At 38.0% G+C, this 72,089-nt stretch overlaps 1 long non-coding RNA gene and 1 pseudogene across 2 annotated transcripts; one reads left to right on the forward strand and one right to left on the reverse strand.

Annotated features, from left to right (window-relative positions):
• The first annotated feature begins 5,922 nt into the window (after positions 1 to 5,922).
• Positions 5,923 to 49,495, forward strand: LOC120100851 (uncharacterized). Of its 2 annotated transcripts, none has more exons than XR_010064316.1 (4): positions 5,923 to 6,365; positions 8,526 to 8,619; positions 9,140 to 9,280; positions 49,302 to 49,495. It is a non-coding gene; the product is annotated as an uncharacterized LOC120100851 (long non-coding RNA). The 2 variants fall into 2 exon arrangements; XR_010064317.1 differs by lacking the exon at positions 49,302 to 49,495 and adding an exon at positions 10,546 to 12,453.
• Positions 24,405 to 25,475, reverse strand: Vdac1-ps8 (voltage-dependent anion channel 1, pseudogene 8; annotated as a pseudogene).
• Positions 49,496 to 72,089: the final 22,594 nt, after the last annotated feature.

A 72,089-nucleotide genomic window follows, 5' to 3' on the forward strand; every position in this document is an offset into this window, starting at 1 on the left:
TAACATATAACAAAGACAGATGCTCTACTATGTTCATAGCAGACTTTTTTATAATAGCAGGAGCTCGAAAGAACTCAAATGTCCCTCAGCAGAGGAAGGGATACAGAAACTGTGGTACACTAACACAATGGAATACTATTCAGCTATTAAAAACATTAACTTCATGAAATTCATAGGCAATTGGATGGAACTAGAAAATATCATCCTGAGTGAGATAACCCAATCACAAAAAACACTCATGATATGCAATCACTGATAAGTGGATATTAGCCTAAAAACTCGGATTACCCAAAATACAATCCACAGACCACATGAAGCTCAAGAAGAAGGAAAGCCTAAGTGCAGATGTTTCAGTTGTTTTTAGAAATGGGAACAAAAATATTCATAGGAGGAAATACGGAGACACAGTTTGGAGCAGAGACTGAAGGAAAGACCATCCAGAACCTGCCCCACCTGGGGATCTAGCCAATATACATACAGTCACCAAACCCAGACAAAATTCCCGATGCCAAGAAGTGCATGCTGGCAGGAGCCTGATATAGCTGTCTCCAGAGAGGTTCTGCTAGAGCATGAAAAATACAGAGGCAAATGCTAGCAGCTAACCATTGAACTGAGAACAGCGGCCCCAATGGAAGAGTTAGAGAAAAGATTGAAGGAGCAAAAGGGGTTTTCAACACCATAAGAACAACAATGCCAACCAACTAGAGCTCCCAGGAACTAAACCACCATCCAAGAGTACACCTGAACAGACCCATGGCTCCAGCTGCATGTGCAGCAGAGGATGGCCTTGTTGGTCACCAATGGGAGGACAAGCCCCTGGTCCTGGAAAGGCTAGACTCCCTAGTGGAGGAGAATGTCAGGGCAAGGAGGTCTGAAGGGGTGGGTGTTTGGAGAGTATGAACACCCTCATAGAAGGAGAAGGGGACTGGATAGGAGGTTTATGGACAGGAAACTGAGGAGGATACCATTTGTAAGGTAAATTTAAAAAAAATCCATTGAAAAAGTTTTTTAAAAAAGATTCTCTGTGTGCATAGAAACAGATTGTTATGATTCTTTTAAGGGATTGCTGTGTACAGGATTCTGTCCTGTCTACATTGGCAAATTACATCCTATCAATTGGATCAGAGGTTATTGTGTGGTGTGTTCTTTCGTGTGGCGACTTAATTGAGTTCAAGAGAATGTGTGGTGGCAGGACACACCAAGCCTGCCACAGAACTGGCATGTGTATGTCTGGCATGGTAACAACCTGCTACGGGAACTGTGAGTGAAAGCAAAACATCGTGGCAAGGTTCCATGCTGGAATGGCGTGCAGACCTCCCGGGTCAGAAAGAGCCATGCAGAGTAACACAGAGTTGTACACAGGAGAACTCGTCTTGCTGTTTCATTTTTACTGCAACAGAGATGAGACTGGCCAGTGAAGTTATGTGTTAGTTGTACAGGAATGTCAAAGGAGCAGGATTTCATGTTATCTTCCTTTCTTGAATGAGATTGTGTGTGTGTGTGTGTGTGTGTGTGTGTGTGTGTGTGTGTGTGTACCATACAGCTGTGTTTGAGTCACTCATACTCCTGTGAGCAACCTTCACCCATTCTCCTGTCAGTAGCTCTAATAAATACATTGGGTGACCAACTAGACTTAAACGCTATTTTTTTCTTTATGATTTCTTAATGATCTATCTAGGGTATCTTGTTCACGTACCTTCAGAAAAACTAAGGTAACAGAACAGGATAGTCTCTAATAATGGGAGAGAGAGTTCAGCTTATGTGATTGTTTAGAAATTGTTTAGAATTTCTACAAGTCCACATGAAGTCAGTGGCTGAAGAGTTAAAGTGAGACTATTCTCCATGTTTCTCCATGTTTATGGGGTTTTTAAGGCACACTCAGTTAACTGCACTGAGTCATTTACATCATTAATGTTATTATCAAAAATGAAATGAGATGAATCAAAGGATTTTGCTCAAGGATGTGCTGTTAATGAGAATTGTAGCTTCCAATTTTCATAGTGATGTGGTTATTGAACACAGCCCTTTCTTGAAGAATTATACAATAGGAAAAAATAATGGCCACTCCTCATCATTTTTACTAGTCTTTCGTGAATAGAATTTTTTAAGTAAACAACCATTCACAATTTTTAAAATTGGTTTTATAAATGATAATGTAACTATTGTAAGAATTTTAAGAAAAATATATTATCTAGATCTATGAATGGCTAATGTTTGTTTGAGACAGGGTCTTATAAAATTTAACCTGTTTTCCACTAAGAGTAAGCAGCTAATGATGACCTCTTGTTCCTTCTGCCTTTATCTCCCAAGTACGCAGATTACCACCACATCTGGCTTATACATAGATATTAATATTTTCTGCCAAAATCTAATGCCACCAAAGCCCATGGGCCAATAAGTATTAAAATTCGCAAGATAGTTTCTATGAGACATTTGGCTAGCCCTAACGCTTTGAGGAAAATATAAACCTGTTTTAAAGAATCTACAGAAAAGCATCTAGTTTGGGAAAGCATGGGATCCTTATTAAGGGGTAGGAATATGGGATGAACACCTAGAGGTTCATGCTGCTGCACATTAGCAGGTCAGAACTGGCACCAGCATGAAGCAACCTTTGAAGGGAGCCAGAAGTTCCAGCGGGAACATTTGGTGAGGATTCTGCCAACTGCCTTTATTACCTTGGAACACATCTCAGTTACAGGTATCTCCAGTTCTGTTCTGCAGACACTTCGAGCTCCATCTGTGGTTGATGAATGTGTTTTAGTATGCTATTACAAATTATGGCTTGAGGCACTGCTATACTTGCTCCCTACAAATTCAGCTGTGTAAAATATACTGTATTTCTTGCTTCTATATAGTCCCACAGCAGAAAGGGGAGTGAGAGAAATGGGAATACTAATTTTTATTGCAATTTGTTGTTAGTTTGTTTATTTCCAAAGGAGAGGTATTTCTAATTTCATACTGAAATAGGTGATTACAAATGCTGGGGTATAAATTCCCAATAGATTCTATGCTAAACATTTTCAAAGGAAGTTAGAACGACCTGTTTATATATTTTAAATTAAGTCAAAACTTGAGCAGTAACCAAATAATCATCCAATTTTCTTTGAGGTAAGGATTAAATAAGGTTTTTATCACTTTAACTTAAACATTCTTACTTTCTAATTGGATTTATTCTGCTTTGATAAACATCTCTATAACTTAATACAACCTTTAAATATTTTTACTTAAATATTGTATTTCCTAGATATATTTCAGAAGTAGTTTTAGAATGAGAACTATAATATATAAAAATTTGCATGTTGACTTACAGATTTGGCAGGGTATTTTGCCCTACATGGTGGTTTTATAAATGAAGACCTTCCAGAGGATTAACAAAGTCGTGTGTGAAGAGATCTTGATGACTGACATTAATTAGTATTTTGGTAACAGTGCAAGTCAGTGTATAACATTATAAAATTGAATAATATAATTTGGTTATATTTTTCTTTTATTCTAAGTAAGGGTTAATTTAAAATCCTGAACTGTAGTCTTTATGTTCTCCCCATGGACAAGACTTTAGGGAAAACCGTTAGCCTCTGTGGCACTTTTCCTTGTTTTTCTCCCTCTTGTAAGTTTTATTATGACAAGTCCTGATTAGCCATTTTAAAATGCTATACTCAAGCTTCCCTGATCCTAGTTTATTCAGAGTTGATGTCTGGGTTTCATTTGCTAATTATCGACCTCTTTGTTATTGATTTAATAAGGTCAGACTCGTGTATATAATACTTTCTCTTGTGTAACAGTTCTCTGATTTTCTTTCATAATTGACTTAGAAATTGAGTAAGTTTATCTGACATCTATTTCCATTTTAATACATAATTGTGGCATGGTAACTATAAAATATATGGTGAAGTGTAGTAAGGTTTGATTGTATATGTTGAGTGTTATTTGAATATATATTCTTTATATCAGGCTGTTTAAAATTTTTTAATCTAAAACTAGTTAAACAAATACAACTCTTCTATTTACATTTCAAATTTATGTTTCTAAAATCATTGTCCTGTAATCCTTTATATTCCATATATATATATATATATATATATGTATATATATATGTGTGTGTGTGTGTGTGTGTGTAGATCTAATTAATGCTATAATTTTATATTTAATATTTATTTTAGATAGCATAGGGATTTGCTTTTGTCCTTGTTATGCTTGATATTTGCCTGGGTTCGCTTATTCAATAATTTCTTTGTATATATTTTAATTTTCCAAGTCTATATTTTTATTTCATTCTGGCATAATGGTATTCACAGTAAAGTATGTATTCTAATGTGCAAATTCATGACCACTACCAACCAACTCTAGCTTTTAACATTATTTCTATTTCATAAGTATAACTTATCTCTACTTTATATGCCATTCCATAGGTGTTTTATATCATTTCAAGTGTTTGAGGGATATCTTAACACTGAAATGTATGCAAATGTCAGAATTATTAAATTATAAAAGGCAAAACTTTAGTTGTCAAGAAATCAGTATCTGTATCACCAAACAAGTCAAAAGATGCTGAGGGTTATCTATTACATATTGCATAGAGTTGGGAAGGCTGAGTATTATGGAGGCATGAGAAACAGCAGCACATAGCTAACATTAAGAGTAATAACCTACATAATAGGTTTTTGGTATTGAGAACTGTAACTCAGCATTTCACACCTATTGGGTAAGTCCTCTATTGTATCCCTAGTCCAATAGAGTTTCAATAGCTCCTCACCCCCAAATCTGGCATGACTTCAGTGATCTTTCATATAACATTCAGAAATACCAATCTCCTAGCACACATCCAAAGCAGGTGTGACTCTCTGGGGAAGAGCATCACATGCACAGAGACCCCTGACTGGAGGTTCTCAGAGTGACACACAGGTGTCTGCTAACACCTTGCCATACTCGATTACAAAGTAACACGTTTCAACAGCTCCTGGTGAACACTTGAAAACCGATACTATTGGCATCTATAAAGATAAAGCAAGTAATTTTCCATTTAAAAGAAAAAGCAGAAATGATAATATCTGGCAGTCTGTATGTGTTAGATTGCTGTGAAACCTAGAATGCCAGGAATCCCACAACTTTTCAGCAGCTTAGGGAAAGGAGAAGCTCTGACTGTAGACTTTTCCTATCCATACACAAAGGTAGATTTACTGAGTTTCCTCCACTGGGCCCTTATGGTTTGTTCATGAATCACCCGGAAAGTTTGCTTTGCAAATGAACTACGAGTATGCTGGGAAATCATCAATAAAATAAAAACCCAGAAGAAAAATTAAATGGGTTTTACCAAACTTTGAAACAGTGAGTTACCAAGAGTCAGCAAGCTGTTATCCAGTTTCTGAAGTTAGGCTTTACAAAATAAGTTCCAATGACGGAGGAAGGTTCAAGATTTTATTCCCATCCAGAGTCCTTTATGCAAAAGCTGTGCAAAATATAACTGAAGCATCCCATAGGTACAGCATGCTGTGTATATATTTTAGGCAATGACACAAGCTGGATAAATTTGTTCACAAAGTTGCCAGAAGTAGCGTGGGTCCTGACTGGACAATTCCAATTCCCATAGAATCCTTTTTTTCTTTCTTTTTTTTTTATAAACTTGAGTATTTCTTATATACATTTCGAGTGTTATTCCCTTTCCCGGTTTCCGGGCAAACATCCCCCTCCCCCTCCCCTTCTTTATGGGTGTTCCCCTCCCAACCCTCCCCCCATTGCCGCCCTCCCCCCAACAATCTAGTTCACTGGGGGTTCAGTCTTAGCAGGACCCAGGGCTTCCCCTTCCACTGGTGCTCTTACTAGGATATTCACTGCTACCTATGAGGTCACAGTCCAGGGTCAATCCTTGTTCTTAAAGCTGCACTCTGGGTTAGCACAATCATTGTAGCAGAGCACATCCTACGGAGGAGTGGGCTAGCAGTGCTGGCAGAGGAGTGAGGAAGCTCCTGTGTCTTCATAATGACTGGTAACCCCACGTGACTCATCAGACGCGCTTGGGCATCATTTACATTCATGATGTTGCAGGGCTGACATCAGGGACTTGAGGAAATACCATGTGGTAATGAAATATGTCTAAATTCCTTCTCAGGCTGTCCACATCGTTCCTAGATTCTCCCAGGACGCCATCAGTGTTTTAGGTTTCAGCTTCCTCGTTCTGAATGACTCCTACCACTTAACGGACAAACATTTGTGATATTACCCGTCAAACATAAAGGACAGGCTTAGTTCTGGGCCTTGCGGTTATGGCCTGTTCTCGGGTGGAAGGTAAAGGACAGCGTGTCTAGACTGCAAGAGTCGCAGATAATGTGAAGCCTGGGCTGTATCCAGAGATTCCCTACAGCCATTATGTGAGTTTGATTTTTCCCTGTCTGTACAAGAGGTGCAGATGTCCACCTTCTGTTGGCTCTTTGCCTGTGGCTATGTGTACCTTTGGCAGCCTGCTGACACAGCCTGTTGTACTGTTCCACAACGCCTGCATGTGGGCATCTCTGCTGCCAAAACCTGCTTAGAATAACTATTTTCTCTGAAAATTGTGTTAAGATCCCATTTACTATGTTGTATTACTTACACTTTCTCTTAGAGTTCTGTTTTTTTTTGTTTGTTTGTTTGTTTTGTTTTGTTTCTTTTCACAAAACTTGAGCTTAGATTGTTAGGTAAAGAGAGTTTCATTAGTTTACTTTATTAGAGGGGATTTTTTTATTGTAATGGCTTTCTTTCTTAAGTAATTTTTAATCCTGTCAAATGAATGACAACTGTGTTTCATTCCCATTTGCCTACTATACACCTTTTGTTTTGTAATGCAGGTCATTTTTTTATTCTAGTTTAGAAAATGATACAATGTATTACAAGTAAGAGATGTTTTTATGTCCAATACTTTCAATTTAAATATCTTTTTGTTCAAAATTATATATCTATTTTTCTCTGTTTTCTTTACATTTTTCTTTGTTTTATCTTTTCTCTATTATGTTTCCCTTTTTCTTGGGACTAATCAACCCTTACTTACCCCCTTATCTTTTGTATTATTGTTTCTGGCAGCATTTGCCAACTTCAGCCTACCTGGCGCTAGGTTATGTTTAAAAAAATAAATTCATATCATAATTATAGATGGCAAAATGTATCAGATTAAGGTGAGGACAACAACAGCAGAGCCCCACAGAGTAGAAAAGAAATTAGTCATATGCATATGAAACAGCCTGATTCACAATAAACATGGGTTACTTGATTGACCTTAGAAGAATTTGTCAACCCAGTGTGAAATTGCTGCCCTGTGATGTAACCACTCTCCTGCCAACCCAGCTCTTAAAGACCTCTCACTGTGGACTGAATGTACATCTGGCCAGTTTTACATGAAATGTGCTAACCATGTCTACTAAAAACTATGTCTGATTTATATACAGCCCCCCAGACTAAGGCATCTGCAAATCGATTTCTGTTTTGCATCTGTGTGAAGTTAGTATTTCAATTATCATACACGAGACAGGGACTTTCAAGATTTTCTTTCCCGTACTGCTCAATTCCTGTTATACTACACCCTCTAAGACTTTCTTAATTCAATAAAGGAGCACATGTAGAGATAGGCTTCAGCAAGCCACTGTTTTGTCCTTTAAGGGGGACTTAGGCATGACTTAGGGCAGCTTTCTCTGGCTTCTAGATATTTGTCCTTGGAAAATTACAGTTTTGTTTAGGTCACTCTAAAAAGGTAGAACTTCTAAATCATTCTCCTTTGATTTTACATTGACAATAGTTATGGCTTGTCCTTACACTTTCGCTCAAGGGGGCCCTTAAACTCAGTAACTATTGTTACTTCAAATGTAATGCCTTTGATCTCTCAGAATTTTTCTTTTAGAATAATGAAAGAAAAACTATACTTTTATTTAATAGTAAACATTGCAGTCCATAGATTGTTTTGAATATAATCTTTATGAAATGTTTTATAGTAGAATAGATTTGGTGTAGGTTGAGGACCTGAATAAATCCCTCTGTTTGCTTCCATAGCATTGATGATTGTTCCATTTTAAAGAGCTGCTACATAGGGATGAATATTCTCATGTTCAAAATCATTGGTAATATTGGCTTTCTTTTGATTTGATCTGAGAAAATAAATGTCACCCCTTTTTTCTGTAATAACACACTGTAGACAGAAGGAACAAAATATATTGATTAGTTTAAGCATAAAGGACCACAGTGGAGTTAAGCACTGTTATTATTTAGATTTTACAAAAAGAAAGGGAGAAAGAAAGAAAGAAAGAAGGAAAGAAAGAAAGTAAGGAAGGAAAGAAAAGAAAAAACCTTATGCAAAGTGTACCTAGTTAGAAGATTTCTAAGGATCTATAACTAGTTAGCTGAGTTTGAAGTGCTGAGGCATTTGAATATTTTACTATCTATTTACTTTTCCTTATAAAAATACCTTCTGCAATGTGGAAACCTTTCTCCAATGACCCTTCATGTACCTTAGAGAACAGAAGCAAGATCATGCGAAAATAATTGAAGTTGATTTGCTTTTGTAGTTACCAGAATCTAGAAGGCTCGGATTCTACAACGTGGTTTATTCTAGACTACACTCTCCTGCATCAGGAGCTGCTACCATGTGGCTGAGGCAAGGTAATGACCACCTGGGCTTTTTGTGATTATTTCCAAATGCAGAAGTGAGGTAACACAGGCCCACAAGCTCCATTGTGCTTTAAGATCTTCTGTTTCTTCAAATAATTGGGTATGAGTGTGCCAAATTTCTAGATAGGTCAGCATTCAATACTTCTTGAGATCACCTGATATAAAACCACAGACACATTCCAACTATAGATTTAATTCAATTATTACTAGAGGCAGCAGCAGCCAAAACAAACAAACAAACAAACGAACAAAACCCCGGTATTTCCACAAACTGTATAGCCTGCCATTGTTAACAGCAACACATTTAACACTTTCAGGCTCCTTTACTGTGTTGTAACTGGTTTCCCCAAGCAGTGCATGCCTGTATTCATGGTTTGGATAGGAGAGTGTGCTTGCTTTGTATATGCAGTACCATATACGAATATGACAGTACAAATCTGTATAGTAAATACAACAAAACTTAAAGTAATAGTACTGAAAAGTGCATACAACTTACATTTTCAAACTACAGCAGGCTTATTTGTGATAGCCAGAAGCTGGAAACAACCCAGATGTCCCAAAAAGAAGAATGAATACAGAAAAGGTGGTTCATTTACACAAAAGAGTTTTGCAGGCAAATGGATGGAACTAGAAAAATATCATCCTGAGTGAGGTAAGAACCCCGAAGGATATGCATTTTATAAACTCACTAATAATGGATATTAGCCAAAAAAAATACAGAATTTCCAGGATATAATCCACAGAACTTAGGAAGGCTGACAAGCTGAAGGGACCAAGTAAGAATGCTTCAGTCCCACTTGGGAGGGAGAATACAGGAAGGAGGAGGGACATGGGTGGGAAAGGTGAAAGGGAGAATAAGGAGAGAACATGATCAGGTATTGGGGTTTGTCTGGGGGTCAGGAGTGAAACCCTAAAGGCCAGCAGAAAGAATGGAAACAGGCAACCTTGGAAGGTAGGAGGAGGGGGACCCTCTAGGATATACCAAAGACCTGGGAGGTGAGAGACACTCAGAACTCAAAGAGGGACACCTGAGATGAAATGCCCTACAGTGGGGAGAGGGAACTTGTAGGATTCATTCCAGTAGAAAGACTGGAGGGATGGGATTGCCATCCCACAGACAAAAAACTCTGTCCCAGAATTGTTCCTGTCTGAACGAATTGCAGAGACAAAAATGGAGGAAAAGGTGGTCCAATGACAGGCCCAAATTGGGATCCAGTTCAGGGGAAGGCCCCACGGCCTGACAATATTACTGATGCTATGGTGTGCTTACAAACAGGAACCTATCATGGCTGCCCTCTGAAAGGCCCAACAAGCACCTGAAAGAGTGAGATATAGATATTTGCACCCACCCAGTGGACAGAAACTGGTGACCTATTTGGTTGAATTAAGGAAAAACTGGAAGCAGCTGGGGGAGGAGGGTGACCCTGTAGGAGGACCAGCAATCTCCACTAACCTAGATACCCCAGAATCAGACACTGAGCCACTAACCAGCCAGCATATACCAGCCTATATGAGGCCCTCAACACATGTAGAACAGAAGACTGCTGGGTCTGGATTCAGTCAGAAAAGATGCTCCTAAACCTCAAGAGACTTGGGACCACAGGCAGTGGGGAGGTCTGGTAGGATGGTGGTGGGTGTTGGGACATCCTCTTGGAGACAGGGAAATGAGGAGTGGGACTTGGAGCAGTTAAAGGGTGGAGCAGGAGGGAGTTAAGTCTGCAGTGTAAAAAATAATTAAAGAAAAAAAAATAAATTGATAAAAAAGAACAATGTAAAATAAAGGCTAGATTCTTATGACTAATGTTTCCCTCTTTAACAATTGACCATGCTCATTTTATTTGCTTGTGTATTTAATTGTTTAACAAAGATTTGATAATTTACTAATGTATAAGTGTCAAAATTACATGACATTTCAAGTCTTTCAAACAGAAGATGGCAAGAAATTCATCCGATAAACTGAAGAAATAACTATAAAACTTTAGAGGATGGAAAAAGATGGTCGGGGAAGTCCTGGATGAATCATCAACACCTTTAGAAGAAGACAGATGACAAGAAGGAAGTCAATGTGGTTGGAATGAGATGAAAAAAATCTTGTCATGGGAGATCCCTTGGTTGTGTTTAATTTGTTGATTCCTATCAAACTGGTCATAGGAAACCTTGAAATTAAGTAGTGTCTGTCCTTCATCTTTGATCTCTTTTATCAGCATGTCTATTCTAGTTCTTTAAAATTTCCATATAAACCAGAGACAGGATTTTTTGAAATTCACAAAATAACTTGCTAGAATTTCAGTTATATTGCATCAACTATAGAGATAATATTGGCAAAAGAAATTCTAATGTGCTACTGACATTGAGTCTTCCAATTTTTGACACAACAAAAAGCTTTTGCATCAAAAGGAATAAGAGATTATTTATTATGACTAAATATAGTGGCTCTCAAGAATGAGCACTTGGATTGTCGTGAATGCTGTTTTTAAAGTGGTAGCAGTTGCATGAATATTTATACTCATGTACCCACATATGGAGAGCACCAGAGGTGCAAGTATGTGAAGACCAGAGTGGGTAGGTGTTGTTGATATGATGCTAGAGGGTCTAGAACCACATCCTGAGACCCATAGGAAAACAAAAAACTTTTCTCCTGCTCTGAGCCTCAGAGAGAAAACAAACACTTCCTCTGGTCCATGTGTAAATGTTTATAGTGTGTGCAAAAATGCTTTAGCATAGCTTTTTTCCCCCTGGATGTTTAGCGCCTTAAGTTACAGTGAGAATGGCTAAGATCAAAAACTCAGGTGACAGCAGATGCTAGCAAGGATGTGAAGAAAGAGGACAACACCTGCATTGCTGGTGGGATTGCAAGCTGGTACAAAAGATGTAGAAATCAATCTGGTGGTTCCTCAGAAAATTGGACATAGTACTACATGAAGACCCAGCTATACCATCCCTGGGCATATACCCAAAAGATGTTCCAAAATATAACAAGGACATATGTTCCACTAAGTTCATAGCAGCCTTATTTATAATAGCCAGAAGCTGGAAAGAACCCAGATGTCCTTCAACCAAGGAATGGATACAGAAAATGTGGTACATTTACACAATGGAATACTTAGAGCTATTAAAAACAAGGACTTCATGAAATTCTTAGGCAAATGGATGGAGCTAGAAAATATCATCTTGAGTGAGGTAACCCACTCACAAATAAAAAATACATAGTATGTACTCACTGATAAGTGGATATCAGCCCAAAAGCTCAGGATACCCAAGAAAAAACTCACAGACCATATGAAGCTCAAGAAGGAAGACAAAAACATGGATTCTTCATTCCTTCTTACAAGGGGGAACAAAATACTCACAGGAGGAAATACAGGGAGAAAGCGTGGAGCAGAGACTGAAGAAAGGCCATCCAGAGACTGCCCTACCTGGGGGTCCATCCCATATGCAGCCATCAAACTCAGTCACTATTGCTGATGCCCAGAAGTGCTTGCTCACAGGAGCCTGATATGGATGTCTTCTTAGAGGCTCTGCCAGAGCCTTATTGATACAGATGAGGATGCTTGCAGCTAAGCATAAGTCTGAGCACGGGGACTCCAATGGAGGAATTAAAGGACTGAAGGAATGAAAGGGGTTGAAGCCCCATAGGAAGAACAACATATCAACCAACAAGACACCTGGGAGCTGCCAAGGACTAAAGCACCAACAAAAGAGTACACATGGAGGGACCCATAGCTCCATTTGCTTATGTAACAGAGGATGGCATTGTCTAGCATCAATAGAGAAGCCTTTGGACCTGTGAAGGCTCATTTCCCCAATGTAGGGTAATGCCAGGGTGCTGAGTTAGGAGTGGGTGGGTGGGCAGGAGGTGCATCCTCATAGAAGCAGGGGGAGGGGAGTGTGAAAGAGGGTAGTAACTGGAAAGAGGATAACATTTGAAAAGAAAATACATGAAATATCCAATAAACAAATACCAACAGAAGTTGCAACTACTGAGATTAGGTAAACTTTGTTTTGCTGGGAATCTGAATTTGATGTAAGAAATAATTTTTCATTATTCTACTTTATTCATTGAAGCAGGATCTATTAATCAAAGAAACAGCTGTCAGATATGCCTACTCTACTCATCCAGCTTGATATGGGAATCCCACGCCTCCACCTTTGAGACAAAATGACAGCAGTTCATCATGCCCACGCTGCATTTACTTGGGTACTATGCATCCAAATGATTGGTGCTGCTATGTGCATTGACAGTGTTTTATCCACAAATTCAGCCTCAAGTTCTTTTTTTCCCCCATTTTTATTAAATGGGGAATTTCTTATTTACATTTCTAAAGTAATTCCATTTCCAGGTTTCCTGTCCATCAACCCCTTAACTCCTCTACCTCACCTTCTATATGGGTGTTCCCCTCCCCATCTACCTCCCCACTACTGCCCCCCGGCAGACAATCCCCTACACTGGGGGTACAACCTTGCCAGGACCAAGGGCTTCCCCTTCAACTGGTGCCCCAACAAGGCTATTCTCTGCTACATATGCAGTTGGAGGTCAGGGTCAGTCCATGTACAGTCTTTGCGTAGTGGTTTAGTCCCTGGAAGCTGTGGTTGGTTGGCAATGTTGTTCTTATAGGGTCGCAAGCCCCTTCGGCTCTTTCAGTCCTTTCTCTAATTCCTCCAATAGGCGTTCTATCTCAGTTCAGTGGTTTGCTGCTAGCATTCGCCTCTGTATTTGACATGTTCTGACTGTGTCTCTGAGTAGAGAGCTATATCCTATTTCTGTCAGCATGCACATCTTAGCTTCATCCATCTTATCTAGTTTTGGTGACTGTATACATATGGACCACATGTGAGTCAGGATCTGAATGGCCGTTCCTTCAGTCTCTGCTCTAAACTTTGCCTCCTGATACACTCCTATGGCTATTTTTGGTCCCCTTTTAAAGAAGTAGTGAAGCGTCTACATTTTGGTCATTCTTCTTGAGTTTCATGTGGTCTGTGCATTGCATCTTGGGATATTTGAGCATTTGGGCTAATATCCACTTTTCAATGAGTGCATACCATGTGTGTATTTCTGTGATTGGGTTACCTCACTCAGGATGATATTTTCTACTTCCATCCTTTTGCTTATGAATTTCAGGAGGTCATTGTTTTTGATAGCTGAGTATCAGAAATGAAAAGGGAGACATAATAACAGAATCAGAGGAAATTCAAAAAAATCATCAGATTCTATTACAAAAGCCTATATTCAACAAAACTGGAAAATCTAGAGGAAATGTACAATTTTCTGGACAAATACCAGGTATCAAAGTTAAATGAGGAACAGATAAACCATTTAAACAAGGCTATAACTCCTAAAGAAATAGAAGCAGTCACTAAAACTCTCCCAACCAAAAAGAGCCCAGGACCAGATGGGTTTAGTGTAGAATTCTCACAAATCTTCATAGAATACCTCATGCCAATACTGTCAAAACTATTCCACAAAATTGAAACAGATAGAACACTACCAATTTCCTTCTATGAAGCCACAATTACTCTTATACTTAAACCACACAAAAACCCAACCAAGGAAGAGAGCTTCAGATCAATTTCCCTTATGAATATTGATGCAAAAATACTCAATAAAATTCTTACAAACCAAATCCAAGAACACATCAAAATGATCATCCATCATGATCAAGCAGGCTTCATCCCAGGTATGCAGGAATGGTTCAATACTTTGAAAATTCTCAATGGTATCCACTATATATACAAACTGAAAGATAAAAACCACATGATCATTTCATTAGATGCTGAGAAAGCATATGACAAAATTCAACACCACTTCATGATAAAAGTCCTGGAAAGAACAGGAATTCAGGGCCATAACTAAACCTAGTAAAAGCCATATACAGCAAACCAGTAGCTAACATTAAAATAAATGGAGAAAAACCTGAAGCAATCCCACTAAAATGAGGGACTAGAAAAGGCTCACAACTCTCTCCCTACTTATTCAATAAAGTTCTCTCAGTCCTAGCCAGAGAAATTAGACAATCAAAGGAGATCAAAGGAATACAAATTGGAAAGAAATAAGTCAAAATAACACTATTGCAGATGATATGACAGCATACATAAGTGACCCCAAAAGTTCCACCAGAGACCTACTAAGCCTGATAAACAACTACAGCAAAGTAGCTGGGTATAAAATTAGCTCAAACACATCAGTAGCCTTCTTCTACTCAAAGGATAAACAGACTGAGAAAAGAATTAAGGAAAGAACACCCCTTATAATAGTCCCAAATGATATAAAATTCCTCAGTAGGACCTTATCCAAGCAAGTGAAAGATCTGTATGATAAGAACTTCAAGTCTCTGAAGAGAGAAATTGAAGATGTCAGAAGGTAAAAATATCTCTCATGCTCATGTATTGGCAGGATTAATATAGTAAAAATGGCCATTTTACCAAAAGCAATCTACAGATTCAATGCAATCCCCATCAAAATTCCAAACCAATACTTCATAGAGTTAGAAAGAACAATTTGCAAATTCATCTGAAATAACAAAAAACCCAGGATAGCTAAAACTATCCTCAACAATAAAAGGACTTCAGGGGGAATCACTATCCCTGAACTCAAGCAGCATTACAGAGCAATAGTGATAAAATCTATATGGTATTGGTACAGAGACAGGCATATAGACCAGTGAAATAGAATTGAAGACCCAGAAATGAACCCACACACCTATAGTCACTTGATTTTTGACAAAGGAGTCAAAACCATGCAATGGAAAAAAAGATAGCATTTTCAACAAATGGTGCCAATTGAACTGGAGGTCAGCATGTAGAAGAATGCAAATCGACCCATTCTTATTGCCCTGTACAAAGCTTAAGTACAAACCAGATATAATCAAACCAATAGAAGAAATAGTGGGGAAGAGTTAAACATATGGGCACTGGAGAAAATTTCCTAAGCAACACTCTAAGATCTAAGAACAAAAATCTAAGATCAAGAATGAATAAGTGGGACCTCATAAGTCAAAGGACACTGTCATTAGGACAAAATAGCAACCAACAGAAGAATGCAAATCGACCCATTCTTATTGCCCTGTACAAAGCTTAAGTACAAACCAGATATAATCAAACCAATAGAAGAAATAGTGGGGAAGAGTTAAACATATGGGCACTGGAGAAAATTTCCTAAGCAACACTCTAAGATCTAAGAACAAAAATCTAAGATCAAGAATGAATAAGTGGGACCTCATAAGTCAAAGGACACTGTCATTAGGACAAAATAGCAACCAACAGATTTGGAAAAGACCTTTAGCAATTCTACATCTGATAGAAAGCTAATATCCAAAATATACAAAGAACTCAAGAAATTAGACTCCAGAGCGCCAAATAACCCTATTAAAAATGGGATTCAGCATCATCGTGATGCTGGAGGACTTCAAGAAAGACATGAAGAACTCCCTTAGAGAAACACAGGAAAACACAAACAAACAAGTAGAAGCCTACAGAGAGGAATCACAAAAATCCCTGAAAGAATTTCAGGAAAACACAATCAAACAGTTAAAGGAATTAAAAATGGAAATCGAAGCAATCAAGAAAAAACACATGGAAACAACCTTGGATATAGAAAACCAAAGGAAGATACAGGGAGCCGTAGATACAAGAATCACCAACAGAATACAAGAGATAGAAGAGAGAATCTCAGGAGCAGAAGATTCCATAGAAATCATCGACTCAACTGTCAAAGATAATGTAAAATGGAAAAAGCTACTGGTCCAAAATATACAGGAAATCCAGGACTCAATGAGAAGATCAAACCTAAGGATAATAGGTATAGAAGAGAGTGAAGACTCCCAGCTCAAAGGACCAGTAAATATCTTCAACAAAATCATAGAAGAAAACTTCCCTAACCTAAAGAAAGAGATGCCCATAAGCATACAAGAAGCCTACAGAACTCCAAATAGATTGGACCAGAAAAGAAACTCCTCCCAACACATAATAGTCAAAACACCAAATACACAAAATAAAGAAAGAATATTAAAAGCAGTAAGGGAAAAAGGTCAAGTAACATATAAAGGCAGACCTATCAGAATCACACCAGACTTCTCGCCAGAGACTATGAAAGCCAGAAGATCCTGGACAGATGTCATACAGACCCTAAGAGAACACACATGCCAGCCCAGGTTACTGTATCCTGCAAAATTCTCAACATAGATGGAGAAACAAAGATATTCCATGACCAAACCAAATTTACACAATATCTTTCTACAAATCCAGCACTACAAAGGATAATAAATGGTAAAGCCCAACATAAGGAGGCAAGCTACACCCTAGAAAAAGCAAGAAACTAATCACCTTGGCAACAAAACAAAGAGAAGAAAAACACACAAAGATAACCTCACATCCAAATATGAATATAACAGGAAGCAATAATCACTATTCCTTAATATTTCTCAACATCAATGGTCTCTACTCCCCAATAAAAAGACATAGATTAACAAACTGGATACACAATGAGGACCCTGCATTCTGCTGCCTACCGGAAACACACCTCAGAGACAAAGACAGACACTACCTCAGTGTGAAAGGCTGGAAAACAACTTTCCAAGCAAATGGTCGGAAGAAGCAAGCTGGAGTAGCCATTCTAATATCAAATAAAATCAATTTTCAACTAAAAGTCATCAAAAAAGATAAGGAAGGACACTTCACATTCATCAAAGGAAAAATTCACCAAGATGAACTCTCAATCCTAAATATCTATGCCCCAAATACAAGGGCACCTACATACGAAAAAGAAACCTTACTAAAGCTGAAAACACACATTGCACCTCACACAATAATAGTAGGAGATTTCAACACCCCACTCTCATCAATGGACAGATCACGGAAACAGAAATTAAACAGAGACGTAGACAGACTAAGAGAAGTCATGAACCAAAAGGACTTAACAGATATTTATAGAATATTCTATCCTAAAGCAAAAGGATATACATTCTTCTCAGCTCCTCATGGTACTTTCTCCAAAATTGACAATATAATTGGTCAAAAAACGGGCCTCAACAGGTACAGAAAGATAGAAATAATCCCGTGCATGCTATCAGACCACCACATGTGGGCGGGAAGAACGCCCACATTCATGTGGAAGTTGAACACTGTTCTACTCAATGATAACCTGGTCAAGGAAGAAATAAAGAAAGAAATTAAAGACTTCTTAGAATTTAATGAAAATGAAGGTACAACATACCGAAACTTATGGGACACAATGAAAGCTGTGCTAAGAGGAAAACTCATAGCTCTGAGTGCCTGCAGAAAGAAACAGGAGAGAGCATATGTCAGCAGCTTGACAGCACACCTAAAAGCTCTAGAACAAAAAGAAGCAAATACACCCAGGAGGAGTAGAAGGCAGGAAATAATCAAACTCAGAGCTGAAATCAACCAAGTAGAAACAAAAAGGACAATAGAAAGAATCAACAGAACCAAAAGTTGGTTCTTTGAGAAAATCAACAAGATAGATAAACCCTTAGCCAGACTAAAAAGAGGACAGAGAGAGTATGCCCAAATTAACAAAATAAGAAATGAAAAGGGAGACATAACTACAGATTCAGAGGAAATTCGAAAAATCATCAGATCTTACTACAAAAGCCTATATTCAAGAAAACTTGAAAATCTGCAGGAAATGGACAATTTCCTAGACAGAAACCAGGTACCAAAGGAACATATAAACCAGTTAAACAACCCCATAACTCCTAACGAAATAGAAGCAGTCATTAAAGGTCTCCAAACCAAAAAGAACACAGATCCAGACGGGTTTAGTGCAGAATTTTATCAGACCTCGTACCAATACTATCCAAAGTATTCGTCAAGTTGAAACAGATGGAGCACTACCGAATTCCTTCTATGAAGCCACAATTACTCTTATACATAAACCACACAAAGACCCAACAAAGAAAGAAAGCTTCAGAGCAATTTCCCTTATGAATATCGATGCAAAAATACTCAAAATTCTGGCAAACCAAATCCAAGAGCACATCAAAACAATCATCCACCATGATCAAGTAGTCTTCATCCCAGGCATGCAGGGATGGTTTAATATATGGAAAACCATCAACGTGATCCATTATATAAACAAACTGAAAGAACAAAACCACATGACCATTTCATTAGATGCTGAGAAAGCATTTGACAAAATTCAACACCCCTTCATGATAAAAGTACTGGAAAGAATAGGAATTCAAGGCCCATACCTAAACATAGTAAAAGCCATATACAGCAAACCAGTTGCTAACATTAAACTAAATGGAGAGAAACTTGAAGCAATCCCACTAAAATCAGGACTAGACAAGGCTGCCCACCCTCTCCCTACTTATTCAATATAGTTCTTGAAGTTCTAGCCAGAGCAATCAGACAACAAAAGGAGATCAAGGGGATACGGATTGGAAAAGAAGAAGTCAAAATATCGCTATTTGCAGATGATATGATAGTATATTTAAGTGATCCCAAAAGTTCCACCAGACAACTACTAAAGCTGATAAATAACTTCAGCAAAGTGGCTGGGTATAAAATTAACTGAAATAAATCAGTAGCCTTCCTCTACACAAAAGAGAAACAAGCCTAGAAAGAAATTAGGGAAACGACACCCTTCATAATAGTCCCAAATAATATAAAGTACCTCTTTGTGACTTTAACCAAGCAAGTAAAAGATCTGTACAATAAGAACTTCAAGACTCTGTAAAAAGAAATTGAAGAATACCTGAGAAGATTGAAAGATCTCCCATGCTCATGGATTGGCAGGATTAATACATTAAAAATGGCCATTTTAGCAAAAGTGATCTACAGATTCAATGCAATCCCCATCAAAATACTAATCCAAATCTCCATAGAGTTAGACAGAACAATTTGCAAATACATCTGGAATAATAAAAAACCCAGGATAGCTAAAACTATCCTCAACAATAAAAGGACCTCAGGGGGGATCACTATCCCTGAACTCAAGCAGCATCACAGAGCAATAGAGATCAAAAGTGCATGGTATTGGTACAGTGACAGACAGATAGACCAATGGAATAGAATTGAAGACCCAGAAATGAACCCACACACCTAGGGTCACTTGAATTTTGACAAAGGAGCCAAAACCATCAAATGGAAAAAAAGATAGCATTTTCAGCAAATGGTGCTGGTTCAACTGGAGGTCAACATGTAAAAGAATGCAGATCGATCCATGCTTATCACCCTGTACAAAACTTAAGTCCAAGTGGATCAAGGACCTCCACATCAAACCAGATACACTCAAACTAATAGAAGAAAAAGTGGGGAAGAATCTTGAACACATTGGCACTGGAGAATATTTCCTGAACAAACAGCAATGGCTTTCGCTCTAAGATCAAGAATCGACAAATGGGATCTCATAAAACTGCAAAGGTTCTGTAAGGCAAAGGACACTGTGGTTAGGACAAAACGGCAACCAACAGATTGGGAAAAGATCTTTACCAATCCTACAACAGATAGAGGGCTTCTATCCAAAATATACAAAGAACTCAAGAAGATATACCTCAGGGAGACAAATAACCCTATTAAAAATGGGGTTCAGTGCTAAACAAAGAATTCACAGCTGAGGAATGCCGAATGTCTGAGAAACACCTAAAGAAATATTCAACATCTTTAGTAATAAGGGAAATGCAAACCAAAACAACCCTGAGATTTCACCTCACACCAGTGAGAATGGCTAAGATCAAAAACTCAGGTGACAGCAAATGCTGGTGAGGATGCGGAGAAAGAGGAACACTCCTCCATTGTTGGTGGGATTGCAGACTGGTACAACCATTCTGGAAATCAGTCTGGAGGCTCCTCAGAAAATTGGACATTGAACTGCCTGAGGATCCAGCTATACCTCTCTTGGGCATATACCCAAAAGATGCCCCAACATATTAAAAAGACACATGCTCCACTATGTTCATCGCAGCCTTATTCATAATATCCAGAAGCTGGAAAGAACCCAGATGCCCTTCAACAGAGGAATGGATACAGAAAATGTGGTACATCTACACAATGGAATATTACTCAGCTATCAAAAACAATGACTTTATGAAATTCGTAGGCAAATGGTTGGAACTGGAAAATATCATTCTGAGTGAGCTAACCCAATCACAGAAAGACATACATGGTATGCACTCATTGATAAGTGGCTATTAGCCCAAATGCTTGACTTACCCTAGATGCGTAGAACAAATGAAACTCAAGACGGATGATCAAAATGTGAATGCTTCACTCATTCTTTAAAAGGGGAACAAGAATACCTTTGCAGGGAAGAGGGAGGCAAAGATTAAAACAGAGACTGAAGGAACACCCATTCAGAGCCTGCCCCACATGTGGCCCATACATATACAGCCACCCAATTAGACAAGATGGATGAAGCAAAGAAGTGCAGGCCAACAGGAGACAGATGTAGATCGCTCCTGAGAGACACAGCCAGAATACAGCAAATACAGAGGCGAATGCCAGCAGCAAACCACTGAACTGAGAATAGGACCCCCGTTGAAGGAATCAGAGAAAGAACTGGAAGAGCTTGAAGGGGCTCAAGACCCCTTATGACCAACAATGCCATGCAACTAGAGTTTCCAGGGACTAAGCCACTACCTAAAGACTATACACGGACTGACCCTGGACTCTTACCTCATAGGTAGCAATGAATATCCTAGTAAGATTACCAGTGGAAGGGGAAGCCCTTGGTCCTGCCAAGACTGAACACCTAGTGAACATGATTGTTGTGGGGAGGGTGGTAATGGCGGGAAGCCCATATAGAGGGGAGAGGGAGGGGTTAGGGGGATGTTGGCCAGGAAACCGGGAAGAGGAATAACAATCAAAATGTAAATAAGAAATATTCAAGTTAATAAAGATAAAAAATACCCAAGTTAATAAAGCTGAAAAATATTACAAAAAAAAGAAAAAAAAAGAAAGAAAGACCAATTCTGCAGCCTTATCCCAGAACACCCACATAAATGCTTAGGATTAGATCCAGTCATCTGTATTTCCCCCACCATATTCATTCTTTCAAAGTAGTCTAGGCTTTTGGGCCACCATATAAGAAGTTTGTTGTATGATTATCCTTGGTAAATCCATGACCCAAATAACAACAACCAGAAAAAAAATTAGATTTTATTTTAACATTTCTTTTATATTTAATTGTTTACAAAACTGTATTGGTTAGGCAACACACCAGTGAATCTGTCACATGAGTACCTAAGGAAGCAGGAGTGAGGAACTTTCTATGGAGATTTCAAGAACACATACCATTTCCTTGTGCCTAAGTAAAGTACTTAATGTTTTCTCTGTTATAAAAGATTAAATATGTTGAATAATTCTAATTCACATAGAAACATCAGCCAAGGCGTAGAATACAAAGAACTAGACTAATGTAGAATAGTTCTAGGTTGAATTCCCAGATCACCATCGTGCCATGTTTAAGAATGAGTAGAGTACACAGTAGCTGTTTTCAGACACACCAGAAGAGGGCATTAGATCACATTACAGATCGATGTAGTTGTTGGGAAATGATCTCAGGACCTCTGGAAGAATAGTCAGTGCTCTTAATCACTGAGTCATCTCACCAGACCTGATATTTGAGTATTAGGCAAAAAGCTCAGAATACCTAGGATATAACTCACAGATCATATGAATCTCAGGAAGCAGAAAGACTAAAGTGTAGATGCTTCAGTCCTACTTAGAAGGAGGAACAAAATAAATACAGGAGGTAGAGGGTGGGAAAGACTTGAGATGAAGAAAGGAAGGGGAGAGGGAAGGGGGGCAGGATTAGGTATGGGAGGAGAGGGGAGAGATGGACAGAGCATCAGGAGTGAATAGAGGTATGAAGTAGGGGAAAGGGGAATGGTGTAGTCCAGATGCCAGGAAAAAGGCTCCCAGAACCCAACATAGGGATAACATTAGCTGAAAAAAACCCAAAAGGGAAGTGAGAACCTCTAAGGATCATATCCAGAGTTAGACACAGCCCCTGGTTGAGGGATCGGCCACCCACCCATCTCAAAACTTTTAACCCAGAATTGCTCCTGTCTAAAGGAAATACAGTGACAAGGAGTAGAGCAGGGACTGAAGGGAAGGCCATCCAGAAACTGCCACACCTGGAGATCCATCCCATACTCAGCCAGCAAACCCAGACACCATTGCGCATAGATGCCAAGAAGTTCTTGCTGACAAAATACTGATACAGCTGTCTCCCGAGAGACTGACGGAACCTGACCAATACAGATGTGGATGCTTGCAGCCAACCATCAGACTGAGCACAGAGACCACAATGGAGGAACTAGGGGAAGGACTGAAGGAGCTGAAGGGGTTTGCAACCCCATAGGAAGAATGACAATATCAAGCGACCAGACCCCCAGAGCTTCCAGGGACTAAAGCACAAACCAAAGAATACAGATGGAGGGACCAATGGCTCCAGCTGCATATTTAGCAGAGGATGGCTTTCTTGGGTATCAATGGGAGGAGAAGTCCTTGATCCTGTGAAGGCTTAATGCCCCAGTATAATGGAAGGCCAGGGCAGGGAGGCAGGAGGGAGTGGGGCCGGGGAATACCCGCATAGAAGCAGGGGAGACTAGGATAGGGAGGTTGAGGAGGGGAAACCTGGAAGAGAGATAACATTTGAAATGTAAATAAATAAAATAACAAATAACAAACAAGTAAATAAATAAATAAAAAAGGATGAGTTAGAACAACACTCATCAGTGATGACAGGATCATTGGTGTGAAGGCTGACAGACTCTTGTAATAAATAGTTCACGCTAAAATCAGTCATAGCAGTGTTGAAAATATGAAAGCCTGGTATGTCAACTGACCTAATAAGGAAATATATATCAACTCTGTAAATTCAAAATCTTTAACTAAATTCACCAAGTAGGCCTGGTTTTGGAGAAGCATTTGAAATGTGTGACAAATAACACAAACATTTACATTCAAATGATAAAATGGCATGTTTTCTTAAGAGACTGGAGGATAAATAAGTATATTACCATTGTCATAGGGTTTTTTTTCTTTTTCTTTATTCATATTATATTGTGAGATGCAATCAGTTATGCTTGTTGAAAGGAATTTTTTATTTTGTGCTGAATGTATCTTTTTTTTGTATTTTATTCAAGTTTTATTTTAAGTGATTCTAATTACAGCATTTGAAGGGGTGGAGCTAATTCCACACAAAATGGAAGAGTCTATAATGTACCCGTTAAACTGGTAAAAAGAGAGGTGTGGCTACAAGAGGAGTCAGTTGATATCCCTAGTGTTGTCAGGGTGTGACCACAATCACCCACCCAGCTTTGACCTGGAGAACCCAGAAGCTATTTCATACTCCGGTGCAATGGCGAAAAAAGGAATTAAAATAAAAAATAGAAGAAAGAAAGAAAACCACCCCACAACACAGGAAAGAATTAAGTCCTGAATGTCTGGCTCCATCATGTCCACCCTCTCCACCCTAAAATGGCACAAAAGAAATAGCTAACCACACCCTAAAGACTAAAACAGGTAACTGATGGGCTAGGAAGGGAACAGGGCACGGTGGAAACAGGGCGTGACCATCTGTCTAAAAAATAAAACAACAACAAAAAAAACCTGTCCCTTTCACGTAGGTGTGTACATGTTTCCGAGCAGACAGGATTGGGACACCGGGGTTCGATGTTCAGGAAGCCACAACTTCATGTGTGGACTGGATACAGATTTGCAAAGGGTCCACACATTCCCGGCTTTCACTTGCAGCCCGGCATCTCTAGAGGAGCTCCTTCCCAACCTACGCCTACAGCTAAAAAGGACCCTTCCTGGAACGGAGTCTCTGCTGTACCTCTGAAATGGTAAACACTTTAAAGCCGAATCATCCTTAACCTAGAGGTCTAACTTGACATTTACCAACTCTCGCATCCCCAACATAAAACATTAAAAAGTACACTAAGTTCTGAACGTAGCTATGCTGCAAAATAGTTTAAAATTAACGATTGTACAATATTCATTTATGCTTGAAATTCCAGTCCTAAACCAAGCTTGTGGCCACCCGCATTGACGTTCTTGCCATCCAGAAGGGCTGACAGCGTCAATTTGATACTTGGTTTTAGGTTCTGAGTGTACCCTACGCCAATCGGACTGGAGTTGTTCAATTTGGCCGAAAAGCAGGCATCAGGGTCCACCTGATACTTGGCTGCTATTCCAACGTGAGTGTTACTGTTTACTGCGGTCCAGGAGAGATTGACATCAGTCTCCAACTTCTTGTTCACTTTCTGGTAAATGGAGCCACCAAACTCTGTCCCATCATTCACATTAGTATGAAACTGGAATTCGTCCATCTTTTGGCAACTGCAAAGTTGCTCTGAATCACTGCGGACTTCGAGGTCTCAAAATTCATTTGGTGGCCAGCCAGCCAACCCTCACAACCAAGCACCAGAGCACCCCGGATTGAGGGCCCAGTGATGTCAAAGTCCACATCACAGCTCAAGTTGATATGCTCCCTCTTGTACCCTGTCTTGATTTTAGCATCCCCCCCCCAGTGTTAGGTGAGAAAGATGAATCAAAGGTCAGCTTCAGTCCACGAGCAAGCTGGTCTTCTACTATGATCTCAGTGCCCAGGGTGTTGTCTCTGTTTCACTTCTCAGTAAACATCAGTCCATACTCGGTCCATCTGTACTTGGTTTCCAGACTGCCATTCACTTTGGTGGTCTCCGTGTTGGCAGAACCTGAGCTAGTAAATTCCAATCCATTCTCGGACTTCGTTTTCAAATCAAGTTTTATTAACCCAAAGCCGTAGCCCTTGGTGAAGACATCCCTGGCGGACTTGCCAAGATCAGCATATGTGGGAGGCACTGCCATGTTCTAGGAGGAGGTGACTGCAGGAGCAGCGGCAGGTTGTGGCGAACAGCTTAGCGTGACTAAAGGTGTCTTCCATGGCTAATGATAGCCTGAAATACTCATTTTTGACCACTAATCAATATTCATTAAGAATGGATAAAATATATTATAAAACCTTAAAGCTCTTATATAAAGAAAATATGGGAAACAATTTTTAAAATATCACAGTGTCCATGTGTGTCTTAAATTACACCCTTCCAAATGAGATAAATCTAACATGGTGTAATGGTTTGCCCAGGGGGTGGCACTATTAGAAGGTGTGGCCTTGTTGGAGGAAGTGTGTCACTGTTGGGGTGGGCTTGGAGACCCTCCTCCGAGCTGCCTGAGGTGATCAGTCTGTTCCTGGCTTCCTTTGGGTGAAGATGTAGAGCTCGGCTCCTCCTGTACCATGCCTGCCTGGATACTGTGATGATGCCATGCTCCTGCCTTGATGATAATGGACTGAACCTCTGAACCTGTAAGCCAGCCCTAATTAAATGTTGTCCTTTACAAAACTTATATGGTCATGGTGTCTGTTCACACCAATAAGACCCTAACTAAGACATGTGGTTTATGGATTACTTAAATGATACTTAAACTGTGAGAAAATTTTCCATCCCTACAGAAGATATGTGTCATTTATATGAACTACTGGATTGTCACATATACATGCAAAGAAAATTTGCTATTCTATAAATAAAATTGACAATAAGAAGTCTCAGCAGATATAGATACCAATAGCCCAGCCTTATGCCAAAAGACTGATCCATTTGGTTCCACTTGGTGGAAAAAGAATTGATTTTCAGAGTGTGGTCTGATGCCCACATATGTGACACAGATAAATGAAATAATTTAATGAACCAAATACACAAAGTAAAAAGAACAAATAGGTACAAAATAAACAACCAGCATCTACAAATATCCAGTAGAGAAAATATATATGGTTAGTAGCTATAGGAAAGAAGCCTTTTTTATTAATTAGAGAAAACTCCATTTCCATCCAATGATAATGCAATCCACCTTATTACAACAATGTTAAGATTTAAAATTACTACCGCTATACATTAGCTTAGTGTAAAAGTTCATTATATGGATACAAGTAAGTTCGATTCCTACATTGTTTTCTTAAATTCAGGTTAAACAAAGAGTCTAAGTACACAGTAGAATAGCAATCTTAAGTGATGTTGAGGTGTTTTATTACCTCTAGCTGTGGGTCATTCAAAAGTTCTCATCTCTTACGATATAAGGAATATTTTATTATAATGCATTGCCATGCAATGCCAATATACAAAAAATTCTAACTAATATTATATTTTTTAAATAAGAAATTATATATAATGGACTTTTTCTTTTTTAATATTTTTTGTTGTTTCATTATTGCTCATCTGAATCTATAATAACCACAATACATGTTGGTACCTCTGATTTTTAAAAGCACAATAAATTTTTCAATATATTTCATATAGCTCCAAAATTTAATAAATTATTTTTAATAGATGATGAAATGATTCACAAAGAAAAGCTACAACAAAACAATAGAATTTAACAAACACTGAAAAGACCAAAAGTCATAGTTCTTTAATTAATTCCTTAAGACCTGGATAACTTCAGATAACATGTAATCTGAGCTTTTCAATAATCTAAGAAATGACAAATTGTTACTCAGCATTCCTCCTCTTCTATGCACATCCTAAGATGTGGAGAACACATCCTTCCCAAGTCACTCATTTCTTAGAGGCTTCAAATGAGCATCAAAAGAAGAAACCAGAAACAGCAGAAATGAGTTTGATTTCAAGTCTCTCTATCACATACATTTTCTCAGAAATCCTTCTTCATACTTATTTACCTCAGAACTTTTAGGATTTATAACTGATTTCTAGTAGAAATGTACAGCCTATCCAACATTTTTAAATTTTTTAAGAAGGAAATGTATTGTCTAACACAAGAGGATATTTGAGGAATAATTTATTTTACACAATGTGTTATGATTGTGTTTTTATTCTAACTCAACTCCTCATAGATCCTTTCTACCTGCTTACCTGCCCAACTTCATGTTCTCTCTCCCAAAAAGCAGTTAACCAAAAACAAACAAAAACCTACCAAACCCCCAAATAAAAACAAACAAACAAATAGACCCAAACAAGATGAAAAAATGCTCATACAAAATGAAATGAAACAACCCTCTGTCCCCAATCTCTAAGAACATGGAGTTCATTCGGTCTTAGCTATGATCATAAGTTATTACTGTTCTATGCCTGATCCAAGAGCAATGCATATGTGTTTGCATTATGTGCATGTATTATGTATTGTTTTGTGTATTGATAATCATTTGCTGGAAACACAAAGTAGGCTGAACACAGTCTTATAAAATGAACACCTACCACAAATGTTGAACAAAACACTTACATGTTACTTGTTTAAAAATGATGCTGTTATATGGGTCCTTTGTCTTCAGTTGGAGTCAGTGATGTGATCCCTTGTAAAGCTACGTTAAAGATTTCTGTAAAGTATAGCTTATTCCTTCCCCATGTGATACTTTCTCTGCTCTTCAATAAAAGAGAGAAAAAAGTCCTTTGTTAGTGACAGAAACATAGACACACAAGGACAGTTTCATAAGAGCCTCCAGGCAGGCATAAAGTCAGACATATATAACAGACAGAAATGGCAGAAGACATGGGGAGAGTCAGGATTTCAAATCTGGGCTGTCTTTTGGTTAAGTGACACCAAGTGTTTTGATTTCTTTCTTTCCTTAATTAGTACTCAGTGCATTATTAGTGACTCCAAGTTTATTCTTAATGTGTCAAATCTATGCAATCTGTGTCCAAAATAAAACAATTTGTAAACCTTTGTTTAGGATTTAAAAACTGTTAATCATTTAATTCCTTTATTCTGGCATTTTTCAGGTGCAAGAACAAGTTTTTAAGTCCTTAGATTGTGGTCTGAAGACAGGAAAATGCATGTAGATAAATAACCTTTCATGTTAAATTATTATTGGTGAATTTAGTGAACTAAATTTAGTGAATTTAGTTTTATACTAAGTGTTTGAAACATCTGCTATTTTTTAAATATTTCACTTATTATTGATGATCATTAAAGATCAATTATTTTCTAGGTACAAATGGTTAAGAAAATCCTACAAAGTCCCTTTGAATTAAACCTGCTTCTAGAAGCAATATGAATACAGGAAATCTTCCATGAATAACTATTCTCCTAGATTAGACTGTTTTGATCTGTGAAGGATAGAGTGGACATCATCCTGTGCTGTGAAAATGATAGAATCCTTGAATAAGAAAGTCTACAAAGCCTGGCTTAAAAACTCTCACTTCTGCAGCCTTTTAATTATATAAAAACACAACCACACACCATATGCTTCCTATAAGTTATCACTCCTATGACCTTTGTATTTACTGAACCTTCAGAGACTCAGGAATGTTGTTGATAAGAACAGGGCACACATGCAGAGCAAGACACTTGGAGAAGAAGGAAAAGAAGCACATGATTAGAAACACGCTGTACAAAAAAAGAGCTTGAAGAAAGGTTTCAAGTGTGAAATTAAATACCTTTGTGGAAGGGAAGTGACAACCAGCCCCCTGGAAACTTTGGTCTCAACAATTAGCAGATGCTAGAAACAGGTAGTATAAATGGATTTATATCTAGTGCTAGTTTACGGCAAGGGTCTGTACCGTTAGGAAAAAGGAATCATCATGATAGTGGAGCTAGGGTTCTGTTTACATAGATATACAGAAAATCTCCTGGGAGCAGTCACATGGGGACTGTGTCCTCTCTAAAGAAACAATTAGTCTTGGCTTGTATGTACTCCTCACTCCTATATGTGCTAATTTCTCTCTCTGAGGTTGAGGTATCTTTAAGGAAAATTAGACTGTTATGTGAGTATTGGAATAATTTAGAACCAAGAATTACTTCACTTCTGTAATTATCACCACTATTCTTACCATCATCATGGTTTATAGCTTCCTTGGTTACCACCAGCAATATCACCTGTACTTACTGCCTTGAGGTTCGTTGCACATCACTACTAATTCACCATGTATGCTGCAACATCAGCTAGCTTTAAACAATTACTTTAAAGGGTTTTAAGAACAAGCTCAAAGATTTCACTGAAACAAATTGGATATTTTTAGTTAAAGAATGGTAAACTTGTAAAGATGGTCAATCCTCCCTTGCCTGCTTCTCTACTTGTAGAGTGACTGTAGAACTGATGAGCTGGGAAAGCCTTTGAATGTGGGCCAGTAATAGTGTTCTCCTGTAGGTGCTTATTCACTTGGGGAGTTTGTTCAGAAAAAAATACCTGCCTTAAGAATGTATTGAGGCTGAAGAGATGGCTCAGATGTTGGGGGAGCTTTCTACTCTTCCAGAGGAACTGATCTTGGTTCCCAGCACTCATTGTGGTGGCTCCTAACTACCTGTAACTCTAGCTACAGAGTATCTGGGATCCTCTTCTGGACTTTATGCATGCCTGAACACACACACACACACACACACACACACACACACACACACACACACACACACTTTCTCTTTCTAAAATAACACTAAATTAAAAAGATTATATTCAGCCTGATAAGATCTATGAAGATACTCATATTGCAGAGTTTTAAATTGAAGTCTTTGGTGATAATTGCAGATTGCTTATAGCTATGCTGAACAATACAGGAATATTTCTGTTGTTTTACTGAATTTACCATCTTGCAAAGCAAATAGTCAATTCTTACACCCAGGATATAGGCAGTGACACATTTCATTGATTTTGTTCTTGTCTCCTGATTTAACTTTACTTCTTCCTATGTGTTTTTGTTTTGTTCTGTGCACTTTCACCAACCTGACTGAGCCCTTGGATCTACTAGTATAGAATATATACACAATGGAATTTTATTCAACCATTTGTAAATAAAAAATAAAATTATAAAAAAAAGATTTAAAATTACTAAGATTTTCCTAGTATATTGACTGTCTGTATACAAACTGATATAAGAGTTTGACAGAATAGCAAATTTTTATGAGGTTAGAATGATGTCCATTAATCTATTAACTCCTTTAGTCAGAAAAATAGATTACATTACTTCAGCATTATTTTATGTATATAATTTAATTTCAATATATATCAGTAAGATACTGGAAATGTTTTTTTTATTTATAAGAATACATAGTGAGAAATATGAAATAATTAGTTGTCTATCAAAATTAATTGGTTTCATAAATACAATGCCACTGACTACATAGTAATTTGAAGACAGCTTTTACTATATCAAAGAAGACTTCCAGGGCCTGACAGCAGCATCTAAAAATTTACTCATTTTTTGCAAGAAATGAAGAAATATATGAATGTCATTGTAGTAATTAGTTAAGGGTGGTATCACAGCCCATTGGCTAGTCCCTCTCTAAGATGCTGGCCTATGTACTCTCCTCTACTCTTAACTTATAGGAGATACAGAAGCCACATGGCATTCATAAAATATACCAGAACCTCCATAGTGACAAGGTCTTCTGTCAGGGTTTCTTCTATACAACATTAACTACATAGGCACATCCTTCAGATCCATCATATTATTTTTTCTGGTGTTACTATTATAAATCTTATCATCATCAATGAATAATTCTGATGAGCTATAAATCAACACTGAAATTCCTTGTATTGATGATTGATAAGAAATTCCTTTAATACTGTTTCAAGACTTTGCCATAGTGACTTACATGCAAGAACTTGAGCAATATTCTACATATTAATTCCAGATTAGCTTTCACAACCTGATAAAGGAAAAGTAAGTTAAGAAAGATGTATACAGTATGGTATAATACATAAAATGAATCAAATGTTACAAAAGAATGCAAATGAGCATAAATGCACACATTAACAAATTGATAAGTCATAAAATACATAGGTTGGCATATACTGTTAAAATATTAATAAGCACTTGAAATATGATCATCACAAAACTCTAGGGTTCATGAGTAAGACAAAACCATGGATAACATTACTGACACAAAACATTGGCTGACATAAATATACTAAAAACATAAAAGATGTAAGAATAATTTCGATGTGGATTTAGATTTTACGAATTTGAGTATGTGTGAAAAACTGCACAATGTACAGAGCACTAGATAGAATTACCTGGTGTTCTGCTCACCATCATGTATCAACTTCAGTGTATACAAATGGTAATAATATCTCCATAGGCAGTAGTAGGACTGAATTCCACCAAATCTTCCAGAAATCATTCTGCAATAGTACCTAGACATAGGCACTCTGCTTTGGTCAGCTAGTTTGAGACAGACTTTTAGGAAAGGGATTATTTATAAATGTTAATCCTTTCTTAGCCCACTAGCTGCTATTATCTAATCCCTGAGGTAAACCTCATTTCAGATTAATGAGATTATTGTCAACATTACATACATCGTAATGATTTTTATTTCTCTAACCTTTGCCTTCTCATATTTTACAGCACACTCAGTATTTTCTCAGTTTTTCCCAATACACTCCTGCATTATCTTTATCCCCAGTTCATTGTTCTCAGCTTAGAAATGAGAACTTATTTTACAGTAAATATTAATGAAATCACAAAGTGAATTCCATACACAGTGAGATGCTAAACTGTTGACATTTGAAATGTCCCTTACACTTTAAACTTTTCTTTGAGCAATTGGTCCTGTTCAGTCTAATCAATGTATTCCAGAAATATGCTGAATTTGTTATCTCCTGCCTTTTAAAATAGGTATTTGTATTCATTCTGATTAACTAATTCAATTATTTCTTCTATCTTCATAAACTCTACAAAACAGTCACACCTTTTTATACTGGTTATGGCCCTGGTCATGCTCCCTTTGCAGTGAACATCTGACAATAATTGTTTACAATTAATACTCCCTCGGATACCTCTATATCATGTTCACTGTGCAATTGTGTCTTTTTTTTAACTTTATGACCAACATTCTACAGTATTCTATATTTCTATGCAGAATCAGTGCACTGCTCCATTTATCATATACTTGGATCAGATACCATAACTGTCTTGTTTTCCTCATGTTGTACAACTAATTTCTTTCTCCTTCCCTAACACTAGTTCTTCTGCTCTTTTGATTGATGATACAGGGGTATTTTTTTCATGCCTCCATTTTAAAACATGCACTTTTGATGAATACATTTTCACAAATAGTTCTATCCCTCATTCTTCCTAAATGTCACTTTTTTTTTGCAAATCTGACTTTCTTAATTTTGACTACTTTTCTACCTCTACTCTATCTTAAATTCTATGGGAATAATATTTACTAGCATCTTTATCCTCTATTCCTCTAATAGTACTTGAACAAGAGCAGCAGTATATAGAACCGTGTTAGTAAGATTCTAAGTGACTGTCTTCCTGAGGATATTGCAAATTCTATCTCCTAGTTGTTTCATTAAATTGAAGTTAAAGACAATTACAGAATTGTGATTAAAACAAGAACATTAGACCTTGACAATTCACATGGATAAATAGTTGGCTAGATTTATTCTTGTAGAAGCTGGCCTGTTTCTATCCATCTACAGGCAAATTGAAGTGATGATTCCAGGATATAATAACCTCAAGAACTTGTAGTCAGTCACATTTCACCATAAGTAGCTAAGGCAATGGACTTTACTCATCAATGAGAAAAAAATATTGTTACTCCTGCCTTGAAAAGATGTTAGTTCAATATAAAATTCACTATTACTTTTGCTGTCTGTGTGCATGTAATAGATGAGTTGAGAGTATATGTAGTTTTTTTTTATTATAAGTAATCACTCATATGGAAACAATTATTGTGAATATTATGTCAGTTGAAATATATTATTACTCATAAGATGAATTAATGTATCAAGACTTCTATTGAAAGATTTGCTAGATCTGCCATGTAAATAAAAAGAAACTTAGTTACTAGCAAATGTAATTTTTCAATAAAAATATGAAGTTTGTAAGAATAAGGTTATATAAAATCCATAGCATCAGCATTCTAGACAAAATAAATATTTTATTTGATTAGTCATAGCATAAAAATGAACTTAAAATAATGTACATTTTAGAAATATCAAATGTAATATGTAATAATTTAAGGACAAATTAGGATAACTATAAGTAAATTAATTAATATAACAAGTTTATAATGTTTCCCATTTAACTGAAATGCTTCAGACTTTAATATATTATTTTTATATATAAAAGGTACTATTGATAGTAAATGATTTAATGAGACATAATTACATAAATGTGGTAAAATACGTTTATATTATGAAATATATAAAAATATATTATTTCAAGAATACTGACAGTCATAGCTCAAAAAGAAACCATTACAGAGTTCATAACAGGTTCCCAGCTAGCATGAAGAACATGAAAAAATGAGCAGAAAGACCAGATGGCTACCAACTGCTGCCGCTGTTGCTCTGGTCAGAAAACTATGGAACAGGGCCTCTGCCTCCAGCTATAAGCCAGATGTGGGGCCTGGAAAAGACAATTGCATAGTATCACCTCATATGTGGAGATATGTAGTGAAAGTATATATTAAAATTTTTATTTTAAATGTACTGTTTACGGAAGAATGTATTTTCTGGACTCAGAATAAAGCTTCCATTTCTTAACGTGCTACTTGCCAAATCTTTTGTTTGCAACAAGAAATGTAACAAATACTGCTCTACCTGGAAACTTACAGAGGAAGGTCATCAAATTCTTTAGTTGTGCATCTGTACATCTCTGAGAGAGTTCTGACAGCATATTAAACCAGCTCACAAACTATTCATACCTCTACGTCTGTGTCATAATTAATGAAAACTCATTTTTACTTCCTGATTGATAGTTATAGTTATGAAGAGGTCCCAGTTATAATCTGTGAATTTTCAATATAGATTTTGTCCTTATGGTAACCAAGGTGTATGTAATAGGTATCAGTGGGACAAACTTTAGGTAGTAAAAAAAATGGGTGAGTGAAGTAAACTTACATTTGACCTCAAACGTTTATTTTAGACATGCTAATACATTTTTGTAACCTCTGCATTTTTAAAGACACCAATGGATGGTGAATAAAAGGAAATGTGTAAGTTGCTGTAGTATCTGGAAGCATCACAAATGGCTTTACTGGGAAACGATAAATGACAAGTGGTAATAAATCATACATATTGAACTATATGCACACAGAAAGCCTTGGGGATTAGGGTTCACCAAACAACTAAAACAAAGACTACCAATTCTGTAGGAAGTCAGAATATTCCAGTAAGGAACACCTAGAGTGGCAAGCAGAGTACAAGACACTAGTAAAAGTTTAGTGAAAACGAAAATGTCTAATGAACAGTCCTTAGCGAAGTGCTGCTTGTCAACTTTGCAGTGAGGCCAGATCTTGTGGGACTTCACAGCTGAATGAAGAATTTTGAACTTTACTCTAATAAACCAGAAAGCCATTGAAAGCTTTTGTGTTAAGGATCACAATGCTTTGACTTTCATCTCTCCCTCTTTCTTTTGAAAAAGGGTATAGAGAAGCAAACGCACACTTTTGACTGATCATATAGGGAATTTGAACAGATTACCCCTGGTGGAGTCTAGGTGAACAAAATACATTTAGTGTAACAAAGAGATTCCAAGATGGCTTGACTATGAAACATTAAAAAAATAATGGATTCCAGAATATATACTCAAGGTCAATTTTGTTCATATAATTGCAAAAATAAAGTTCACTTCCCAAAAATGAATAAAAATGTGGGAGAAGCCTAAGTTTTAAAGTGGAGATGAAAGTCGAGTTTTATCCTTATAAAATCTAGTGCATTCTTGTGAAGAAGGTATGATGGCTAGTTTTATATGAGTTTAATACAAGTTAGAGTTACTGGAGAGAAAGGAGACAAACTTGAGAAAATGTCTCCATAAGACTGGGCGTAAAATTCTTGTGAGGTATATTCATAATTATTAATTAATGAGGGAGTGCCTATGCCATTATGTGTGCAGCTAACCCTGGGCTAGTGGTTCTGGATTCTATTTAAAAAGTAGACTGATCAGGCCTTAAAAATGAACTCACGAAGCAAAATTCCTCCCTGACCTCTACCCAAGTTCATGTCCAGGTTCTTGTCTATTTTGGATTTTGCTATTGCTTCCATTAATGTATTTTGATTCATGATATGCAAATCAGGTAAATTCTTTCCTCTCCAAGTTGCTTTGCATCATATGGGAAGCCTAACTAACAAAAATGGCAAATGAGAACTCATTACACAAGCCAAGAACTCTTGGTAAAGAGGTCAACAAGAAGTTATTACTATTGTACCACAGTTTATATTTAACATTTGTAAACCAATCAATGAAATAAAATACTAACAGGAAATTGTCCATTAACTTTCCAAAGATGGATAATAGGAAGTTTTACCTGGTCAATAAAAGTGAAAATTAGTGACTTTAAGAAGGCTCAAAGGAAGACACTGCAACTCTAAACAGGTCGGCTGTGTGGGGATGCAGTCAGTAGGACATTCAAGTAAAGCAGGTTTAACAGGAGAATCAGAAGGTGCGACAAGTGTTAATGGAAAGAAGAGATTGAAATAGTGAGAGAGGAATGATGGCTTAATTATGTCCTGGAGTAAAGAAAAGTGGACAGGGTCAAGTTAAAGCCACTCATTCTCAATCACCAAAATATGAGAGGAGATGGGATAGCCAGGTGGACATATTTGACATGGACATGGGCACACTAAGAATTTTCCCCTTGTGATTATTTGTATTTTCTCAATCTTCTGTTTTTAAAGCAGATGGTTGTGAGTACAATGTAATTGGTGGTAGTGCTGGATTTTGAGGAAAGAAAAGAAACTGAAATACTTCGTGAGACTTATTGGATGGTGAAATTGTGAGAAGGCTGCTAGCCCCTTTAGGGCTCACCTGAGGTTAGTGATCATGCTGTAAAATGAGTTCAGTCAACGAGGTGGATGATTTTTTTCTGCAAGCAAAACTGATAGAAGATCCCAGAGTGTAGATGCTCCAAACAGTTTTATGCTCAACATAGATTATATAAGCAGTGGGGATGCTTCAGGGAAGTGAAATCATAAGTTGCGGATTCCAGTTTTCACATGGAGAAGAGTGAGAATTCAGTAGATATAGACGCTAGAAATTGTATGGTAAGATCAATCTGTTGTCTGAGCTTATGTGAAAAAGTGGAAAGGTTGGAGAAGTACCACAACATGCAGGACATGCAATGCTGGTCAAGTTCTGAGCAGACAGCCCTAAAGAAGTCCATTAGTCCTATTTTGAGAAAATTATCAAGGAAAAATGAGGACTAAAATACATATTTAGGGTACAAAATATTTCTTTTGTTGGTATAATTTAGCATTGAAAACTCACATTAAAAATCAAGAGAATATCTTTATTTTTAGACCTTTTAGATGGCAAAATATATCCACATGGGTACATCCCATATATAAATGCATATATAAACATATAGGCACACAACATAAATATACACATGTATATACATACTTATATACATATAACCTTAAAGACATATGATTTCAACTACTTATTATATCTAAAATATATACCTTGTGATGGTTCGCATATGTTCATCCCAGGGAGTGGCACTATTAGAAGGTGTGGCAGCAAAACCCTAACTAAGACATACCTGCTATTAAGCCTAAGAACTTCGAGAATGTTTATATATTTCATTTTGGAGAAGAAAAAGTTTAATTCCTAGTAAGGAATTCCTAGTATTTTGTATGTGTGAATATGCAAGAATAAATAAACCAAGACCTAAATAAAATGATTTTTGTCAGCCAAACTGAGCACTATAAACACAACCTTCTCTGCAGTTGGAATTTGGAACCATGAACAAATCTCTCAGTGAGTAAGAACCATGGCTACTCCTCTACTACAGCTTTGCAATGTGTTCCTGACTTCTTTGGGTTTTATCAGAGGCTGAAATACAGAAGTACAGCTTAAAGAGTTCAGGTGAGAGACGTTACACATGTTCCATATAAAATTTGCAAGTTGCATATAAATTGGAGAAATGCAGGAGTCTGTTTCTAAAGAGTCAAATGAAACCCAGTTTTGAGGAGGACAATAGCACCCTGGTCACAGCTCATTAGGCAGAGCAAAAGACCAAAGTCTGGCAGCTTTCAGCTACCTATTCCAATAAAAGACTGCTAGGGAAGGTTTAAAAAATTGTAAATGCTTTTAATGAAGGCTCTATGGGCAAGCTGTCAAAGCGTTCACATGTCATTTTAGCGTGTTCCTCTTTAAAATGTACAATAAAAACTGCTGCAGACACAGTGACCAGCACTTCTCTGCAAAACAAGTCCTCTGCTGCCCTTAATGGCCAATAATACCTTAATAGCACAAAGTGTCCTGCTGAATGGTGGCTGTTGCCCCACAGGGGACATAGTCACAGTGCTGTTTCGTGACAATGCCTATTGTTACAGACTGTTTTATTTTTTTTTCTTCTACTTTTTTTGACAGATTTTTTATTACATAAAGATTTGGTGGGTACTATAAGAAATTGCTTTTTATCCTTCAGGTAGAATAAAGATTTGCCAGATAGTTTAACCGTTTCCTTAATTCACTAAATTCCTGCGATAAGTTTGAACATTAAAGAAAGCAAGTTGTACAGATAAATTGTTTTTAAATGACACAATGTATGCATATGCTATCATAATCAGGGTATCCTACACATACATACACATGTGAGCTTAGGTGTAAGTGTACTGACAGAATATCCAGGTTATTCAAAGCACACTAAGCACAACGGCAGAAATAGTCCTTATTCTTCTTTCCTATTTCAAGTAATTGTATTTATGTGTAAATATATAGGGGATGTGTGAAATCGATAGGTATGTAAATGTCATGTATTGTTCATTTATAAGGTAAACATGTAGCCAAATGCATTACCTTTCTGTATGGAATAATACACCCTAGATAGAAATACAGATATTGATGTCTCCCTCTCTTCTTAAATAACAAGACAATGCATCTAAAGTTCAGTTAGTACAGTAAGGGTTAGGAATGTGTTAGTTATTTTGTCTCAGGGAAACAGCAAATGCTAAAATTATGTTTGCTTCAAAGTAGTACATTAATTATTGCTTATGTGTTTGTGACAATGTATGCAGGCAGTTTTATTGATGTTGGCATGTCAGATCCCCAGTATCTTAAGGTTTTAAAGGAATTTGTGGGTAAAGCCCATCACAGAGAAGGTAGAAAGAATTGGTACAGACAAGGAGAAGCCAAGGCTTTCATGGGGCTAGGTCTGAAGTTTTCCCTAGCATTTAGACTGCTAGGGATTCTGGCTTTCAGCCTGTAAAGAGAAGCTAGCTTAATTATTAGCCAGCCATCACTATTTATCTTTCCTTCCTAAGAGTCCTGTTAATTTGTAGGCCTTTGAATGATATAAGCATATTTATATTGTAAACAATAAACAACATACTTTAATAAATGTTAAATATGTAAAAAATGCCAACAAATGCTGCATGACAAAGTGCTTAACTTCAAGAATAAAGTCATTGGGGCAGACTGGTAGCTATTCTGCTCCCCAGAAGAGGATATATCTTGAGGCATACCACAATATCTACTGTACTCAGAACATTTGATAAGAACAGCCACCCACTGAAGTCCCACAGCTGCCACTGGGAGCCCACCATTCCTCAAACACACCTGGTCCTTTATGCTGGGACCTACTGCTAGCTTGTCTGCTCCCCAGAAAAGCCTATATCCTGTGGCATAACAGAATATCCAATGCACTCAGAACATTTAATGTCATATCCTGAAGTACCACAGAAAAACCACTGTCCTCAACATATGATAGCACATCCTGAGGCACCCCAGGAGGTCTGCTACACCCAGGGCATCTGACACCTCAACGGGATGCATCCCAGGAGACACACTGCACCCAGTACACCACAAATTGAAGGCATGCCAGGAGTTCCTGTGTAGACAGGTCAACTTGGCAATTGACAACACAGTCTGAAGACCTCCCAGGGGCTCTGTGGTATGCTGAACAAATGACCCAAAAGACTGTTCATTGACCATTACCCACTACCCTCTGGAGAACAGCTTCACTCAGAACAACAGTCTGACTGCTCCTCTGAAGATGCAAGTGTCTGAAAGTCTCCTAGGAGATCTACTGAAGCCAGGGCAATGATCAGCAGCTTCTCTGACCTTCTGAAGACCCTCTAGTTGGAAGACCCTACAAGAGGTCTTCTACAGCCAGGGCCACAGGTCTACCAGGAGACCTGTTACAACCCAGGGACAAAAGAGGCAGACTCCAGACAGATTCACATAGACTAGCAAACACTAGAGACAACCAGATGGTGAGAGGTAAGTGTAAGACCATAGCAAAAGAGGCCAATATACATGGGCATCATTAGAACCCAGTTCTATCACTACTGCAAACTCTCAACATGCCAACACACTTGAAAATCAGGAAGCTAACCTAAAATCCTATCTCATGAAGATAATATGTCCTATAAAAAGAACATAAATAACTCACCAAAAGAAATACAGGAAAACACAGGTAAACAGGTATAAGTCCTTAAAAAGAAAACACAAACAAGGGAAGGAATTGCATAAAGCAGTCCAAGACCTAAAAGTGAAAGTAGAAACAATAAAGAAAACACAAATGGAGACAAACCTGGAAATGGAAAACCTAGGAAAGGGGTCAGGAATTACAGATGTAAGTATTACCAACAGAATACAAAAGATAGAAGACAGAATCTCAAGTGTAGAGGACACTGTAGTAGAGATTGACACATTAGGCAAAGAAAACTTAAAACATTAAAATCTCCTCACCCAAAACATCCAGGAAATTCAGGACACAATGAAAAGACCAAATCTAAAAATAATTGGAATAGAGGAGAATGAAGATTCATATCTCAAAGGACCTGAAAACATCTTCAACAAAATCATAGAAGAAAACTTCCACAACCTAAAGAAATAGATGGACATAAAGGAACGAGAAACCTACAGAACATCCAACAAATTCAACTAGAAAAGAAAATTCTTTCATCACATAATAATCAAGACTCTAAATGCACAGAACAAAGAATATTAAAAGCTGCAAAGAGAAAAGGCCAGGTATCATACAAAGGTAGACCTATCTGAATTACATCTGACATCAACAGAGAGCATGAAAGCCAGAAGTGCCAGGTCAGAGGTCGTGCAGATTACAAGAGAAAACAAATGACAGGCCAAAACCCAGCAAAATTCTCAATTAACATAGTTAGAGAAATCAAAATATTCCAGGACAAAACAAAATTCAAACAGTATCTATCTACCAATCTAGCCCTATAGAGGATCCTAGAAGGAAAACTCCCATACAAGTAAGATACCTACACCAAAGAAAAGACAGACAAGATATTAAGCACCTCAAAATAAAGCCAAAAGGAGAAAACCACAAGCACATAAAGCTACCAATAAAAAAATATAACAGAAACCAACAGTCCTCTCTCTTTAATATGTCTCAATATTAATGGACTCAACTCACCTATAAAAAGACATAAGGTAACAGACTAGATATGCAATCAAGATTCAGCATAGTGCATGCAAGAAACACACCTCAATAACAAAGACAGTTACCATCTTAGACTAGAAAACAACATCAAAGTAAATGGTCCAAAGCAACAAGCTTGTGCTGTCATCCCAATATCCAATTAAATAAACTTTCAAACAAAAGTTATCAAGTATGATGAGGAAGGATACTTCATATTCATCAAAAGGAAAATCACCAAGAGAAAGCCTCAATTCAGAGCATCTATGCCTGAAATGCAAGGGCAAGCAAATTCATAAAGGAAATGTTACTAAAGCTCGAAACACACATTGAAACCAACACAATAATAGTGGGAGACTTTAACACCCCACTCTCATCAATGAACAGGTCATTGAAACAGAAACTAAACAGAGACACAGTGAAACTAATAGAAGAAATGGACCAAATGTATTTAACAGATATCTACAGAATATTTCAGCCTAAAACAAAAGAATATACCTTCTTTTTAGCACCTCATAGTACCTTCTCCAAAATCAACCACTTAATTGGTCACAGACAACCCTGAACCCTGAACCGATACAAGATTGAAATAATCCCATGCCTCCTATCAGACTACCATGGCCTAAAGCTAGTCTTCAGTAACTGCAAAAGCAACAGAAAACTCACATACATGTGGAAACTGAACAACTCTCTACTCAAAGGTAATTTGGTTAGAGATTAAATAAAAAATGAAATTAAAGACTTCCTGGAATTTGATGAAAATATTTATACATCATATTCAAACTTATCAGACACAATGAAAGCAGTGCTAAGAGGAAAATTCATAGTTTGAAGTGAACTGATAAAGAAACTGGAGAGATCTTACACTAGCAAATTAACAGCACAACTCAGAGCTCTAGAACAAAAAGAAACAAACTCATCCAAGACGAGTAGACTAAAGGAAATAGTCAAACTCAGGGCTGAAATCAACCAAAAATAAAAATACCTCAGGAAATGAACACAGGTAACATAGGCTCAAGACAGATCAGTCACTTAGAAGCAGGATCATGACCCCAATTATGTAGGTAAAGTACTTGCAAGCTCTCAAGCCAAACCAATAGGAAGTACCTGCTGTCAGACCCTGCCCCATCCCAAAACTGTGTAAAAGTGTGTGCAGGAATTACTCCATCATCTGAGAGCTTCTATCATAAATGCTGTAACACCACCACTTGGACAAGAGATCTGCTCTCCAGAAATAACTGCCAGAAGCTCCCCTGCACCCCTTGCCAGCTAGCTAGTCCCCTGCTGGCTCAACCCATCCCAATATCCTGGAGCAACCAAAGCAGCAGCAGAGGAAATGGAAGGAGAGCTGCACCAGCAATGGAGGCTGCAGAGGCAGTTCTCCCATTCTGCCTGAATTCTCTCCCCTTCACCCTAACCCGTGCACCTAGCCTGACCAGAGATCTCTGTGGAAGGCCTCCAGTCTGCGGGCCAACAAGAAACAAAGAGAACAATACAAAAAAAATATTGAGCAAAAACAAAGCTGGTTCTTCTAGAGAATCAACAAGATAGATAAACCCTTAGCCAAACGGCTTAAAGTGCCCAGAGGAAGTATCCAAATTAAAAAATCTGAAATGAAAAGGGAGACATAACTAAAGAAATGAAGGAAATTCAAGAAACAATCAAATTCTACAACAAAAGCCTATAGTTAACAAAACAGAAAGTTCTAGAAGAAATGATGGTTTTCTAGACAGATATCACATAGTAAAGTTAAACCAAGAGCAGGTAAATTTTTTTATTGTCTATTTTTCTTGATTTATTTGTGCATTTCATTATTATAAACACATTGCTATAATGCAATTACTAATCTAACTTTTTTATTAACTTGAGTATTTCTTATATACATTTCGAGTGTAATTCCCTTTCCTGGTTTCCGGGCAAACAACACCCTCCCCCCTCCCCTTCCTTATGGGTGTTCCCCTCCCCACCATCCCTCCATTGCCGCCCTCCCCCCAACAGTCTAGTTCACTGGGGGTTCAGTCTTAGCAGGGCCCAGGGCTTCCCCTTCCACTGGTGCTCTTACTAGGATATTCATTGCTACCTATGGGGTCAGAGTCCAGGGTCAGTCCATGTATAGTCTTTAGGTAGTGGCTTAGTCCCTGGAAGCTCTGGTTGCTTGGCATTGTTGTACATATGAGGTCTCGAGCCCCTTCAAGTTCTTCCAGTTCTTTCTCTGACTCCTTCAACGGGGGTCCTATTCTCAGTTCAGTGGTTTGCTGCTGGCATTCGCCTCTGTATTTGCTGTATTCTGGCTGTGTCTCTCAGGAGCGATCTACATCCAGCTCCTGTCGGTCTGCACTTCTTTGCTTCATCCATCTTGTCTAATTGGGTGGCTGTATATGTATGGGCCACATGTGGGGAGGCTCTGAATGGGTGTTCCTTCAGTCTCTGTTTTAATCTTTGCCTCCCTCTTCCCTGCAAAGGTATTCTTGTTCCCCTTTTAAAGAATGAGTGAAGCATTCACATTTTGATCATCCGTCTTGAGTTTCATTTCTTCTATGCATCTAGGGTAAGTCAAGCATTTGGGCTAATAGCCACTTATCAATGAGTGCATACCATGTATGTCTTTCTGTGATTGGGTTAGCTCACTCAGAATGATATTTTCCAGTTCCAACCATTTGCCTACGAATTTCATAAAGTCATTGTTTTTGATAGCTGAGTAATATTCCATTGTGTAGATGTACCACATTTTCTCTATCCATTCCTCTGTTGAAGGGCATCTGGGTTCTTTCCAGCTTCTGGATATTATGAATAAGGCTGCGGTGAACATAGTGGAGCACATGTCTTTTTTATATGTTGGGGCATCTTTTGGGTATATGCCCAAGAGATGTATAGCTGGATCCTCAGGCAGTTCAATGTCCAATTTTCTGAGGAACCTCCAGACTGATTTCCAGAATGGTTGTACCACTCTGCAACCCCACCAACAATGGAGGAGTGTTCCTCTTTCTCCGCATCCTCGCCAGCATTTGCTGTCACCTGAGTTTTTGAACTTAGCCATTCTCACTGGTGTGAGGTGAAATCTCAGGGTCGTTTTGATTTGCATTTCCCTTATGACTAAAGATGTTGAACATTTCTTTAGGTGTTTCTCAGACATTCGGCATTCCTCAGCTGTGAATAGTTTGTTTCGCTCTGAACCCCATTTTTAATAGGGTTATTTGTCTCCCTGAGGTCTAACTTCTTGAGTTCTTTGTATATTTTGGATATAAGGCCTCTATCTGTTGTAGGATTGGTAAAGATCTTTTCCCAATCTGTTGGTTGCCGTTTTGTCCTAAACACAGTGTCCTTTGCCTTACAGAAGCTTTGCAGTTTTATGAGATCCCATTTGTCGATTCTTGATCTTAGAGCATAAGCCATTGGTGTTTTGTTCAGGAAATTTTTTCCAGTGCCCATGTGTTCCAGATGCTTCCCTAGTTTTTCTTCTATTAGTTTGAGTGTGTCTGGTTTGATGTGGAGGTCCTTGATCCACTTGGACTTAAGCTTTGTACAGGGTGATAAGCATGGATCGATCTGCATTCTTCTACATGTTGACCTCCAGTTGAACAAGCACCATTTGCTGAAAATGCTATCTTTTTTCCATTTGATGGTTTTGGCTCCTTTGTCAAAAATCAAGTGACCATAGGTGTGTGGGTTCATTTCTGGGTCTTCAATTCTATTCCATTGATCTATCTGTCTGTCTCTGTACCAATACCATGCAGTTTTTATCACTATTGCTCTGTAAAACTGCTTGAGTTCAGGGATAGTGATTCCCCCTGAAGTCCTTTTATTGCAGGTAAATTTTCTAAACAGGCCTATATTCCATAAGGAAATAGGAGAAATCATTAAAAACCTATCAACCAAGAAAAGCCCAGGTACAGATGAATTTAGTTCAGAATTCACCAGGCTTTCAAAGAAGACCTGATACCAATATTCCTCAAACTATTCCATAAAATAGAAAGAGAAGAAATACTGCATAATTCCTTCTATGAAGCCACAATTACTCTGATAGCCAAACCAAACAAGGACCTACCAAAAAAGAAAACTTCAGACCAATTTGCTTATGAATATTGATGCAAAATTACTGAGAATCAAAGGACACATCAAAATCATCATTCACCACAATCAAGTAGGCTTCATCCCAGGGATGCAAGGTTGACTCAATGTATGACAGTCTGTTAACATAATGCACCACATAAAATAATTCAAAGAAAAAAAATCACATGATCATCTCCCTAGATGCCAAAAAAGCATTTGACAAAATACAATTCCCCTTCATATTAAAAGTATTGGAGAGATCTGGAATAAAATGTCCATATCTAAACATAATAAAAACAATTTACTGCAAACTAACAGCCAATATCAAAATGAAATGGAAAGATACTTGAACCAATCCCACTAAATTCAGGGACAAGACAAGGATGACCACTTCCCCTGTATCTATCCAATACAGTACTCATAGTACAAGCTAGAACAATAAGAAAACAAAAAGAGATCAAGGGGATACGAATTGGTAAAGGAGAATTAAAGGCATACTATTTGCAGATGATATTATAGTATACATAAATGACCGCAAAAATTCTACCAGAGAACTTCTCCAGCTGATAAACAACTTCAGAAAAGTGGCCAGATATAGAATTAACTCAAATAAATCAGCAGCCTTCCTTTATACGAATAATAAACAGGGTAGGAAAGAAATTAGGGGAAAAAATCCATTCATAATAGCTGCAGATAACAAAAAATATCTTGGAAGAAAAGTAAGCAAACAAGTGAATAATCTCTATGATAAAAACTTCAAGTCTATCAAGAAAGAAATCAAAGAAGATCTCAGAAAATAGAGAGATCTCCCAAGCTCATGGATTGGCAGAATTAACATAGTAAAAAATAGCCATCCTACCAAAGGAATTGGACAGAGTCAATGCAATCCCCTTCAAAATTCCACCATGATTCTTCAAAGACATGGAAATAGCAATTCTCAAATTCATCTGGAAAGGCAAAGAAAAAAAAAGGAAAAAGAAAAAAGAAAAAAAAAACAGGATAATGAAAACAATACTTAACAATAAAAGAAAATCACCATCCCTGACGCCAAGCTCTACTACACAGCAACAGTGATAAAAACTGCATGGTATTGGTTCATAGACAGGCAGGTTGAGCAATGGAATAGAACTGAAGACCCATAGATAAAATCACATACTTATGTTTACTTGATCATTGACACAGAAGCCAAAAATATACAATGGGGAAAAAAAGAGCATCTTCAATAAATGGTGCTGGTCTAACTGGCTGCCTGTATGTAGAAAAATGAAAATAGATCCATATTTTTCACCATGCAAAAAGCTCAAGTCCAAGTGGATCAAGGACTTTAACATAAAACTGGATACATGGAATTTAATAGAAGAGAAAGTGGGAAAGAGCTTTGAACTCATTGTCACAGGGGAAAATTTCCTAATCAGTACTCCAGTGGTTCACACTCTAAGACCAAGAATTGATAAATGGGACCTCATGAAATTGGAAAGCCTCTCTAAAGCGAAGGACATAGTTAATAAGATAAATCGACATCCTACAGATTGGGAAAAAATCTTCAGTAACCCCATATCCAAAAGAGGGCTAATATTAAAAATATATAAAGAACTCAAGAAGCTAACCATCAAAAATCCAAACAACCCAATCAAAAAATGGGTTGTAAAACTAAATAAGAATTCTCAACAGAGGAATGGCTGAGAAGCATCTAAAGAAATGTTCAAAGTCCTTAGTGATCACATAAATGCAAATCAAAATGACCCAGAGATTCTACTCTTACACCAATCAGAATGGCTAAGATCAAAACTTAAGTGATAATACTTGTTGACAAAGATGTGGAGAAAGAGGAACACTCCTCTATTGCTGGTGGGATTGCCAACTGGTACAACCACTCTTGAAATCAATTTGGAAGTTCCCCAGTAAATTGGAAATAGACCTACCTAAAGACCCAGCTATACCATACTTAGGATATACCCAAAAAATTCTCTACCATGCCACAGAGGTCTATGTTCCACTATGCTCATAGCACCAGTATTTGTGATAGCCAGAAGCTGGAAACAACCCAGATCTCCTACTATAAAAGAATGGATACAGAAAATGTGGTTTATTTACACAATGGAATACTACTCATCTATTAAGAATGAGGACATCCTGAGTTTTGCAGGCAAATGGAAGGAACTAGAAAATATCATCCTGAGTGAGGTAACTCAGACCCAAAAGGACAGACATGGTATGTTCTCACTAATAAGTAGATATTAGCCAGTAAAAAAAGTACAAAATACCCAACATATAGTCCCCAGAATTCACAAAGGTCAACAAGCTGAAGGGCCCAACTAAGGACACCTCAGTCCCACTTGGGAGGGAGAAAAAAGCAACCACAAGAGGGGAGGGAGAAAGTGACAGGGGAGGGAAAGAGGATGGGGTTGGGGAAGTGGGGAATATGATCTAGAATTGTGTGGATGGAAAAGGACTGAAGCCCTGAGGGCCAGCAGAAAGAACGGAACAGGGATCTCAGGAGGAAGGTGGTTGGGAGGACTCTTCATAATGTACATACATTGGAAGTGACAGAATCTTAGGACTTAGAGGGGTGACCCTAGATTTTATGCCCTACAGTGGAGAGAGGGAACTTGTTTAGCCTACCTCCAGCAGATAAACTGGGTACCAAGTAACAGATGAGTTTGCTATCCCACAATGAAAACTCTGACCCATAATTCTTCCTGTCTTAAAGAAATGCAGGCAGGGATGGAAATAGAGAACAGCCTGAGAAAAAGAAGGTCCAGCCACAGGCCAAAAGTGGGATCCAGCTCAAGGGGAGGACCCAAGACCTGACAACATTAGTGAGGATATGGGGTGCTCACAGGAAGGAATCTATCATGACTGCCCTCCAAAATACCCAGTGAATAGCTGAAAGAGTCAGATGCAGATATGTGCATGCTACCAATAAACAAAAGGTGCTGACTTCTCTGGTTGAATTAGGGAAAAGCTGGAGGAAGCTGAGGAGGAGGCTGAACCTACAGGAACCAGCATTCTTAATTAACCTGGACCTCCCAAGATCTCTTGAACACTGGGTCACCAACCAGGCAGCATACACCAGCTGTTATGAGGTCTCCAATGCATATATAGCAGAGCTCTTGTGTCTGTGTTCAGTCAGAGAAGATGCACCTAACTGTCAAGAGACTAGAGGCCCCAGGACGTTAGAGGTCGGTGGGGTTGGAGGGGTGGAGACATCTTCGTAGAGATGTGGGGGTAGGGGTGGGTATGGGATGTGGAACAGTTGGAGGGTGGACAGGTAGAGAAAGAATAAATAGGTAAGTTAGTAAATAAATAAATAAAATAAATAAATAAAGGTGGGAGGTGATAAAATCCTATTCAATTCAATGATTAAATTAAAAATTAAGTAAAAAATAAAGTCAGGAAATAATATTATTTACCTCAATAGTATGACCTGAAAAATTACCTTCATGACAACATAATCACTACTTCTGACATTTCCTAATATGATAGATGATTATGATGGTTGGCATATACTTGACCCAGGGAGTGGCTCTACTAGAAGGCATTCCCTTGTTGGAGTAGGTGTGACCTTGTTGGAATAGGTATGTCACTGAAGCCCTTGGTCCAGCCTAGGCTTGATCCCCCAGTGTAAGGGAATGTCAGGGTATGGAGGTGGGAAGGAGTAGATGGATGGATGGGGAAACATCCTCATAGGACAAGGGGTAGGAAGATGGAATAGGGGGTTTATGGATAGAAAAGTGGAAGAAGGATAACATTTGAAATGTTAATAAAAAATATTCTAGCTGCCTGGAAGCCAGTATTGTGTTATCGGTCTTCAGATGAAGATATAGAACTCTCAGCTTCTCCTTTACCATGCTTGGATGTTGCCATGTTCCTGCCTTGATGATAATGGACTAAACTTCTGAACCTGCAAGCCAGTCCCAAATAAATGTTGTCCTTTATAAGAGTAGCCTTGGTCATGGTATCTGTTAATAGTAGTAAAACCGTAACTAGGACAATAATTCATTATGACTCTTGGCATAGTAAGTTTTCTAAGTATTGATTAAAATTACAAGTGCCTCCTCACAGAATATACATTACATAGGTTTTAAAAAGTTCACATGTCTATGATATATAGTCTAAATTTTAATGTTGAATAGATATGTATTGTTTTATTTTTATTTTTTGAGATTGCTAACCTCCAAAATATTTACAATGTTACATAAAATTTATTTTGAATAAAAATGCATATTTTCCAAATAAAACTTAATAAAGCCCAAATGTGTTCCATGAACAGAGTAGTCTGTGGGTCTGTATCTGAATTCTGTTTCTTTTTTTTTTTTTAGATCAAAATACCTGTGCTTATATCAAGGTGATGAAGTCCATTCAAGTAACTGAGACAATCAACCAGCTGGTGTCAGCATCTGTTTGGCTCTGGTGAGAGCCTAGTGGCTGTGTCTTAACATAATGGTAAACACATGGTGGAACATGTAAAAGGGACAAATGGTGACAAGAGAAACATCAAAGAGATTCACTGTGATATTTGCCTCTTTTTTTTTTTAAATTAATAGATGATTATACCAGGAACTTATTTGAAGCAGCTAAAAGTCCATTCATCTCATATGATTGAGAGTCTCCAAGTTACTGAATTTACTGAACTATCTTCCATGGGACCAAACTCATAACAATTTCTCTATGTCAACATCATTGCCCTTAGGGTCAAGTTTTAAGCACAGAGAGTTTTGGAGTATATACTTACTACTAACCTGAATCACAAACAGGTTGAGGTGGAAACAATCCTACATGCTACTTGAGAGTAAGGTGACAAAAATACATGGCAATAACTCCTATATCTTCTCATTGTGAATTTTATATAAAATAGTTTAATATCTTTCATGTAAATAAAAAACTAAATAGCTTTGATTTTCGGACTATTTTTAAAAATCCTCTTGTGATTATTTTTGAAAACATATATTAATATGTTTAATCAATATGTGTGCAGTTTCAAAGCATTCTACTTAAGAGTTCAAGCCAGAATTATGCAGGGAATGTGGAGTAAATATAAACAAGGAAAACACAGCAATGTTCAGAGAAAGTGTCCGACTACCTGCACTTATCTTCTTGCAAGAATACTCAGCAAAATGCACCTTTCATTCTAACATTCAGTTTGATTCACTGAAGAATTTAGATCTCCCACTCTGTTCTGCTTGGAAAGATCATAAAAAACAATCAAAGATAGGACAGGGACAAGTCACAGATAGTAGACAAAATCAATCTCTCTCTCCCTCTCCTTCTATCCCTCACTCACTCTCTCCCTCCCCCTCCCATCCTCCCCTTCCCTTCTGGGTGTATGTGTGTGTGTGGTTTGCGTATATGTGTGTGCATATACATGTGCCTGTGCATGTGTGTGTGCTTCTATGCCTCTGCATACCTTGTGCTTCAGAGACCTATCATCAATTAAATAAGTACAATGGAATAAAAAGGAAAAAAATTCTTCCTCATTACTTTTATATTCAACCCAACCCAAGGCAGAAACAAACAAACAAATAGCAACAACAACAATAACAACAACCACAAAACAACACTGGACTTCATCCATTGGGTGGTTTTCAGCTAAAAAAATAAATATAAAACAAAAAAGGTTCAATAGATTCATCAGGAGGTAATTGTCCTCAGCAGTACTGAAAACAAAAGTGACAATAAAAATAGTTCTTTTAGGCAGAATTCCTCTAGGACCGGGCACGTCCTGTATTTACCGGAAGTCCCACACCCGCGGATCCCGGCCCGCAGCAGCTCTCTGCTCCCAGACCCTGTGGGAAAGAGACCTCACCGCCTGGTCAGGTGGGCACTCCTAAGGCTGCAGAGCAGAAGAGACCACCAACACTGCCCACCCCTGCCCACATCCCTGGCCCAAGAGGAAACTGTATAAGGCCTCTGGGCTCCCGTGGGGGAGGGCCCAGGAGCGGCAGGACACCTGCCTGAGACACCGCCGGAACCTGAAGGAAACAGACCGGATAAACAGTTCTCTGCCCCCAAATCCCGTGGGAGGGAGAGCTAAACCCTCAGAGAGGCAGACACGCCTGGGAAACCAGAAGAGACTGCACTCTGCATACACATCTCGGACGCCAGAGGAAAACACCAAAGGCCATCTGGAACCCTGGTGCACTGAAGATCCCGGAAGGGGCGGCGCAGGTATTCCTGGTTGCTGCCGCCACAGAGAGCCCGTGGGCAGCACCCCGCGAGCGAACTTGAGCCTCGGGACCACAGGTAAGACCAAATTTTCTGCTGCAAGAAAGCTGCCTGGTGAACTCAAGACACAGGCCCACAGGAACAGCTGAAGACCTGTAGAGAGGAAAACTACACGTCCGAAAGCAGAACACTCTGTCCCCATAACTGACTGAAAGAGAGGAAAACAGGTCTACAGCACTCCTGACACACAGGCTTATAGGACAGTCTGGCCACTGTCAGAAATAGCAGAACAAAGTAACATTAGAGATAATCTGATGGCGAGAAGCAAGCGCAGGAACCCAAGCAACAGAAACCAAGACTACATGGCATCATCGGAGCCCAATTCTCCCACCAAAACAAACATGGAATATCCAAACACACCAGAAAAGCAAGATCTAGTTTCAAAATCATATTTGATCATGATGCTGGAGGACTTCAAGAAAGACATGAAGAACTCCCTTAGGGAAACACAGGAAAACATTAATAAACAAGTAGAAGCCTACAGAGAGGAATCGCAAAAATCCCTGAAAGAATCGCAAAAATCCCTGAAAGAATTCCAGGAAAACACAATCAAACAGTTGAAGGAACTAAAAATGGAAATAGAAGCAATCAAGAAAGAACACATGGAAACAACCCTGGATATAGAAAACCAAAAGAAGAGACAAGGAGATGTAGATACAAGCCTTACCAACAGAATACAAGAGATGGAAGAGAGAATCTCAGGAGCAGAAGATTCCATAGAAATCATTGACTCAACTGTCAAAGATAATGTAAAGCGGAAAAAGCTACTGGTACAAAACATACAGGAAATCCAGCACTCAATGAGAAGATCAAACCTAAGGATAATAGGTATAGAAGAGAGTGAAGACTCCCAGCTCAAAGGACCAGTAAATATCTTCAACAAAATCATAGAAGAAAACTTCCCTAATCTAAAAAGAGAGATACCCATAGGCATACAAGAAGCCTACAGAACTCCAAATAGATTGGACCAGAAAAGAAACACCTCCCGTCACATAATAGTCAAAACACCAAACGCACAAAATAAAGAAAGAATATTAAAAGCAGTAAGGGAAAAAGGTCAAGTAACATATAAAGGCAGACCTATCAGAATCACACCAGACATCTCGCCAGAAACTATGAAGGCAAGAAGATCCTGGACTGATGTCATACAGACCCTAAGAGAACACACATGCCAGCCCAGGTTACTGTATCCTGCAAAACTCTCAATTAACATAGATGGAGAAACCAAGATATTCCATGACAAAACCAAATTTACACAAAATGTTTCTACAAATCCAGCACTACAAAGGATAATAAATGGTAAAGCCCAACATAAGGAGGCAAGCTATACCCTAGAAGAAGCAAGAAACTAATCGTCTTGGCAACAAAAGAAAGAGAATGAAAGCACACAAACATAACCTCACATCCAAATATGAATATAACGGGAAGCAATAATCACTATTCCTTAATATCTCTCAACATCAATGGCCTCAACTCCCCAATAAAAAGACATAGATTAACAAACTGGATACGCAACGAGGACCCTGCATTCTGCTGCCTACAGGAAACACACCTCAGAGACAAAGACAGACATTACCTCAGAGTGAAAGGCTGGAAAACAATTTTCCAAGCAAATGGTCAGAAGAAGCAAGCTGGAGTAGCCATTCTAATATCAAATAAAATCAATTTTCAACTAAAAGTCATCAAAAAAGATAAGGAAGGACACTTCATAGTCATCAAAGGAAAAATCCACCAAGATGAACTCTCAATCCTAAATATTTATGCCCCAAATACTAGGGCACCTACATATGTAAAAGAAACCTTACTAAAGCTCAAAACACACATTGCACCTCACACAATAATAGTGGGAGATTTCAACACCCCACTCTCATCAATGGACAGATCATGGAAACAGAAATTAAACAGTGATGTCGACAGACTAAGAGAAGACATGAGCCAAATGGACTTAACGGATATTTATAGAACATTCTATCCTAAAGCAAAAGGATATACCTTCTTCTCAGCTCCTCATGGTACTTTCTCGAAAATTGACCATATAATTGGTCAAAAAACGGGCCTCAACAGGTACAGAAAGATAGAAATAATCCCATGCGTGCTATCAGACCACCACGGCCTAAAACTGGTCTTCAATAACAATCAAGGAAGAATGCCCACATATACTTGGAAATTGAACAATGCTCTACTCAATGATAACCTGGTCAAGGAAGAAATAAAGAAAGAAATTAAAAACTTTTTAGAATTTAATGAAAATGAAGGTATAACATACACATAATTATGGGACACAATGAAAGCTGTGCTAAGAGGAAAACTCATAGCGCTGAGTGCCTGCAGAAAGAAACAGGAAAGAGCATATGTCAGCAGCTTGACAGCACACCTAAAAGCTCTAGAAGAAAAAGAAGCAAATACACCCAGGAGGAGTAGAAGGCAGGAAATAATCAAACTCAGAGCTGAAATCAACCAAGTAGAAACAAAAAGGACCATAGAAAGAATCAACAGAACCAAAAGTTGGTTCTTTGAGAAAATCAACAAGATAGATAAACCCTTAGCCAGACTAAGGAGAGGACACAGAGAGTGCGTCCAAATTAACAAAATCAGAAATGAAAAGGGAGACATAACAACAGATTCAGAGGAAATTCAAAAAATTATCAGATCTTACTATAAAAATGTATATTCAACAAAACTTGAAAATCTTCAGGAAATGGACAATTTCCTAGACAGATACCAGGTATCGAAGTTAAATCAGGAACAGATAAACCAGTTAAACAACCCCATAACTCCTAAGGAAATAGAAGCAGTCATTAAAGGTCTCCCAACCAAAAAGAGCCCAGGTCCAGACGGGTTTAGTGCAGAATTCTATCAAACCTTCATAGAAGAGCTCATACCAATATTATCCAAACTATTCCACAAAATTGAAACAGATGGATCACTACCGAATACCTTCTACGAAGCCACAATTACTCTTATACCTAAACCACACAAAGACACAACAAAGAAAGAGAACTTCAGACCAATTTCCCTTTTGAATATCGACGCAAAAATACTCAATAAAATTCTGGCAAACCGAATCCAAGAGCACATCAAAACAATCATCCACCATGACCAGGTAGGCTTCATCCCAGTCATGCAGGGATGGTTTAATATACGGAAAACCATCAACGTGATCCATTATATAAACAAACTGAATGAACAAAACCACATGATCATTTCATTAGACGCTGAGAAAGCATTTGACAAAATTCAACACCCCTTCATGATAAAAGTACTGGAAAGAATAGGAATTCAAGGCCCATACCTGAACATAGTAAAAGCCATATACAGCAAACCAGTTGCTAACATTAAACTAAATGGAGAGAAACTTGAAGCAATCCCACTAAAATCAGGGACTAGACAAGGCTGCCCACTCTCTCCCTACTTATTCAATATAGTTCTTGAAGTTCTAGCCAGGGCAATCAGACATCACTTTTGTGTTTTGAGGTCAAGGGGATACGTATCGGAAAAGAAGAAGTCAAAATATCACTATTTGCAGATGATATGATAGTATATTTAAGTGATCCCAAAAGTTCCACCAGACAACTACTAAAGCTGATAAATAACTTCAGCAAAGTGGCTGGGTATAAAATTAACTCAAATAAAGCAGTTGCCTTCCTCTATACAAAAGAGAAACAAGCCGAGAAAGAAATTAGGGAAACGACACCCTTCATAATAGACCCAAATAATATAAAGTACCTCTTTGTGACTTTAACCAAGCAAGTAAAAGATCTGTACAATAAGAACTTCAAGACACTGAAGAAGGAAATTGAAGAAGACCTCAGAAGATGGAAAGATCTCCCATGCTCATGGATTGGCAGGATTAATATAGTAAAAATGGCCATTTTACCAAAAGCGATCTACAGATTCAATGCAATCCCCATCAAAATACCAATCCAATTCTTCAAAGATGTAGACAGAACAATTTGCAAATTCATCTGGAATAACAAAAAACCCAGGATAGCTAAAGCTATCCTCAACAATAAAAGGACTTCAGGGGGAATCACTATCCCTGAACTCAAGCAGTATTACAGAGCAATAGTGATAAAAACTGCATGGTATTGGTACAGAGACAGACAGATAGACCAATGGAATAGAATTGAAGACCCAGAAATGAACCCACATACCTATGGTCACTTGATTTTTGACAAAGGAGCCAAAACCATCCAATGGAAAAAAGATAGCATTTTGAGCAAATGGTGCTGGTTCAACTGAGGTGAACATGTAGAAGAATGCAGATCGATCCATGCTTATCACCCTGTACAAAGCTTAAGTCCAAGTGGATCAAGGACCTCCACATCAAACCAGACACACTCAAACTAATAGAAGAAAAACTAGTGAAGCATCTGTAACACATGGGCACTGGAAAAAATTTCCTGAACAAAACACCAATGGCTTATGCTCTAAGATCAAGAATCGACAAATGGGATCTCATAAAACTGCAAAGCTTCTGTAAGGCAAAGGACACTGTGTTTAGGACAAAACGGCAACCAACAGATTGGGAAAAGATCTTTACCAATCCTACAACAGATAGAGGCCTTATATCCAAAATATACAAAGAACTCAAGAAGTTAGACCGCAGGGACACAAATAACCCTATTAAAAAATGGTGTTCAGAGCTAAACAAAGAATTCACAGCTGAGGAATGCCGAATGGCTGAGAAACACCTAAAGAAATGTTCAACATCTTTAGTCATAAGGGAAATGCAAATCAAAACAACCCTGAGACTTCACCTCACACCAGTGAGAATGGCTAAGTTCAAAAACTCAGGGGACAGCAGATGCTAGCGAGTAAGCGGAGAAAGAGGAACACTCCTCCATTGTTGGTGGGGTTGCAAACTGGTACAACCATTCTGGAAATCAGTCTGTAGGATCCTCAGAAAACTGGACATTGAACTGCCTGAGGATCCAGCTATACCACTCTTGGGCATATACCCAAAAGATGCCCCAACATATAAAAAAGTCACGTGCTCCACTATGTTCATTGCAGCCTTATTTATAATAGCCAGAAGCTGGAAAAAACCCAGATGCCCTTCAACAGAGGAATGGATACAGAAAATGTGGTACATCTACACAATGGAATATTACTCAGCTATCAAAAACAACGGCTTTATGAAATTCGTAGACAAATGGTTGGAACTGGAAAACATCATCCTGAGTGAGCTAACTCAATCACAGAAAGACATACATGGTATGCACTCATTGATAAGTGGCTATTAGCCCAAATGCTTGAATTACCCTAGATGCCTAGAACAAATGAAACTCAAGACGGATGATCAAAACGTGAATGCTTCACTCCTTCTTTAAAAGGGGAACAAGAATACCCTTGGCAGGGAAGAGAGAGGCAAAGATTAAAACAGAGACTGAAGGAACACCCATTCAGAGCCTGCCCCACATGTGGCCCATACATATACAGCCACCCAATTAGACAAGATGGATGAAGCAAAGAAGTGCAGACCGACAGGAGCCGGATGTAGATCGCTCCTGAGAGACACAGCCAGAATACAGCAAATACAGGGGCGAATACCAGCAGCATACCACTGAACTGAGAATAGGACCCCCGTTGAAGGAATCAGAGAAAGAACTGGAAGAGCTTGAAGGGGCTCGAGACCCCATATGTACAACAATGCCAAGCAACCAGAGCTTCCAGGGACTAAGCCACTCACTAAAGACTATACATGGACTGACCCTGGACTCTGACCTCATAGGTAGCAATGAATATCCTAGTAAGAGCACCAGTGCAAGGGGAAGCCCTGGGTCCTGCTAAGACTGAACCCCCAGTGAACTAGACTGGTGGGGGGAGGGCGGCAATGGGGGGAGGGTTGGGAGGGGAACACCCATAAGGAAGGGGAGGGGGGAGGGGGATGTTTGCCCGGATACCGGGAAAGGGAATAACACTCGAAATGTATATAAGAAATACTCAAGTTAATAAAAAAAAATAGTTCTTTTAGGAAGCAGTAGAGAGTGCAATTCCAGGTTAAATTAGGTCTTCTTTCTGAATGACATGTAGTTTTACACAACAGAAACATCTAAAACCACAGTGACAGATCTAAGGCATTGGCTTCCTTAGCTAAAGGGAGGATGTGTGGTTGAACAGAAAGAACATGAACAAAGAGATTCTTCTATGATAAATATGATATTCTAGTTGTTATGATGTTAGCACATTATCTACATTCACAGCTGATGCTTTCTGTGATATATGCACTACAGATCTTCAGAGATCTGAGTAATATCAAACTAAAAATTCAAATATTAACTAAGCAATGAATGACAAAGAAGAATTCCAGATAGTTGGAAGGACTCCTAAAAGTAAATGATTGAGGAACACATAAAAACCACATAACCTCGTCACATCAGTCAGAATGGCTAAGATCAAAACTCAGGTGACAGCAGAGGCTGGCGAGAATGTGGAGAAAGAGGAACACTCCTCCATTGTTGGTGGGATTGCAAGCTGGTACAACCATTCTGGAAATCAATTTGGTGGATCCTCAGAAAATTGGACATTGTACTAACTGAGGACCCAGCTCTACCACTCCTGGGCATATACCCAAATGATGCTCCAACATACAACAAAGACACATGCTCTACTATGTTGATAGCAGCCTTATTTATAACAGCCAGAAGCTGGAAACAACCCAGATGTCCTTCAATGAAGGAGTGGATACAGAAAATATGTTACATTTACACAATGGAATACTACCCAGATATTAAAAACAATGACTTCATGAAATTCTTAGGCAAGTGGATGGAACTAGAAAATATCATCCTGAATGAGATAACCCAGTCACAAAAGAACACACATGATATGTACTTACTGATAAGTGGATATTAGCCTGAAAGCTTGGGATAACCAAGAAAAAACTCACAAACCATATGAAGCTCAAGAAGAAGGAAGACAAAAATATGAATTCTTCATTCCTTCTTAGAAGGGGGAACAAAATACTCACAGGAGAAAATACGGGGAGAAAGAGTGGAGCAGAGACTGAAGGAAAGGCCAGCCAGAGACTGCCCCACCTTGGGATCCATCCCATATTCAGCCACCAAATTCAGTCACTATTGCTGATGCCCAGAAGTGCTTGTCTGATACGGATGTCTTCTTACAGGCTCTGCCAGAACCTTATTGATACAGATGAGGATATTTGCAGCTAAGCATCAGTCTGAGCATGGGGATTCCAATGGAGAACTTAAAGGACTGAAGGAGTTAAAGGGGTTTTAAGCCCCATAGGAAGAACAACCATATCAATCAACCAGACACCTGGGAGCTCCCAGGAACTAAACCACCAACAAAAAAGTACACATGGAGTGACCAATGGCTCCAACTGCATATGTAACAGAGGAGGGCCCTTGTCTGACATCAACGGGAGGAGTGGCCCTTGGTCCTGCGAAGGCTTGATGCCCCAGTGTAGGGGAATGCCAGGGCATGGGTTGGATGGTGGGGGAGCACCCTTATATAAGAAGAGGGAGGGAGGATTGGATAAGGAGTTTCCAGAGGTGAAATCAGGAAAGGGGATAACATTTGAAATGTAAATAAAGACAATGTCCAATAAAAAAATACAAGGAAAGAAACATTCCATGAGATGTGGAATCACCATAAGGTCATTTACAAGATTAGTGACACAATTAGGAGACTAGAGAGGAGGCATGGAGTATATGTTGAAATAAGGGTGATTATGTTATTCTAGTCCTCTTTGAGAGGGAGAGGCCTGTAGAAGTTGCAAACAATATGCTTCATAGATAAATTGATGTAGAATTAGGTAATAATTCAGACATATAAGGAAGAAAATGGGGAATCTACTATACTCATCTTAATCATAATGGAGATGATTATAGGAAAATCTGGAGATATAAATACACCGGCTCATGGAAACACTTTAAACTATACAGGAAAATACAAATGTATAAACAATGAAAGATGGTATGAAAACACAGGGAAATGATATTTGAACAGGTAATTGAAGCAGTCAGAGATGGGTCAGCAAAGGATCTCAGTGGTAGAGGAGTCTGCTTCGCACACATGAAACCTTGGCTTTGACAGTTACATAAAACAAATGAAAAGTTAACTGATATGCTCTTAAGGTCATGTATGTTTCCATAAATAGTGATTATATTGTTGAGAGAAGGTACTCATGTAGCTTACTTGTTAAACACATTGTCTCATGTACAAAATGTCCCTGGGAATATCCCCAGGATACCACAAACAATAAACCAGTCATGGTGGTACATGCCTATAATCTCAGCACTAGGTAAGTAGAGATGGGGATGTGAAGTTCAAAGTCATCTTTAGCCGTATAGCAAGTTCAAGGGAAGCCTGAAGTAAACAAATCCCTGTTACAGAAACAAAGAAACACAAGAACACATTTCCAAATCCAGAGTTCAATATTTACTGATAAACTTCTGAGAAATCATTTTTCTACCTATGAGGTCAGAGTCCAGGGTCAGTCCATGTATAGTCTTTAGGTAGTGGCTTAGTCCCTGGAAGCTCTGGTTGCTTGACATTGTTGTACATATGGGGTCTCGAGCCCCTTCAAGCTCTTCCAGTTCTTTCTTTGATTCCTTCAACAGGGGTCCTATTCTCAGTTCAGTGGTTTGCTGCTGTCATTCACCTCTGAATTTGCTGTATTCTGGCTGTGTCTCTCAGGAGAGATCTACATCCGGCTCCTGTCGGCCTGCACTTCTTTCCTTCATTCATCTTGTCTAATTGGGTGGCTGTATATGTATGGGCCACATGTGGGTATTCGCTCATTGATAAGTAGATATTAGCTCAAATGCTTGAATTACCCAAGATGCACAGATTTCATGAAACTCAAGAAGGATGACCAAAATGTGGATTATCCACTCCTTCTTTAAAAGGGGAACAAAAATACCCATAGGAGGGGATTGGGAGGCAAAGTTTAGAGCAGAGACTGAAGGAACAGCCAATATCAAAAATCTTAAAAATTTAAGTCTAACAGCTCTTTACTCTGAAATACCATAAAACTCATAACAAGCTGCATAACTTTTAACATATAATCAGAAAGAATAAACATCTTTTTTTCCCACTGAATTCTTTGTTTTAATTCACTTTACAACCTGATTGCTGTCCCTTTCAAAATTCCCTCCTCAGAAAATCATTCCCTCTCCTCCAACCTCTTCTCTTCTGGGAGGGTACAGGTCTCCCCTGGGAATCATCCCACCTTTCATGTCAAGTCTCCGCAGGGTTGGTGTTCCTATGGCTTCCGTAGGGTTCCTGCCTGATTACATGAAATGGCCTTTTCAAGTTCCATATCTCCAAGACTGTGAGTCACAGCTAAAGTCATTCCCAATGATTTCCAGGCACCTCCTTTATCTGAGGTCTCTGTCTCTTTCTGGAGATGTGTCCCACCTCCCCTCCCCATCAGTCAGTGGCAGATTTCAATTCATTCTCATTGCCATCTTGCCTGGCCCCCCTACACACACCTGATCCCGGACCTCCATTCCCCTCCCAATTCCTCTCCCTTCCAGTTACCACCATCCATCTGCCACTTCCTTCACAATGAGATTCCAATACAATTTTTAATAGAATTTCAATGAGAAATTCTCAACTTGATATAGAAAAACAAAAACCCAGGATAACCAAAATAAACCTGAGCAATAAAAGAACTTCAGGAGGGATCACCATCCTTGAACTCAAGCTATACTATAGAACAATAATGATAAAACTGCATGTTATTGAAATAAAAACAGGTTAATTGATGGAATCAATTTGAAGACTCAGAAATAAACTCATACATATATAGACACTTGATTTTTGACAAAGATGTCAAAACCATACAATGAAAAAAGAAAGCATCTTCAATGAATGATGCTGGTCTAACCAGATGGTTATATGAAGAAGAATAGAAATAGATACACATTTACTACCCTGCACAAAATTCAAGTCTAAGTGAATCAAGGACCTAAACATAAACCTAGATAAAGTAAATCTCATAGAAGAGAAAGTGGGAAATACCCTTGAATGCATTGGTATGAAAGATAATTTTCTGAATAGAAAAAGAGTAGCTCAAGCTCTAAGATCAACAATTAATAAAGGAGACATCAGGAAACTGAAATTGTTCTGTACAACAAAGAACACTAACAATAGAACAAAACAGAAGTCTAAAGATTGGTAAAAGGTCTTCACTAACCCTACATATGACAGAGGTCTAATATCCAAAATAAACAAACAACTCAAGAAGTTAGACTTCAACAAACCAATACCTCCTGGGTCCTGCTAAGACTGAACCCCTAGTGAACTAGACTGGTGGGTGGAGGGCGGCAATGGGGGGAGGGTTGAGAGGGGAACACCCATAAGGAAGGGGAGGGGGGAGGGGGATGTTTGCCCGGATACTGAGAAAGGGAATAACACTCAAAATGTATATAAGAAATACTCAAGTTAATAAAAAAAATGGTATACAGGGCTAAATACTAAATTCTCAACAGAGGAAACTTAATGGCTGGGAAGCACTAAAAGAAATTCTCAACATCTTTAGTCATCAAGGAAATGCAAATAAAAGCAATCCTGAAATTCTACCTTACACTAATCAGATTGACCAAGACAAACTCAAACAATAGCACATGCTGGAGAGGATGTAGAGAAAGGGGAGCACTCCTCTATTGCTGGTAAGAATCCAAACTTGTACAACCACTCTGGAAATCAACTGATGGTTCCCCAGAAAATTGGAAAATGTTCTACCTAAAAACCCAGCTGTACCGCTCTTAAGCACATACCCAAAAGATGTTCCACCATACCCCAAGGACACATGCTTCACAATATGCATATAAGCTTTTTGCATCGTAGTAAAAAACTAGAAACAACCTAGATGTACATAAACAAAGAGTGGATAAAGAAAATGTAGTTCATTCACACAAACAAATATTATGCAACTATTAAAAATAAGGTCATGAAAATTTTGCTGACAAAAGAATGAAATTAGAAAATATCATCCTGAGTAACCGAGACCCCAAAAGACATGTGTGATATGTACTTACTAAGAAGTGCAAACTAGTCCTAAAGCACAAAGTACACATAATAAGCCACACACACCCAAAGAAATTTAAAAGAAGGAAGGCCCACCAAAGATGTTGAATTACACATAAAAGGAAGAACAAAATAGTCCTCCAGAGGGAGGGATGGAAGTCAGTGGTGGAGTAGGGGATAGAAGATATGGATAGGAATGAGAGCAAGGTGTATGGAGAGACAGAAAAGACACTCCCAAGGTTGGGGGATACCCAGGACGCCTTGCCCTCTCAGAGGTGAAGGGGAAAGGATGGGGGAAAGCATCAATGAGCAGGTGACTAGGAGGTTTTAGCACTTTGGAAGTAGATAAATAAATACACTCATTAATTAATAAAGAAAGGTCTTGGAGAGATCGTTCAGCCTGAACATAATACATGCAATATACATCATGCCAATTGCCAACATAAAATTAAGAGGAGAGAAACTTAAAACAATTCCACTAAAATCAGACATGTTAGGTATTTTGAAGCCAAATGTCCCAACCTCTTCATTATTCCAAAACAGTTCCAAAGGCCTATAAAACATTTCATCAGGTTTATGATACTCAACGTTGAACTTCTTGGCACCAATACCTATGTTAGTTATTTTTACTGGTGGTCTCATAAAACCCATGACCAAAGCAACTTAAGGAAGATAGGGTTTATTTTGACTCAAAGATCAAGAAACTAAGATTGAAGGAGTTGTTCTCATCTCATCCACAGTCATAAAACAGTGAACAGCATGGGATCCATTGCTGCTCATTTTCCTCTTCCTCTTGTGCATTCTGGAGTACTTGCCATAGAATGCCACCAACAGTGAGCAGGCAATGACCCCTCACCTGTCTCCCACATGATTATGATTCTAGGTACTATCAACTTGATAATAGCTTGATGAAAACTGTCTAAAGGGAGTTAATAGATCAATGAAACAAAATTATGACAGGAAGATGCAAAAATAGTATAAACTAAGTATTTTGAGCGATAAATAAAAATGGGTGCAAAAGAGACAGATCTAAACAATACCCAGACTTCACCTGCGTCTCTGTAATCCCGATCAGACAACATATTGATGTGTTATTCAAACACATAGTGTAGACTAGATTTTAGAAGTCTAGCCTTCTCCTCTATAGAAGACAAACCTAAAGTTCTAATAAAAAAGGAGTTCTAAAAAATAACAGCAGGAAATTGTTAGTCAAAAGAGAGATTGTATAGCAAAAATTATGTCGGGTAGAATCAATGTTAAAATGAGAGGCAGAAAGGTCGTGGATGAAGGTGAGGAAGAACTGAGATAACTAGAGGGAGGGGAAACAATTATTGGCATATAGTGTATGTGAAAATAATCTATTATAATATAAAATTGAAACAAGATTAACAAAATTATGCATTAATATTAGTGATAGAACAATTTTGAATAAAAATGTATCTGAATATTTAATACTAGAAGCTCTTTATTTTATGTATTAACATAATGATCTTAAGACTTATACCTCCAAATGAAATATACACACTTTTTCATATATATGCTACAGAGGAAGAGTTTAAGTGTGAAGTTAATTGAAAGTCTAATAAAGAAACTTCAGGTGTATTCAGTCAATCTTCTACTGAAAATTAGAGAGTAGATATTCTGTAACATACATAAAATATTGAGATAGTCATCATGGATTCAGACATAGTGCAAAACTTCCAGAATTACTGGTATGAATATGTTCTTTGATCACAAAGAAACATTTTTCAGATCAGGTGTTTAATGATAAATAAAGATACTTAAATAGAAGATGGTAAAAAAAAACTGTTGTAAAATAGCTGAAATGACAGAGAAAAGTTTCAATGAATCATCTACAAATACTTAAAAATAAATTTCAAATCAGTAGCTGCTGGTAAATTTATTACATTAAATGATCATTTTAGAACAGATGTCTCCAAGTTAATGATTTTTTTCTAATTTCTAATTTATGAAATACAATGAAAAGAAAGAAAGCTAGCAAAGTCAGGAGCATGACAGGCATAGGAACAAAGTTAAGGAAAGTGAAGAGTGACATAATAAAGTCATTTTCTTTTTTTTAAACAGTATTTTTTTAAGAATTATTTATTTTATGTATATGAGTACACTGTAGCTGTCTTCAGACACACCAGAAGACGGCATCAGATCCCATTACAGATGGTTGTGAGCCACCATGTGGTTGCTGGGATTTGAACTCAGGACCTCTGGAAGAGCAGTCAGTGCTCTTAACCTCTGAGCCATCTCTCCAGCCCCAATAAAGTCATTTTCAAAGCTAAAGCTTTATTCTTAAGATAAGGCTAATAAAAACTATAGGTTATCAACAATGGCCAAAAAGAAACATTAAGATGCAAAGTAAATGTTGCTAACAAAAATTGAGATCGAAGATGCCAGAAATTCTGAATCTCTAAACAACATGAACTCAAAATAAACATTTATGACATAGTCAAAATGCACACATTCTAAGATAAAAAGAAGTTGCTAAAACTGTAAGAACTGTATTTAGAAATCAGAATATTGTTATCACTCAATAAGTTGATACTGCTTTGTATTTACTTGTCAACACATAAAGAGTGAATCATGCTTCAATGTTCACCACTTTTGCATAGAATATATCATTATACATCATCAGTTGGGCATGTGAGAGAGACTGTGCAATGGGAGAATATATTAATCTACTTAATTTTTCATGCAGACCTGAAGATAAGTGTTGGTTTAAAGGGAATACCTTAGATAACAGGTGGTTATGAGATTCTGTTCAACAGAAACCCCATGAGAGCCTACTGTGGATTTGTATTCATAGCCATAGTCTAGGACTTCAGGGTCAACTCTTTCATTTCTGCACCATTCTTTCCACTCCAGTCTCAGCCCCAATTTCACATTGGCTGGACCATTCCCTTTTCCAGAATGTGTGTCGTGTGACTCCATTTATTCAATTATCTTTTTTTCCCTTATTTCTTGTGTAACAAAACTGCATTGTACTTTTTTTTGATATTTTAAGTCTTTGTTTTCTTTTGTTTATTATTGGATATTTTATTTATTTACATTTCAAATGTTATCCCCTTTCCCAGCTTTCCCTCCAGAAAGCCCCTATACCATCCTCCCTCCCCCTGCTATTATGAGAGTGCTTGTAGCGCGCCCAATGTACCGCCAGCAAGAACGACGCTCGGCAACAGGATTCTTCTGCGAGCAAGCCTTTACTGTGTTACAGCTCTTTTTAGTGTTACAGCTCTTCTTAGTGTTACAGCTCTTTTGAACAGGGAGCAGCAAAATCGCTCGGCTTATATAGACAACAGTATGCTAATTATCTCTCAGGGATTGGTGGGGCTTGGATCACCCCACTACTTGTCCTCCAGGGATTGGCGGCGAATGAATCACCTCATTAGCATATTAACGGTCAACTGACACCTGGTGCATAAACCGCACATGTGCAGTACCGCTGTTCACCACTAGAGGGAGCCCTAGCAAGGGGACAAGCCTGCACATGCGCAGTAAGTCGTTTATATCCAGACAAGGCTGGATGTCGGCGCCATCTTTGTTTCGCCGCGCCGCTCTCTACAGGTGCTCCCCCACCCACACACTCATTCCTGCATTCCCGTCCTGACATTTTCCTACATTCCATCGAGCCTTCACAGTATCAAGGGCATCTCTTCCCATTGATGTCTGACAAGACCATCCTCTGCTACATATGCGGTTGGAGCCATGGGTCCCTCCATGTGTACTCTTTGGTTGGTGGTTTAGTCACTAGGAGCTCTGAGGTAGCTAGTTGGTTGATATTGTTGTTTGTCCTATGGAGCTGCAAACCCTTTCAGCTTCTTCAATCCCTTTCCTAACTTCTCATTGGGAACTCTGTGCTCAGTCCAATGGCTGGCTGCAAGCATCTGCCTCTGTATTTGTTAGGCTTTGTCAGAGCCTCTTAGGAGACAGCTATATCAGGCTCCTGTCAACAGGCACTTCTTGGTATCTGCCAAAGTGTCTTGGTTTGGTGTCTATAAATGGGATAGATCCCCAGGTGGAGTAGTTACAAAGTTGTGCTGACAATCCACATAGGGAAAATGAAAGGTTGGAAAGTTATGTGTGAGATCTTATGAAAAGTTCCTTGTGTCCTGTAGCTGACATTCATAACTGAAAAAAAGCTGGGAACTTTGAAGTTTAAGTTCACATGCCCTTTCAAAGATGATGTTAGGAGACTATTGAGGAAAGCTTGAAACCTAGCATGCACTATTAGACTTCTGTAAGTTCACCTCCAAGCATTTGGACTCTTTTGGCCCTCCTACATTCCTAAAATTTGCAAGAATATTTTTTCACCCATTACTTGAAACTATCGTTTGTACCTTTATCCCTTTTGCTTTTATACTCTTCATCCCATTTAGTATCCTATTCTGGATATTAAGTGAAATGAGAGATTAATTCCAGAATAATTTATTTTTTGACAGAGGAAATCATGAGAAATATCTTGGTGCAACCATACACCTCAAAATCTGTCCCGTCATTGACTACATGAAAAATTTACCTTTGAGACAAGAATCTAGGTCTGTGTACATAAATATTCATATATTGTTAGGACGGCTATGGTATAGCTATTTCAAAGGTCTAAAGGCCCATAGGTAGAGGGTTTTATTAATACCCTATACTAGAGGAAACTTTAGGATTCAGAGCTCAATGATGTATGTTAATGTGAAGCATGTCCTTGAAAGGAGACATTGTAAGTTATACATGTGTCCCCTCTTTGTTTTCAAAATCTGTAAAGTTAGCAGACTACCTTGATACTGTGTTGTGTCATGGTTGACCTTGGTACTATAGTCTAAAATATGATGAGGGGGAATGAATATGAGCTGAAACCTCTAAATCTATCAGTTAAAATACCCTTTCCTACACTAAACTATATGGAAGTGTACTAACAGAATTTTAAGGGCCATGAGATTTAAGGACTCCCAAATGATGAAGCATACTGAGCTCTAGAGAGGCCCAAAATACCCAGAAGAATTAATGTAGCTTGCCCATATTGTCCTAACAGATGGTAGAGGAGGGGATGGGAAATCCCAAGGATGTGTGCGGTCTGAAATGAATATGCAATATAAGACTAGAAAAACCAAATGACTCTGATCACAGAGTACCAGATGACCACCATCAAGGAAGATTATGAACAAATACTACCACAAGTGCACACCAGTGGATGTCCTTATGCACTTACTAATAAGTGAATATTAGCTAAACAATACAGAATTCCTAGGACTTAACCCACAGAAATAAAGGTCTTTAACAAGAAGATAGGCCCAATGACGGTGTTCCAATCCCATTTTTTAGGGGGAATAAAACAATCGTGAGAAGCAGAGGGAAGGAAGAATTTGGACAGGAGAGGAAAGGGGTAAGGGAAAAGGGGAACAAAGTCAGATAAGAGGGTTGGGAGGCCCTGAGGGCCAACAGAATGAACAAAAATATACAGCTGCAGAAGATGGGAGGTAGGGAGATCATCTAGAAAGTAGTAGAGACTAGGGACAATGGATGGATTGTAAATAAATTATTAATTAATTTAAAAAATCAGGACTGAGCGAAGCTCTTTCACACTTAATGGAAATAGGGTAATGGTGCTAAATAAGTTAATATTAGGTTCAGCCTATGGCAAATTACATTCCAAAGAACCAAACAACAAAACGACAAATGAGCTTTTGGAGTTAGAGAAAGTCAATAAAGCACATGTATCATGAAGGAAGAATTTTTATGAGGAAGGATAGCCTGAAGCCACTGGGGCTGCCTTTCTCATACTTTCCCGAGTTGTAGCTACAAAAATGAAAAAAAAATATTACATCTTGGCAGAAAAGATTTTTGATAATGTTAATAACATGAAGTACATAAATGGAGTAGTCTCATCCTATCTCAGTTTAATTCTTCAATCATGTTTTAAATGACACTGAAGAGATCTTTGAGAATCACTAGAGATTGTATCAAGCAGGAGCACTGTGTTTATATGCTTTTATTGCCAAGTAGATTAAAAATGCCTCAGGTACTTGACATGTTGGTCAATGACCTAATGATAATATTCCTCTATCCTCATAAGTGAATCAGGCCATACAAATTCATATAAAATATGGTAATAAATGTAGTGCCCCCCCCCACAGTGGCCAGGAACTCACTTTCCTCTGTATAATAGAGTTCCCATAAAAGGTGACTAATATGGCCAATTGCAGCATGTCAAACTGCTGTATGTTAGTGGTGGTATCACTCAGATTGGACAGGAAGAATAATGTGTTCCTAAGTACAAAAAGATTCTGGTAGTATGGTTTTCAGAATTTGAAAGGTAATTCCTGCAGACTTTTGGGAGCCTGTCACTTAGAAAAGATTTTTAAGGCCTGGTGATATGAAATTTTCAAGGATATTCTCTTTAAACAAAAGAAATATTGAGGCAAAAGAAACATTACATTTTTTTTCACAGAGAATGAAGAATCTGACAAGATTTCCTGGTTCTGGAGACAATATATTCTACCCATTGGGACCTGATTCAGATTCCATGATAAGAGACATGAAGGCTGCTAGATTTTGGGCAAGCTGAGCAAAAAAGTGCTCTTTATGGCAGGTTCATGTAATGAGGATGGCAGCTTGAAAGTGTGGGCCATACAGATAAGATTGACTCCACTATTGCAGTTCATGGTAAAAAGTAATGATGGAGTTTGTCATTTATGGCAAATTTGAATGGCAGAATCTTGGATATGCCTTAGGAATACGAGACTCAGTCCTACCATGGATAGTGAAGGGTTAGATATCTTTTGAGAAACATTTTTGGCATGATACCCAGATCTAGGAGACAGAGCACTTGATCACAGAATACCACATGGCTGTGTTTCCAGAACAAGCTACTGAAGCTGAAGAATAGCAAATGAGATTGGAATGGCAGGCAATAAAGGCAGACAGGCAGATAGCAATAGATAATACAGAACATTGCACAGCAGGCTAAAGAGCATCAAATGCAATGATAAGACCAGGAACTGACAAATCTAATAGATAATTCTCAAAGAACATTTTGGCTGCTGTGAGAAGTATGGGCCAGTGCAAAGAGAACAAAGATGAAATGGAGTAAATCAGTGGAAAGATAATGAAGAATTAGAGTAGTAACCATGGTGATTGCAAAATTATTCCCTCTGTGATTGTTTCTATATAAAGATAGTAATAGTTGGTGATAGTTGAGTAGAAATTGATTTGAGACGTGATTTCTCAGAATTTAAAATGTAGGTGAATCTCTTGATGATTCATTTTATGTAAGGTATTCCTAATCTATCTTTTTGAACCCAATAATGTGGTTTTGTGTTTTTATCAAGTTCTCAGGCATTGATGTCTATAGTGATACTCACATAAAGTCCTAAAGTAGAAAATGATTCTAGGATTTGGTTTGTGATGTAGGAATGCTGATTTCACTAGAGGTACTCAGGGACAATGAGTAGCTTTTTATTTTAATAACTTTAATAGTGACTCTAAATATCCATGCTCTCTGTTTAATTAACATTATTCTGATTGTTACCTCATTCTATATACTATGACTTTGTGAAAATCTTCTAAAACAAACACACAAAAATGCTCAGTGGAAATTTCTGTAATTTTCATAACACTGTAAAGTAAAATTTACATTTCAATGACTACTGACACTAAAATAACTGAAATACATCCCTTTTGTTCCTTTGTTTTCTAATTTCAGATATTTTATTTATTTACATTTAAAATGGTATCCTATTTCCTGATTTCCCCTCCAGAAACCTTTTATCTCATCTTCCTCTCCCTGGGTCTATGAGTATGCTCTCCAACCAACTCATCCACTCGCTCCTCCCTGCCATGGCATTACTTAACACTGGAGCATCAAGCCTTCCCAGGATGAAGAGCCTCTCCTCCCATTGATGTCTGACAAAGCTCATCCGCTGCTGCATATGCAGCAGAAGCTATAGGTTCTTCCATGTGTACTCTTTGGTTGGTGGTTTAGTCCCTGGCAGCTCTGAGGGGATCCAGTTAATGAAGACCAAAGTGTGGATGCTTCAGTCTTTCTTAGAAGAGGGAACAAAATACTCAAGGGAAGAAATATAGAGACAGAGTGTGGAGCAGAGACTGAAGGAAAAGCCATCCAGAGACTGCCGCACCTAGACATCTATCCCACACACAGACAAAAAACCTAGACACTATTGCAGATGCCAAAAAGTGCTTGTTGACAGGAGCCTGATAAAGCTTTCTCTTGTAGGCTCTGCCCACGCCAGACCAATACAGATGTGGATGCTCACAGCCAAACACTGGACTGAGCATGTCGACCCCAATGGAAGAGTCAGAGAAAGGACTAAAGGAACTGACAGGGCTTGCAACCCCATAGGAAGATCACTTTTGTTTCTTAATTTGAATGATTGGGGCATTCATATATATATATATATATATATATATATATATATACACATATACATATATATATAATATGCATTTGAGATTTTTAAATGATTGTATTAAAAATCTATTACTTAATTCTTGGCATTATGATATATATACTTTGGCATATATGTCCATATAATCTAAGTTTTCACAGTTTTTCTACTTTAATGAAATATAAAATAATTTTTATTGAAAATAAATTCTTTTATCATACAATTTATTCTCATTAAGGTTTCCCATCTATCTATTTCTTTCATTTTCTCTACATCTCACCTCTCCTCTTGATCCACTTCCTTTCTGTACCTCATTAAAAAGATCAGGTTTCTAAGAGATAATAGCCTGACATGAAAAATAAAATGTAATAAAATGAAGTAAAAACTTTCATATTAAAATTGAACCTGGAAACCCAACAAAAGGTAGAGTCCAAAGAGCAGGCATTATAGTTAGAAATATTCATTTTCATATCACTGTCCAAGTGACCTGTAAGGGGAAAAAAGAATGTGGGACTGAAATTTGGTAATAGAGAAGAAGATGAATATAGACAAAAGAAGGAAGATTGTAAAAAGTAGTAAGGTCATATAAAAAAGTCATCAGGAATCACAATATCAACTATATATCTAAAATTACCTGTAATAAACATAAATTGGTATATATAGTTTCAATTAAATCCATTAGCATAATCCACTATATAAACAAAATGAAAAAAATCACATGATTGTCTCCTAAGATGCAGACACAGCATTGAAAAATAAAAACCCCTTCATGTTAAAAGTATTGGAAAGATCAGGAATTTAAGGCCCATAACTAAACATAATAAAAGAAATTTACTGCAAACCAACAGCCGATGTCAAATTAAATGGCAAGATAATTGATGCAGTACCACTGAAATTGGGGACAAGTCAGGGATACCCACTATCCCCATATCTATTCAATATAGTACTCGAAGTGCTAGCTAGAACAATAAGACAACAAAAAGAGATCAAGGGGATATATATTGGTAAAGAAGAATTAAAGGTATCACTATTTGCAGATGATATGATAGTATACATAAGCGACCCCAAAAATTCTACCAGAGAACTTCTCCAGTTCATAAACAACTTCAGCAATGTGGCCGGATATATAATTAACTCAAATAAATCAGTAACCTTCATTTATACAAATGATAAACAGGCTGAGAAACAATTTAGGCAAACAACTCCCTTCACAAAAAACATGAATAATATAAAATATCTTGGGGTAACAATAACCAAACAAGTGAAAGATCTATATGACAATAACTTCAAGTATCTTGAGAAAGAAATTTAAGATCTCAAAAAATGGAGAGACCTCCCATGCTCATGGAATAGCAGAATTAACATAGTAAAAATGGTCATCCTACCAAAGGCAATCTAAAGATTCAATGCAATCCCCATCAAAATCTCAACACAATTCTTCAAAGACATAGGAAAAGGAATGCTCAAATTCATCTGGAA

Source organism: Rattus norvegicus, chromosome 2, assembly GCF_036323735.1.
Source record: "Rattus norvegicus strain BN/NHsdMcwi chromosome 2, GRCr8, whole genome shotgun sequence".
Classification (NCBI taxonomy): Eukaryota; Metazoa; Chordata; class Mammalia; order Rodentia; family Muridae; genus Rattus; species Rattus norvegicus.